This window comes from Mauremys reevesii, linkage group 23, assembly GCF_016161935.1.
Source record: "Mauremys reevesii isolate NIE-2019 linkage group 23, ASM1616193v1, whole genome shotgun sequence".
NCBI lineage: Eukaryota > Metazoa > Chordata > Testudines > Geoemydidae > Mauremys > Mauremys reevesii.
In genome coordinates this window covers 22,758,269-22,828,276 of record NC_052645.1, presented here as the reverse complement: position 1 = coordinate 22,828,276, position 70,008 = coordinate 22,758,269, and the positions used below count along the sequence as shown (strand labels likewise).

Here is a 70,008-nt window from a genome sequence, read left to right as displayed (position 1 = left end):
CACTGATGAGCTGTTCTAGCTCGGGCTGTGTGTCAAGTCATAATTGCCTTGATTTCTTCCACTGAGGCTTTGAATTTCTGGTTTTCTCTTCCACCCTTTCTAGTATTTGTTGCAACTCAGCTGAGTTTACACAATGATGAAGATTATACTTATTTATGCATTTTGATTTCAGCTCAAAGAAAGCTTCACCCCAAAAGTCACGGATGCAATACATTGAGCTCCCTTCATATTGATGTTAAAGAATAATACATCTTACAGTTTAGCCCTTGATTGTTAAAACAAATTTCCCACTCTGGATTACACATTACACCAGAATTCATTGGAAATTAATTTAAAACAATCTTATTGACTTTTCACACCTTACGCTTTTTGCATTTTTCTGAATATTGCCAATGCCAACCCCAAGCATTCAATATTCAAGCAGATTGCCTTAACAATCAGGAGATGCCTAAAATAAGAGCACTTTGCACTCTGGTTACTGAGCCTCTAGAGGTTACATTTCAGGCTTTTCTCCATAGCCAGGAAGAAACTTTTTTTAAGAAGCTGAGTCTCTAGTAATCACCTGACTCCAGGAGCTGGAGTTTTAAGGAAAACACCAATTATCGTGAGACTCTTGAGAGTTCAGTTTCTCTTTTGTAAGTGAAAGTGACTGATTTGCTAAATTCTCACACACTAGCCCATCTCTGCCACCACATTGTTTCAGTTGCAAACACTCCAGGGAAACATTATTTAAAAAATAACAAAGAGCTGCTTCCCCTGGAATTCTGAACAATCCTGGAAACATTCCTGTTGGGGGAAGTTTTAGAACAGCTGGACCAGAGTTACACTGACAGCAGCCCCGGAAGCCTGCCCTCAGCAGAATGGTCAGGCCCTGGAGGCCTTTGGAATCAAATACTAAGGTGCTTCATGTTAGAGGCAGCTGGCTCCTAGAGGACCTGCTAAGCTGTTCTCTTGGCCAATGCACAAGAACGTGGCACCTCCTAATTAAATTAGAGACAGGCAGGTGCCACATTTTCTTGTTTTTGTAAATAAAGCAGCTGATTTGGGTTCCAGTAACTTCCCCCGCTGCGCACCCTGGAGAACCGCCCAGCTTGTGCGAGTGCCTTACAGAGCACCATGGCCAAGTGTGAAACGCTGAGCCAAACGTGGTGAGACTGATCATGTCACTTGGAGAATGTCCCTAGTGCCAGCTGGGAGTTGAGTGGAGAAGGTACGGACAGACATCAACTTGCTTTATTGCTTCATGTTCTGACAAGTCCTGGTACCATGCTGCTCTGCACAGCTGTGTTCACAGGCCAAGTATTGCAGGGTATGTATCACTACCCGGGCTTCATTCAAACATGTACCTACAGCTGGGATTACACAATGCCCAGTGTAGAGAAGGGTGGACACATTAATTGACATGTATAGAGACAAAATGGCAGGAAGTGCTGGACAGCTCCCCCTCTGTGCAGCTGAAAACAGTGGGGATTACAGGACCCTGCCCTGCCTCCCATGGCTTTAAATAACAACCCAGGAGAAGAATGCAGAAAACAGAAAATCCGTCACCAATATTTTTTCAAATTCGAAAGTGAATTCTAGTGCGACCATATTTGTAACTGCACTTGGGCAAAGGGTAAAAAAATTATTTGCCAAATATTTTATTCCAAAAATATAATCATTTGGCTGAACATCACATTCTGCAACTTTTTATGAATTTACCACTTGGCAGGTGTGTTTACAAGAGCACATTGTTTTAATTTAACAATGTGGTACTTTCTGAAAAAGTCACCAACATTTAGAAACACTTGGAGAGAGACACGGAATTCCTGAGTTCTGATCCTGCCCAGATTTTTAAAAAGTCACCTGAAGACCTTTATAAAGTATTCTGGCGACTGGTGTTTTAGAGATTAAAGGGGTGGCTTTATTTACCAAGCAGACTGTACTTCTCAGTCAAGTCCTGGACATCACACCACACACAGCAATGCACATCATAGCCAGGGCTGAGTTTTGGATGGCAGTTGTACCTCATCACTTAGTCCTCTGCCTCCTAGCCCCACGCTGTGGAACACTACTGCCATCTGCTGGGCCCCTCATTTGTAGGACGAATTCTATACAATTATCCTTTGTGCTGCTGGCTCATCGGCATTTAAATATTCTTGTTTTATTCACATTTAGTAAGGAAACGGCTGTGGGCCAATGTTTCAGCTAAATGCCAGACTGCTAGATGATCACTAAAGACACTCATGTAAGGAGGGTCTTCCATCTGCAGAGTTTAATTGTCCTTAGTTTAACCCAATTCCCCCTGTAACTACAGCAGCCCTGCCAAAGCCCATTCATGCTGGGTCTGGAGGGTTGGCAAGTGGGTCGCTAGCTCCAGCTACTTACTGATGTAGTCAGTATGGTTTAGAACAGGCCCTGGCATTGGAGGGGAGGCAGTTTGCTCTAATGGAGACTGTGATGCAGCAGAAGTCAGGTCCCAAACCTGGCTCTGCTCTTGAACGCGGCACACTGGCAAAAATTGCAGTCACCTAAAGTGAGGCACTTTGGCTGGGGTTGTCAAAGGAGCAGGGCGCTCAAAGGCCATGGCACTTTAGTCCCTAGGCGTCTTCAAAAGCCCAGCCCTAAAGCTGTAGGAAAGATTTTCAAAGCAGCCTGGTTCTGAGACGGAGCGCCTAAAGCTCTGATTTCAGTGGCAGCTGCAGCTCTAGAAGTGGCCTGCTTTTCACGGTGCTGCCTCAATATAAAGCCAGAATCCTAGCTTCAGGCACCCCCACCTCTGAAAATATTGCCTCCATTTCGCTCTCTGCAGAAGAGAGAGGAGAGTGGCTTATATGCATCACCGAGTGATGGGAAGATTCATTTATCTGTACCATGCTTTGATGACGTACAGGACTAAATATTAGTAGACATTGTGCAGTCAGCACAGTATGCAGAATTCATATTAGCATTTCTGCCCTGGATTCTGCACACGAAAGCATCACTGAGTAGAAAGATCTGAGGACAGGTTTATCTGTCTGCCTAGTATTATCTCTGCTCCACATTTGGACTGACAACTGCTGCTGAGTTTTTTCCTCCCCCTTACCGGCAGACGAACCAGACAAACACTCCAGCCGCTCAGAACATTTTTATAGCAAGGACTTCACGTCAGTCCACGCTGGGAGTTATTCTCCTACAAAACTGGGTGACTGGGCAACAAGATGGCCCATGAAATTCAATGCTGATAAATGCAAAGTGATGCACATTAGAAAACCCCAATTATACATATGAAATGGAGTCTAACTGAGCTGTTACCACTCAAGAAAGAGATCTTGGAGTCAATGTGGATAGTTCTCTGCAAAGATCCACTCAGTGTGCAGCAGCAGTCAAAAAAGCGAACAGAACATTGGGAATCATTAAGAAAGGGGTAGATAATAAGACAGAAAATATATTGTCTCTATATAACTCCATAGTATGACCACATCTTGAATACAGCATGCAGATGTGGTTACCCCATCTCAAAAAAAGATATAATGGAATTGGAAAACGTTCAGAAAAGGGCAACAAAAATTATTAGGGGTATAGAATGGCTGCAGTACAAGGAGAGATTAATAAGATTGAGGCTTTTCAGCTTGGAAAAAAGAAGAAGGGGGATATGCTCGAGGTCTATAAAATCATGATTATTTACTCCTTCTCCTGCCACAAGAACCAGGAGTCACCCCATGAAATTAGTAGGCAGCAGGTTTAAAACAAAAGGAAGTGTTTCTTCACACAATGCAGTCAGTCAGTCAGTCTGTGGAACTCTTTGCCAAAGGATGTGGTGAAGGCCCAGACCATAACAGGGTTCAAAAAAGAACTAGGTAAGTTCATGGAGGATAGGCCCATCAGCCAGGATGGGCAGGAATGGTGTCCCTAGCCTCTGTTTGCTAGAAACTGGGAATGGGTGACAGGTGATGGATCACTTAAATGATTACCTGTTCTGTTCTTTTCCCTCTGACGCACCTGGCATTGGCCGCTGTCAGAAGACAGCAGACTGGGCTAGATGAGCCTTTGGTCTGACCCAGTCTGGCCATTCTTATGTTGGTGTAAAGTGACGGACTCCATTTTATTTAAACTTCTATTTGCTTTACACACATTTCTCTCTATTTGGTGTCCCTGTACCATTCTTACCATCCCTTTGCTCTTGTGTAGTGAAGAGTTTTGTTAACATACAAATACTGAGATTAATTCTTGCTTAAGTAGATTTAAAAAAATAAACGTAGGTCTTTGCATAACTGCTTTTAGAAGGAAACTAGGACTCTTCCTTAAGGTTCATACATAGAGAAAAGAACAGACCCTGGTCACCTGGGGACTAGGAACACTTGCAGAAGCTAGGAATGGGAGACAGTAATTCATCACTTGCTCCTTCACCAAAATGTTTCCTAAGGTATGTCTAAGTGCTACAGTGCCTCAGCTGAACTGAGACAGCTGCACCACATCTGGTGAAGACGATCTGTACCGATGGGACAGAGCTCCCCCCTTGGCATAAAGTAACCACTTCCGTGAGCAGCATGTCAGCAGGAGCAGCTCTCCTGCAGACACAGAGCTGTGCACACGAATGCTTATATCAGTGTAACTCATCGCTCGGGGGGTTGGAATATTCACACCCCTGAGCGACATAAGTTTTGCCAACATAAGCTATGTCTACACTACAGCCTAAGAAACAAAGTAAGTTCTCCTCCAAGAGCATCCAAAGGGGTCTCTTCATGTGCACTCAGTTGTCAGACAGGCTCAGGCTGAAGAGACATGAGATAGTGAATGTACTCACACGGGCACAGGTCCCAAGGACATGTCAGCTAACTGTCCCCATGTGAATTCACCCTCCATGCACTCAGACTCCACAGCATACACAGGACAGACATCCTGCTGCCCTGCCTCTGGGGCTGAGTGGCTTCCCCTGCTACGTCTCATCTGAGGAATGCCCATGCTCAGGCTCACTAGGTCAGTTTGGGAATCTCCCTCAGAGCAGGCAGGGCCCTTTTGGAAAATTATAAGCTACAAGAAACCAAAACACAGAAGCCAGCAAGTTCGTGTGACCCAGGTGCGGTTATGTAGCACCTATGGCTTTCTTGGGGACTGTACAGTTACTTACAGGGAATAGAGGCTTATTTCTGCCTTCACACTACATCGCTCCTCCTTAACCCCACTGTATAAGCCTGTGGCCAGGGAAGAGTATTATTTAATAATGTGCCCTTATGCAAAGCCCTCACAAGTGTTATAGTACTGTAACATAAATATGAATAGACAGAACAGAGAAATCAAGCAAGAGAGGAAAAATGGAAGGAGATGCAATGGAACAGACAAAATAGACGCTTAGAGACTGATCCTAGACTTTTACCATTTAGAACGACAGGATGAGAGAGCTGGTATGGAGCCTTCACCAGACCTAGGCAGACCACCATCCCATAGCCACAAACTTTACCCCTCTCCCTGGTCAGGGCCCAGTCTCCCCTTTGTTTGTGTACTGTGCACACAAAATGCTTATCAAAATGTAGTTACAAGCTCAGCATTTCTCTCTTTGGGTTTTCACCAAGGTATCTGGACACCTCTTTTGGTGTTTCCAATGTGTAAATACCGAAACTGAAGCAGAAATCTTCTTGGATTTATTAAACAGAAGGTGTTATAGTTACAAATACCCATAAGGCTTACTTTGACAAAACATTAAACTGCAGTGGAAATAAGCCTGATACTGACAAAATACCAGCACTTCTCCACAAGAAGAAACATATTCGTTATGTCAATTAGATCTACATGAGGACATCAAAAACTATTTCACAGAAAAATTAACGTTTCCGTTGGAATTTGAATTTGTAAACAGCTGGGCTATTTACGGTTTCTTTCTTCACCTTCACTTTGGCAGTTTTGTCCTGAAACGAAACAAACATTTATTTTCTTTTCTATCAAAAGATAAGATAAACATACCCTAAGGGGAGAAAATGGAAGCGCTGGAGGAACTGGAGGTGCAGATTAGGTTCAGTGGAAACTGGGCAATTCCTCAATTCTAGTGGGCAGAAGATATTTTTCTTTGCTCTTTCATCTCTAACTGTGGTGCTAGCCACACAACCTTTTCTTTGACTGGCAAGTCCCCACTGACACAGGAAATCTCTTTAGAATTTTGAGGATCTGTTCCTAACCTAGAGACCCCACAACTTCCTTGTTCCTCCCTTCTGCTACTCCACAGCTCCAACTTCAAATTTACACAGCGCTTTAAAACAGACTGAATAGGCTACACAGAGAACTGACTCTCTGCCCTAAATGTATGGACCAAAGGCCCAAATGGGTACAACAGCATATAAACGAGTTATCTGGGTTATCATTACAGCTGGGATGTTTCCTGGTAACCTTCATAAGGAGCTACCTGAAATACTCCACAAGTAAGGAAATGTGCACACACACACACGCAACCTGTTCTCAGCTCTAAGATCCTCAGCAAGCAGAGTCCAAAAAACAAGAGTTAAGTCTTGCTCCCTCACCAAGAGATCTTTGCGTGTCTGGATTTTCTGAGCAATAACAAACATCATCTTTTCACGCTCAATGCGCTGTTTCAGGAGGCTGTACTGGTGCTTCCTTTGTTGGGCTAATTTCTGAAGGAGGAAAAGAGCATTTTTTAGTACAGCAAAAGAACAAGAAAAATATATTCTCTCGCTCAACTTATCCCAGGCTGCCAGGGATCACACTTAGGGTGACTAATTGAGTTTTTGATTAAACAAAAAACCACACTAATTCCATGAACAAAGAGTTCTATTAAAGTACCAATACCAATTTTGTGGTTGCTTCCAAAAGGCTCATTGTTTAACTCCTTGACTCAGAGCTGTGATTTCCTTGCACATACCATAATCATAGCAGGGACCTAAGGGTTAATACAGGCAAGATAGTTATGACAACAGGCCTCTAGATCTTCTCCGATGATGGAACCTTGGTTTCACAGCTCATCCAAAAGTCAATATACCACAGCAGTAAAGGACCTCCTAGCTTCTTCTTCTTGTCCTTTGTGACTGATGCTGCTGCTGACAGTTTTACAGCTTTTAAGTGCGGTTGTGTCTAAGACCACCAGTGCATGAGCAGCAGTCCTTTCCGAAGGAAGGGCAGAGCTTGCTCAATACCGAGAAAGAGATTTCAGTCTATACCTGCTGAGTCTGCTGCAGTTTACGCTCAGCCACTATATGGATCTTGAGGCACAGAAACTAATCTTGATCTGGATAATCTTCTAGCACCATGCTGGGCATTAGCTCTGTACTGATCCAGAGTGAAAAGGGTCACCAAGACCCGTTCCTGAAGTGAAGGCATTGCATGGAGACCTCCCAGCCAAACAGTGACCCACCTGATTCTACTTCACTTGCGAGAGCTGATGGGCTCAAAGCACAAGGTGGTATGGCTGCAGGTGTGACCTCGTTAATATCATTGAACAGAACAGATCCCAACATGTTTACAATGTGACCAAGTCTTTGGAAGAGGAGAAAACCCATCAGTTGAAACTAGTCCAAGCACTTTAACACCAAGCCAGAGTGAGAGGGCTGGCAGGAGGGAGGGGAGCGGGGAACGTTATCTGACATCTGATTTAAGAACATGCAATCTTATCATGAGCAATTTTAAACACCTTTATTTTTACCCTATTGCACATACTGACTCAAGCTTACAAGACTGCCCAATATAGCCAACCTAATTAGGAGGCATTTATACTGCTAAACCCATGCTTAGCTGCTTCTGAGAGAGAGAGAGAGAACTGCTATGAAATTAAAACATCAGGAGCAAAGCTGATGCTGTCTAAGCAATGCAAACTGGAGAACAGAGGTCTGAGTGAAACATATTTTAAATTAAAGAAACAGCTAGGAAGTGAGATTTCAGCCTAAATAGCTTCACGGGAAAGAGGAGAAGGCAGAGTACTGGATCACAAACCCCACTGTGTTCAAAGACAGAAGGAAAGAGAATCGAAGTATAAATTTATTAACCAAGAGCCGTAGAAATAAGAGGAGAGAAATCTCTGCATATATCCCAGGTATTAGGATTGCCAGGTGCAAAGGAAAGAGGCAGAGTCTGTATATTTGTATCTACTAGAGCCACCCCTTTCACTGGAAGCTCCTCCTTATCCCCACTTAGGGCTACAAGGTTTTTTGCTTTGTTTTGAATGCTCAGATACAGCATTATGACACTTATTTTATATATATCTAAAACAAACAAATGAATGAAGTCTCCCCATACCAAGGCTTCTTAAAATCCTGGAACAACAATTTCTGTAAGGAACAGAGACAGCAGTAAAATACCAAATCTGCACATGGAGTCACCAATGGCTCTACCTGTACTTCCCAATATCACTTTTGGAGTTGATACTAATGACTGCCTCAGTGGAAGAGAACTAACAGGGCCATAAGAAGAGAGACTCCTAAGAAGAAGAAAGGTCCACCATCCATGCAGGACTTGTAAGATGTAGCACAAGTGCCCTTAGCATCAATTGAAACTGCCTCTTTTAGGGAGCCAAACCATCGAAAGATAATGAAGCTTATGCAAGAGACACACTCAGTAGCATAGTGTGCACCCAGGCTATGCCACCTTACTCCATCTGCTCTGCCAATCCATCTCAAGCCTGACGTCCAGCACCATTCTGTTCTGGTAAGGAAAGGATACCTGTCGTGCCCACTGTTCAGTTTAGTCACATCCTAATTGACCAGGATGTGACTAAACTGCTTTTCTGCTTCTGGTCTTAGGGAAGATTTGACTACAGGAGTCCAGATATGAAAAGCTGGTATCACAAGGACGGATGCCGATCAGTCCCTGACTCTTTGCCACGGTGCCCCTCAATCCCTGGAACCACCACCCAAAAGCGTTAGCCTATAAAAGCAAACGTGTTCAGCCAGGGAATGCTCCAATGGACTCTTCCTAGTGCCCATTACATTTTAAAAAGTAATGTATAAGGACCCAGTTTGCTAGTGAATGCTAAATCATACAGGGTGGCTACACAGTCTACCTTTAAATGGGCAGGGTGAGTGGCTCCTTTTACTGTTTCCTTCTGCAGGGTTTCAATGGTAGGTCGGTTATACACTCTGTCCACTAGCTCTGGGGATGTGTTCAGGTGAGTTGCAACATCAAATTCTTGAACTAAAAATATTTTTTAAAAAGAATTTAAGATTAGTAATGAGAGTTCAGAAAATTTCGTGTGATAGATTGAGCATTTCATCCAAATACGTGGCTTATACTTGCTATGAGATGGAGAGAACCAGGTCAACTTTTGCCCTCTTCGGGAGTGAGGTCCAGCCCAACGCCTGAGCAAGTGGAGCAATCCATCTCTTTCACTGTTCAGTAATGAGCCCCCAGAGCCTCAGACAAGTCACCATTTCTGAGAGAGGCTCTCCCTCAAAGAGAAAGGTGTGAAGGAACAACCACACAATTTTAAAGATTTGGACACAGCCTAGAGATGCTGAAGGGAAGTTCTTTTCAATAAATAAAGCCCTAATCTCACCTTCTTTTTTGGTATCAAAAAAGAACACGTGCTTGTTTGATTGCGTCCCCTGAGCATCCAGCAGGTGGAGCTCTGATTTCATCCTTTCGATTTTCTGTGGGGAGGAGAAAAAACAGCCTTCAGCAGTGGGCAATGCTTCCTTTGTGTCTCAGCAAGAAATATTCTCTCAATAGCTAAAAACTCTTCATTCCTATTAATTCTTTTGTAAACAGATAACAACCAGACGATTAGTCCATTGTTTACATTTGTCTCTCTTTAAGACCTTGTCAATTCAAGAAGAATTTAAAATAATTCTAAGTATTATCCCTCCCCTAACTCCTTGGTTAGGTTTGTAAATTTTACAATCATTTTCCTGTGTTTCTCTCCGGATTGCTGCATGAGAAAGCCACACAAACAAGAGGAAACTAACCACACAGAGGAAAGAATAGAAGTGACTATCCTCAAAATACTGGCAATGACACAAAGGAAACAAACTCCAAGTGACAAATACTTTTGTTTCTCTAGTCTCATTACCGAGATCTTAGGTGCTATTGTAACAACAGCAGATACAACATTTTCAGACAGAGCTTGATCTAAATTGACTGCGTCCCTTTAAAACTAAACAGTTATTTCAGAACCAATCTTCAATTCATGCTAAACGTCAGAAACAAGGCCAAGCATTTAATGTCTAACATCTACATGTTTTACGATAGTTTATCCAATATACCATGCATTGTCTAAGCAACGGAGCAGTCAAGGACACAGCTTCAATCAAAGACCACCCCCCTCCCCATACAATTTAGCTGTACTGACATTTCCTTCTGTCATTTCTTGTATGACTGAAATCTAACATTATCAAACAAATGCCTATCAGGCAATGGGACAAATGAAGTTAAAATGTATTCATTATGAACAAACTGGACAGTAATTAGAGGATCAGTAAAGACTATTACCTTGGCCTCTGCCACTCTTTTCATTTCTACATATTTGAGATCCTGTGTCCTCATCACCTTCAGCTGTTCCTGGGTCACCTCTTCCTTTGGCTGCTTAATTACATGAACTCCATCCTAAAAGCAAACAAAGTACATTAACTGCAGAGAACAACACACTCCTAAAAGTAAGGCCTTGTCTACACTACAAAGTTCTGTCAGCAAAAGATATGCCGTTTTAATTAAACCCGTTGCTGCATGTCCATACTAGTTCCTTGTGTCAGCAGAGTGCATCCACACTAACAGCTCTTGCACTGACACAGAGAGAAGTGCACTGTGGTAGCTATCCCACTGCGCAACTGGCCGCAGGGAGCTTTGGGAAGGGTTTGCAATGCCTCACAAGGCAGGTATAGCATCACATGAGGCAGGTTTCTCAATCCCATCGTTCAAGGGGCATCCTAGCAGATTGTCAGTAGCTTCTCAACTGAAGCGCGTGATGGGAGGGAGAGAGGAGAGTGGTATGTCTGGATGGGGGAGGAAGCAGGCTGACTGATCTATCCTGAGGCAGGGGGAGGGGAACCCAACCCCCCCAAGCCAGCCTCCATCTTTGCTCAGCACAGCAGCATGCTCTGCCTGCAGTTGTGGATTCCCTCCAAGTTTTCTCTCAGCCTCCACAGCTGCTGAGAGCAGCATCCTGAGCAGCCCCGTGAGCTCGCCGCACTGAGGACCTCCCCCCTCTGCCTGCTGCTGTGCTCCTAGCGCAGAGCAGAACAAGAGCATTCCAATGATTTGCTCTTTGCGTGCTCAGCTGTAAGATACTTTCTGGAGCTTTGAAAAGGGAGGAGCGCATGCCTGCAGATCAAAACAGAGAGCATTGTGGGATACTGGCAGAAGCCAGTTCTGTTGATAAAACAAACAGCAGTATCTACATTGATCCTTTGGTGCTTTAACTTTACAGCAAAAGGCTTTATGCAGCTTGTCAAGGTGGTTTTAACAGCAGTTTTGCCACCAAAAGTAGCTTTGTAGCATGTACACCTCCCCTGTTTTGTAAACAAAAGCTGCTTTTTGCTGACAAAACTTTGTAGTGTAGACAAGGCCTAAGCTACTAGGGCAGAGGAAAAGCCCCTCAATGCTCTACTCCTCTAATAAAGACTCCAGAGGGTAAAATGAGCATCTCCTCTGATATCAGGAGCAGACCATGCTGCAGCCAGGCACGGTGGGTACCAGGGTATTTATTTAAGCATTCATAATTTTTTTTTTTTAAAAGGGAGGGGGACAGAAGAAATCCAGGCACCCATTACCCAAAGCAGAATAAGGCCACCCTGTCTGAATACAACAAACCAGATTCTCACCTGGAGCTGCACACGGGTCATTTTAAAATAAAACTCATCAGGATTTTTCTCCAGGGCTTTCTTGCGAAGTGCTTTGAGCACATTCTGTTTCTTGTGATAGTCACTGAAAAACCAGACAATATATTTAACACCACCTGCATTCATATGTGCACACACATCAAATGAAACAGTAAATACTCAATAATGATGCTAAATTTGCAGCAGCACAAAAGGCATTACAAATAGAACCAGAAATCCACAGACCATTTACCCACTGGATTGATTCCTTTCACCAACCTGCCAACATGATCATCTCCGCATGTTCGGTGCTAAAGTAGCAGCTGAGGCTCCCTCACCCCCACCCCCAGTCTCACTGAGACAGGAACCCACAGACCTGCAAGAAGCTCAGCCACGAACTCCATCAAAGACAGGGGGGGTTAAGTTTGGGGGTAGTCACAAGAGTAACTGTGGGATCTTCTCCATCCATCTCTCCGCTCTCTTAAATCTCAACACTACAGACACTCAGGTATTCACACACGGACACTGGAAGGCTACTGATGTGGGGGCGGGCTGCGCACGTGTCATTGTTTGCAGGATCGGGGCCTTACGGAAACCCCAACCCCCGCGTGTACTCGTGCTGCTGTCTCGCGTGGGGCGCTGCACGGCCGGGCCGAGGGCGCGATCGCGGCGGGCGGACCGAGGGCGGACACGGGGAGGGACCGGGGCGGGCGCGGCCGGACCGGGGCGGACAGACACGGACGCGGGGGCGGGCGGACATGGGGGAGGGGCCGAGGGCCGGACACGGGGGCGGGACCGGGACGGACGGACGCGGCCGGGCGGTCACGGGGCGGCCAGGCGGACCGAGGGCCGGACAAAGGGGCGGGCGGATAAAGGGCCGGGCGGACCGAGGAGGGGCCGGGACCGGGACCGGGGCGCCGGCCGGGCGGTCGGTCCCTCCCTCCCTCCCTCCCTCCCTCACTCACGCGGCTCGGCGCTTGTAATCCTGCTTCTTCTCCAGGAGGCCCAGCTGCCTGCGGAACCGGGGCTGGAAGAGCAAAGCGAGACGCGGCTGAGGCGGGGCTGAGCCAGGGGCTGAGGCGGGCGCGCGGCGGCCTCGGGGCTGCGCCCCGGCGGGGGGGGGTCTGGCGGCCTCACCTGTCCGCGCTCCCGGTGCTCCCGCTGCCCGGCCTTGGCCGCTTTCCGGAAGGAGGCCGCCATGGCGCGGGGGGCGCGGCTGGATCGGGCCGGCGCGGCGCGGCCTCCCTGCGGCGCTCGGGGACAGACACTCGGGCTGCGCACGCGCAGATCCCACGCTGGGCGGGGCCGTCAAGCAGGCCCCGCCCCCAATCCCGGCGCTGGGTCCCGACCAGTTATCGTGTAAGACGCAAACTGAGGCGTGGGGGTCACGGGGTGCAGGGTCACCCGGGGGTCAGGGGTCACGGGGTGCAGGGTCACCCGGGGTCACGGGGTGCAGGGACACCCGGGGGTCAGGGGTCACGGGGTGCAGGGACACCCGGGGGTCAGGGGTCACGGGGTGCAGGGTCACCCGGGGGTCAGAGGCTGCAGGGTCACACGGGGTCACGGGGTGCAGGGACACCCGGGGGTCAGGGGTCACGGGGTGCAGGGACACCCGGGGGTCAGAGGCTGCAGGGTCACCCGGGGTCACGGGGTGCAGGGTCACACGGGGTCACGGGGTGCAGGGACACCTGGGAGTTCGGGGGTCACAGGTGCAGGGATACTAGGGGCTCAGATGCTACAGGGACACCCAGGGGTCAGAGGTCACAGGGTGTAGGGACACCCGAGGGTCACAGGGTGCAGGGATACCAGGGGGTCAGATGTTACTGGGGTCAGAGTCTCAAGGGGAACTTAATTGGTGGGGTAAAAGGGGTCACAGGGCTCAAATGCCCTTTGCCTTCCTGGGGTGGCCTTGGCTCTCTCCCCCCACATCCAGCCCCCTTGGGTGCTCTGCTCCTCGATGTAGCAGAGGAAGGTACACCGCCATCTAAATGCTGGGAGTTGGCATTAGACAAACTCAGACTGGAAATAAGTGTAAATGTGTAACAGTGAGAGTAAGTAACCATGGGAACAACTTCCTGAGGCTCATGGTGGAGTCCCCATCCCTGATCATTTTAAAATCAAAATTGGAAGTTCTCCTAAAAGATCTGCCCTAGGAATATTTTGGGGAAGTTTCATGGCCTGTATTATAAAGGAAGTCAGGCTAGATGATCACAATAGGCCCATCAGGGCCAGGGGTGTTAAAGCCAGGCTGGGTGCAGACCCACAGAGTTCTGTGGGAGAGCCATCCCTGTACCCTAGTGGGACAGCCTACACTGTTAAGTATCGGGCTAGCTGTGTTAGTCTGTATCCACAAAAACAACGAGGAGTCTGGTGGCACTTTAAAGACTAACAGATTTATTTGGGCATAAGCTTTCATGGGTAAAAAACCCACTTCTTCAGATGCATGGAGTGAAAATTACAGATGCAGGCATAAATATACTGATACATGAAGAGAAGGTAACCTTACAAGTGGAGAACCAGTGTTGACAGGGCCAATTCAATCAGGGCGGATGTGGTCCACTCCCAGTAGTTGATGAGGAGGTATCAATACTAAGAGAGGGAAATTGCTTTTGTCGTGAGCCAGCCACATTTTTGTTGAAGTATGGCTACTTTTAAATCTCTTATAGAATGTCCAGGGAGACTGAAGTGTTCTCCTACTGGCTTTTGTATGTTACATTCCTGATGTCTGATTTGTATCCATTTATTCTTTTACATAGAGACTGTCCTGTTTGGCCAACGTATATGGCAGAGGGGCTTTGCTGGCACAAGATGGCATATATCACATTAGTAGACGTGCAGGTGAATGAGCCCCTGATGGTGTGGCTCATGTGGTTGGGTCCTCTGATGGTGTCACTAGAGTAGATATGGGGACAGAGTAGGCTGTTATGGTCACCACTTTTACAAAATTATGATGAATCTTGAACAAAGTATGTCTTGTGAGGTATCACTGGAAAAGTCATAATCTGTTACATACATTTCAACAGGAATGTGAATCATCTTTGTATATGAAGTTATGAGATTTTGGTATAGATTTGTTACTGAAACATGTTGTGAGTCTGGGAAACATCCACAGACCAGCTCCTTAGAAATAAGGACTTGTGAACACAAACCTTACATGTCAAGCCTCACCTACACAAAGGATGTAAGCAAGAATTTTCAATTAATATGAATGCAGGGCACATAGGCAATGGGGCTGCCTAACCACATGACACATTGAGGATTTTTCCAGCACCTGGAGGAGAGTATAAAATAAGGGACAGTGACATCACCAGGCCACCTCTTCTTCCTCCCTCCCCCCCATATTGAAAGTAACAAGATTGTTTGGAAGACATAGAAACATTTGAACTGGGTGGGAGTGGTCCTAACTGGAAAAACTTTCCATTTGACACAGACTGCTGTAGGGTTTTGGGTAAGAGAAACTTTATCACTTCAAATTTGACTTAGCTTGGTAAAGTTTAGGAATTAGACTGCAATTTTATCCTTTATTCCTTTTTGTAATCAGTTCTGATTTTCTATGCCTATACCACTTATAATCACTAAAATCTATCTTTCTGTAGTTAATAAACTTATTTTAATGTTTTAGCTAAGCCAGTGTGTTTTTGACTGAAGTTTGGGGAATCTACTCAGGTTACAAAGGCTGGTGCATATTCGTACCCTTTGATAGAATGACAAACTAATTAATGAGCTTACTCTGATGAAGGGGGGCTTGAGCAAGGTAAGACTCACATTTCTGGGGCGTCAGGCTGGCACTACGGATATGCAGGTGTCGCCCTATTTGTAATTCCAGAGTGGCTAGGCATAGCGTTCTGGGTGTGACTTGCATACAGGAGGCTGGGGTGAGTGGGCAGAGTGGCAGCTCACACTGCAAAGCAGGGCATAGTGCACACCAGACTGGAGAGTTAAGGGGGCACAGCAATTCCACAGTCCAAAATGTACTCTGGGGCATGTCACACTCAGTCAATGGACTTTCTGCAGTATTGCCAATGCCAAAAGTTCATAAATCTTGAGTTGGTCCCCAAAGTCACAAGACTGGCTTAAAAATCTTTTGGTTTTTTTAAGGTGGCATCTTTTTATTTGGCTTGTGGTTTTTAACCTGTAGGTCACACTGGAAATCACATTTGCAAGCTCTTCTCCTCAACCATGAGGGCTGCCAACTTAATTGTTTCTCTTAATCCTAGCTGAGATTCTCAAGTAGTCACTTATCTCCAGGCACTGGGACTTTAAATAGAATATCAAATATTGTCAGACTTGTAATAAAACAGTGAGAATGGGTAATAACACTGTTTCTGTGACCTAATAGGGCTTTTAATCTCAACTTCTGTGATTCATTGTGGAGTTACACACCTTTTGGGAGGTTGGCAAACACCCCAATCCTCAGGTCAGCATAATGACACAACAGCCTGATGCAAGCCCCTTCATAGTGAAATGGAGGTGAGGAATACAGAAGATTTTGCAGCATGTTAGGGTATTTGTCATTTGAAAAAAATCAAACAAATGGATTTTTGTTTTGTTACAGTGACAATGCCTCCCTAAATTAATATTATTATGTTAATCTGTGATAAAATCATTTTATTCTACTGAAAATATTTGACTTTAAAACTGTGTGGCACAGCTGTTGAAAGAATTTAATAGCGTAAAACAACTGATTTGGTGTGCTGTTTTCTCAGCATCCTAGAGAAGAGTTTCGGCTCAAAAAGTCTCCTGGGGTGTTTAATTCAGGTGATATTTCACTAGAACCCAGACTTGTCTATAGAGCTAAAGGCAGTGTCTAGAATTCAAGGGTTTAGACAGACATTGAGGAGGAGAAGGGATCACATCTGGGATCTCCACATTTGCATCTGTCTTCAGACACCTTGGAAGTGCCTTTCTTGTTCACAGTGGCAGCAATCTGTCTTCTAATGAAAGGGTGGGGCCTCCCGCTGAACACACACCCTTCTCTATTTCCCTCCTGACAGTTCCCTGTAATGTGGAAACTATGTGTGTTTCCCCATTGCAACTTCTTTGGCTGGCATTGCCACATTTAAAATCAGCCGTGTGTCTTGATCCAATTACAGCACCCTGGGACCTCGGAAATTTTACCAGAAACCCTTATTTGGCTGTACCACTAACATTTATTTATGAAAATAAAACCTAGAATACTTGACTAAAACTTCTGCAGATATTTATCTATTCCTTGCCAAGCTGTGGCAAAGTCAAAAATACTAGAAATAAGTTCTTGCCGTGTTAAACAATATTCTTTTATTGATTCTGTTACTGAGATATGTATCAGTCAAGAGTCTGATATTGGCTGTGAGTGTTATGACAACATAATTGCATGTTACTGAAAACCTGAATTTTGACTGGTAACAGATTTGTCACATCTCTGCAGGTTCCTGTCTTCATACCTGATCAGTAGGAGACTGGGAGCCAGAGAAGCAACTGGAAAACCACAGGTGAAAATAGACCCTTGAGTTTCTGCTTCTCTATAAACAATACAAGTGTTGCCCATAGCCAGAGATACCATGGGCTTAATCCTGCTTCCATTGAGGTCAATTGTAAAACTCTCACTGACTTCAGCATGTGCAAGATCGGAGCCCTAAAATACATATATTTTCTGCCATGGTTTATTGTGGCTCATACCTTTGCTCTGTCCTGCCTTTCCTCTCTTCCACTGGTTGGAAGCATCATCTATTCTCCTGATGTCATGCATGTTGGTGAATTCCAGGACTGCTGTGGCAGCAGTTTTGAACATCTTGTTTTCTTGTAGGGAAGTTTGTCTCTTTCCTAGTAAGACTGTTGAGCTCTTTCTTGCTGATGAAAAGACAGAGGTTTTGTTTTCACACCAACAGCACAATCTCTTTATAAAATTAGAAGAGATGCCTCTGTCTAAAAAACAAACAAAAAACCTTATTGACAGTATGGAGGCTGGGTGGCTCATAGAGATGGGTTATGGAGACTTCAATTTTTAGATTGTTATGCTTGATTCTGACCTAGATCAGAAGTGAGTGAATATTGTTACCATTTTCTGGCTGTTCAGTGACCTATGAGAAAGTGGACTCAACCGAGTTCCAAGTGGGCATAACTGCTTGTCATAAAATTCATCATCACAATTGGCACTATTTGGTCTTCTGGTTGGCAGTCTGAGTTCAGACACAAGTACAATAGTTTTGGCTAGACTGTGCACCAAATAGTTTTATTTAGATTTGACTTTAAGGCTATAAGCTTCTTGGGCAGGGATTGTCTTTATTTTTCTGTCTTGAACAGGGTGGGGAACATAGTCAGCATTTAACAAATACATTGTATAATGAAACGTGAGAAATCTGTGCTCTTGGTGACCATGTGAATCTCTTACTGGATCCTGTGCCTCAGGTCCCTATCTGTGACATGTGGATAGTACTTCCCTACCTCACAAGGCCATTGTGATGATAAAACCCATTAATGATAGTGGGGTGCCAGATATCTTAGCTGATGAGGGCCAGATAAATACCCAGATGGAGCAAAATCCCCAAATTACCACTTAACCTTGACTTGAGCTGTAGTTCCTTTAAAAATTACAACAGACTTTTACCACACTGAGAAAAGATATATTCAGTGACTTAATGATGGAAAAACAAACCTTTACTATGATCCAAGTGACCTTGCTAGTCTACACAAAGGGTGAGTCACCAAGGAAGGCATGACCCTGGGTGTAGAACCCTCATATCTCAATGTCTGTACTTTGACCCATCAACCTTTTACCCCCAATCGGGGATATTGCAGATTATGTATTCCTTATGTCACCCGATCTTAAACCAAACTTTTCACCCTCAATAATCTGTATGTTATTCCCTGATAACCACAAACTTCTATGCTTAAACTCTGTACCGTTCACTTTTTTTTTAACATCTTAATACAATTTTTAAATCTGCAGAGTGACTTAAAGCTGAGATCTACTCAGTACAGCTCCAAGTGACTCAACTGGCAAAGACAGAGGACTCTGACAAAAGAGAAAATGGGAGGCTGCAATCCAAACTGATCTAAACCATAAACTTTGAGCTGCGCAACGGACACCACTCTTGAAATGGCTATTTGCCTCCAGTATCCTAGTTCCAGACAATTTGGCTGCTTGGTCTATTGCACGTCATGTTCCCAGTGTATCCTATATACCAGAACTAGACATGTACAAGAAAAAAAGACCAATGTGGCAAAGATTTTCCTTTCTTGTTACAATCCATCCACTTTTACAATGTTAACTTTTCTCGTGCTGTGAGGAGAAACTGAAAACCAGCAATGCCCAAACCACACACAAATTTGAGGTTTGTTTCACAGACGCACCAAAAAGCTCCCTTAATTTTAGAGAAGGCAGCCAGCTAGAATTGTGTGAACCTCTTAACCCTCTGGTCTTAATGAAAAATTCCACTCTGAGTGCTGACCTGGGAGTGGGTGGGTGTCATATATGACTTGCTTGCTGCATTCCATTTCTTATAATTCTTTGGCCTTTCTGCAACATTCCTTTCTTGGATTTATACCTTTTTATGGTCTTGAAATTCATCTGTGGGGTTCCCTCTTCTCATGGAACTACAATAAAGTTGTTTTCTACTCTTTGTATCTAGATCTTCACTTAGCACAAAATGGCACTGCCAGACAGATTCCTTGTTTGATTTACTTAACTCCACTATTCACATTTGAAGGTTTCTACACTTCCTAAGCACCTCATGACTATAATATCAGCTTACTATCTGATATGTCCTCTCTCTGAGGATTCTACCATGCCTTTGCAAAAGACAGACTCAAGGATTTAACAGGTCTCTTCATCTCTAACTACTGAGAACTTAAGTCCATTTAAAGATTTTGCTTTTATCTTATAAGTCCCTTTTGGATCTTAGAAATTTTATGGTGCATTTTGTTCTTTTGAAGTGACGTGTGAGATTTTCTGTCAGCAGGAATCTGCTTCAGTCTGGTCTGGATTTTGGGAAGGGACCCCAGCTCTATGGGCTAGCTAGGGCAGGCCCCAATGAACAGAAAATGAGGGGACAACAGGGGCTGGTAAGTCTCTAACATTAAAATGCTTTTGTGGCAACATCCTCAGCTGATGTAAATCACAATAGCTCTATTTAAGTCAATGGAGCTATGTTAGTTCACAGCAGCTGATGATCTGCCCATTTATGTTTTAAAAAGAGAAGAAAAATCCCAAACTCAAGCAAAATTTACCTTGTGCAGCCTGGCCTGTGGATGGTATCCTGGTTTGTGTCATGCTTGAGATGAACAGAATGCACAAATTATTTCTTTCATCTGCTGTTAAATGTCAAAAATGAGTAATAGACAAAACCCTTAAAACATAAACTAATATGTGAGAGACCTAATTAATTTAGAAAAAAGTGAGAAAATTAGGTTTTTTAAATTGTATCTAATTTAATTAGAATTTTACAGTCCAGTTAGCAGCAAAAGAAGACTCTGTTGTAGAAACTGTGGGTCTTTGTGAACTGACTGGCTATGTAGTGTGCTAAGGGCTAGAAATAATAGGCAGATGAATGATCCTTCCAAAGCAAAATCACACAGTCCGTCCAGCTCTGTCAGATATTCTGTCCTATTTGTTCTCAGATGCTCCTGTTCACTGTAAAGTAAAGCAGATGATGAAGCAATAAAAGGCATCCAACACAAACAGCAATTCAGCTAAACAGGGAAACAAAGATAACTGAGAACCTGTCTCTGTCCATAACAAAGGGAAGAACCAAGGAGAAAGCAAGTGGCCAGACGCTCCTTGTATTTGTTAAAATAATGTACGAAAATTCACATTTTCTGCTGTGGTGCTCCCTACAAAATCCAGGATTGCAGAGCGAGAGTACTGTGATTCCTGGCTTGATGAGCACAACAGCTCCCAGGAGGTGGTGCTCCAGGGCAAGAGATGGAGGAGGTTGGTGTAGATGTTTTCAAACTACCTTTAAGAGAAAGGAGTCAATGCAGGAAAAGTTTCACAGGGCTCATTCCCTTTCCAGCAGCCACTGGCTGCCGCCAGGACTTTCCCAAAGTACAACAGCTAGTACATCTCTCTGGTGACCTCAGAAAAAGAACTCTGGGAAGAGCAGCTCTCACTGAAGACTATTACTACCGTGAAGCCTTATTATATGTTGTTGCAGGCTTGTTGTAGCCCTATTGGTCCCAGGAGATTAGAGAGACAAGGTGAGTGAGGTAATATATTTTATTGGACTAACTTCTGCTGGTGAAGGAGACAAACTTGCAAGCAACACAGAGCTCTTCAATATGTATTTTCCTGCCAATAAAGTTTAAATGAACTGAAACTGAATTAAATTAATTCCTTGGTTCATCTATCATTTTTATATCTGCCCTCCTCCCTTACACAATTCTAGGTTGAACTTTCTTCCCATTTAAACCTAAAACATTGGGTATTACACTGAACTGATTCAACAGGCTCTCTATGATAGTTTGGCTCTTTAAACACTGGCTGTATGTCCAAACAGAACTTAAAGGATAAAAGGAGGCCGTGTCCATTCCCTGACCCTTAGGAGAGTCCTGCTCTGCAGCAGATACACTAGGTACATGTCCACTCTTTTTTATAGCTGTAAATTACATTGACTTGGTTTGTAAGGCATGTTGGAGAAAAAGTATAATGACAAAACTGGATTAAAAAAGATTGAGACTACGTGAACTCATCGTTAAGGGAGTTTGAAGGACCCTAATGTAACCTGAATTCCTCCTATGGTTTTAGGAGAGCTGGTTTTGGCCTTTTGCTGAACTGAATTTCTTTGGAAGATAGTTGGAATATTTTCATAACTGTTTACGTCCATGCTTTGCAAATAATGCAAGCTGAGCCTCTGCTCTCACTCACTCGGGGCTATTTATGCAGTGTGGTAAGCCTATCTACTTGGCTTGGAGCAGGGACTACTTTAGGGAAACATCATAAAAGGCTGTGAAGGAACACTATTATTAGCACCATAGATGTGGGGGACACGATGATATAAAAATGTAGCCGTTTGAGTGCTTCACAGGCAATGGCAGTGCACGCTTCACACACACTACTCTCTACCAGTCCATCTATCTCTCGCCTTTTAGATGGTCACTCATTGCAATGGTATCTGAGGGGTTGCATCTAAACTCTGCTTAGAAGGGCCCCCTCAAGAAATTAAAAAGGGCAGAGGCTGAATGGCCCATTCTGTATCACCAGTGTGACTTCTCAGTGCCGGGGCATTCTGTTGTAAGGTGGATACCCACACACTAGGAATTGGCTGAGACGGAAACATCAATTTACTAGGCAGGAGGGGACACAAACTGAGCACAATCAGAGGGTAACAACCTTCACTCACTCCTGATCTTGGGCAGATTCACACCCAGGGCCTAGAGGTGACATAAAATGCTCTTCAGCTCATCCCCAGTCCCCTGCACCACCAAGGCCTGTCTGCTGGCCTCATGCTGCACGGGAGGCAAAGTGTGAGACAGGCAAGAAGATTTGGGTCAGGGTTAGGCTGGGGCCTGGGCACCTCAGCGACTGCTCTGCTGCCACCTCTTCAGTGGCCTTCCCCTAACTGCCAGTGGGCGCCCAAAGCCCTAGTTTGCAGAGACCGATCACAGGATTTCAGGAGGGAGCCTCTAGGGTTAGGCGTATTTGTGCAAATTAATGCCCTTCCCCCAGGGCCCTTGCACGCCCAGCATCCCCCCTCCGGCCCTTCTCCACAATTCCCTGCCTCCCGCCCCCAGTACCCTGCCCTTCCCCCAATGCCTCCCGCCGCCAGGACCCTGCCTCCCCCCGGCCTTCCCTCTTCCCCCCGGGACCCTGCCTCCTCCCAATGCCTCCTGCCCCCAGTCCCCTGCCTCCCGCCGCCCTTCCCCTTCCCCCAATGCCTCCCGCCCCAGTCCCCAATGCCTCCCCCGCCCTTCCCTCTTCCCCAGGACCCTGCCTCCCCAATGCCTCCCCCGCCCCTTCCCCTTCTCCCCCAATGCTTCCCGCCCCAGTCCCCAATGCCTCCCCGCCCCAGCCCCCAATGCCTCCCCGCCCTTCCCTCTTCCCCCAGGACCCTGCCTCCCCAATGCCTCCCCCTGCCCTTCCCCTTCTCCCCAATGCTTCCTGCCCCCAGTTCCCCCTGCCCTTCCTCTTCCCCAGGACCCTGCCTCCCCCAATGCCTCCCCTGCCCTTCCCCTTCTCCCCCAATGCTTCCTGCCCCAGTCCCCTGCCCTTCCCCAATGCCTCCCCAGTCCCCTGCCTCCCCGCCCTTCCCTCTTCCCCCAATGCCTCCCGCCCCCAGTCCCCAATGCCTCCCGCCGCCAGGACCCTGCCTCCCCTGGCCTGCTCCGCCCAGCGGGCGGGGCGGGCGGGTCCAGGGGCCGGGCTCCGGCTACCCCCGACGGGGATGGGGCGGCTGCTTCCGCCGCCCGAGCCCGTCCAGCGCCGCGGCGGGCGAGGAGCAGCAGCGAGCCCGGCTCGGCCCGGAGCGTGCGGAGCAGGTGGGAACGGGGGGTGCCTGGGGCTCCCGGCGGCGCGAGGGGCGCCCTTGGGAAGGGGGGGGTCCCCGTGGGGGCGCTCCGGGGGCTCCCCGTGGGTTGTGGGTGTCTGATCCCCTGCCCCTCCCCAGCCCTTGTCCCTGCGGGGACGGGCGGGCGGACGAGCCGTGTCCCCAGGGGCTCTGGCCGCCCCGTCCCCAGCCGCCTGGCCCCTCTGTCCAGGGCAGGGCAGCGCAGGGCAGCCCCACTCTGCACGGTGCCCCCGCCCTGTCCCCAGCGGGGCCGAGTCTGGGCCGGCTCGGGGCCCCTGGGAGCAGAGCCGCTTTTTACAGAGACTCTGGTCCTGGCACGGGCAGCGGAGGCAGACTGGTACCTCCTCACACGGGTACTGGGGGCAATGGGTAGCACCCGGCATACACCCAGCCATCGCTTTGCCGGCTTAGGTTGTAAACGCCTTGGGCAGAGTCTGTGTCTCCTTCATATATTGTACAGCGCCGAGCATGCCATCAACTCCCTAAAGACAGAGACAAGCCCCTTCCTTGCAAAATACTTGGGCATAGGGCAGGAGCCAGTGGCTGGCGGGCTAGTGCCCCCCTTCCCGCTCTGTAGATTGGGGTATTGGCAACAAAAAACGCGAACTGGATCTAGGTACTGTATGTGCCTCAACAACGAGGCTGGTGTGAGTTCTTTCTGACTTGCAGAAATGCTGTGTCCTGGCTGTGAGCTGCCTCTTTGTTTTGGGACGCTGGGAACAGGGATTGGTATTTTTTGCTTTGTTCAGATTCCATCCTTTTAGTCTTTGCCTAATATAGTTCAAATTTCATGTAGATGGTGGCATAGGGTGACTGGACAGCAAATGTGAAAAATCAGGACAGGGTGTGGGGGGTAATAGGAGCCTATATAAGAAAAAGACCCCAAAATTGGGACTGTCCCTATAAAATCGGGACGTCTGGTCACCCTCTGATGGTAGGACTTCGAAAAATATATTCACCAGTTGAAAGTAAGAAACTTCTCTTGCCCAGTACATGTGTGGGGTGAGGGGGGGCTAAGCCATCAGCTTCTGCAGAATCTAAGACTTTATTTCATTCAAGAAGTTCCTCCCCCTGCTATGGTGAAGAAAACGCTGTAAATATGACTAGAGGCAGTGTTGGCTTCCTGAGTCTACAGACTGCAACAGTGCCACAGCTGCTGCTATCTATCTTTGCCTGAGCTTTGAGTGAAATTAACAAGACTTTAGGCAGGTTCTCTGCTGCTCTTCAGAACTGTGGTCAACAGTGAACTTGACAAGAGTTTGTGGCAATTTAATTGGGAAAGCAGCAGAGGCTCTGGGGAGGCAAATCACAAAAAACAGAGGCAGAGGGAGGGGTAGAATGTCAGAGCACCTCTTCTCCACTACCCAGCACCAGAGGTGAGCAGGGAAAAATGGGGATTTGATTTCAAATTTATCAAATACCTTCCTCCTGCCCTTCCCCCGAATGTCCTGCCTCCTATCCCCAGTATCCGGCCTCCCCGCGCCTTTCCCTACAACAATAGCCAACTCTGATATGAAAGCACCTTGCTGGGGATCTCTGCACCCTTTTCTTTCCCAGCAGTTGGTAAAGGGGACTTTGCTGGTGGATTGACTCTCCCCAGCAAGTAGCTCATGAACATTGATGGTGCTCACCTCTTCCCTCTGTTTTCATATAGCTTCTGGTTAGTAGGTGTCTACTTAAAAACTTCAAGCTCTGTGTTTTCAGCATATTTCACAAGCGAGCTCAGTGGGTAATTTTAAGAGTTTCCGATTTTCATGCACATCAACACTGGAGAAGAGAGTGTATGTTTATTTCCTGTTACACACATTTCTAATGCAACTGACTCTGGTTTTTCTTTTTCAATGGGCTTTCACTTTAAAATCAAGCTTTGATTTTTATTCTTCCACATTTTTGCAAAACTATTGACTACCTGTGACACTCTTTTTCCTTGGAGCTTGAATGAACTCAGGAAAATATAACCAGGGATGAATTTGGCCCCAAATGTCTAATTCTTTAATTACAATCTGTGTTTCTATCTCAGGGTAAGTTCTCAGTTAATAATTCACTTCTTATGAATTGTGACTTTGGCACTGCCCAGCCGTAGCAGGGAAAGTTTGGAAAGGAAAATCTTTTTAAGGTGAGTTCTCAGTGTAATTTTCTTAAAGAGAAAGTGGGAATTAAGGGCCAAGGGGATCACTATGCTTTAATTTTGTAATAAAAGGAAGATGATTACACTGGAAATCTGGATTTATTTTTTGGAATGTCCAATAAGGTTAGTGGCATTTTCTGAAAGGAATATGAGAAAAGAAAGTATCCAGCCACGGTTTCTCCCAAGAGTGCATGTGCCTGCTCTACTGGAATTGTGATTGTTAAAGTCCTGAGCCTTAAACTTCATCCTTAAAGAAGAAGTCCTGAAATCAAACAGACACAGAAGCTAAACCTAAATCAAATGCTTAAACTGAGTTGCTCTGAGAAGGTGTTAGTAGTGGAGGGGTATTTTGCACACATCCAGATGGCACAGTGAAATCAAGAGGCTTTGGCCTTCCTATGACTGGTTATTTTGAGCCCTCAGTTATTTGGTTTTCTAAAATTCACCTCGCTGTTTCTTTTAAAATAAGACAACAGAGAATTTGCTGCTTTAAGCAACAGATCAGTATCTATTCAAAACGTTTTTATTAAAAACCACTTAACCTCACCTACTGCTGTATTCTTAGCTCTTCAGGGAATGCTTTTGACTTAGGTATGTCACCCCTTTTTCAGCTGGGAAGTGTTTCATGCTGGCTTTGAAATTACACATGTTACGATCCCTGTTCCAAGGGGAGTGGCGGAAATCCCATTACCAGAGACATTTTAAAACCAGCCTGGACAAAGCAGCAGACAGCATGTTGTGAGGAACAGGCCTGCCCTGACCCGAGGCTGGCCTAGATGTGACATGATGTTTTCCCATCTCTGACTTGTAGGCTTCTACACTGAGCTGTGGTTGTTTAGGTTTTTATTTGCTCTGTTTATCATTTTAATGCTTTTAAAACTGTAAGCCAAAGCCACCAAATTTAAAAAAAAATAAAAAATTCAACTACCCCGAACTGTTAATTTTTGGAAAAGCATTTGATTGATTATTGCACGAGGAGTCTTTAATGTTAAAAACCTGCCTTCTACATGAAAAGCTAAGTGATATGTTGAACTCACAGCCCTTCCGTGACTTTATCAAGGGACATTATAGCTTCTTGGTGGACCAGTGCAGCAGGCACATGACAGGAAAGAGGGAGTTTGCCATTTTTGCCATCCTGTTCTTCAGTGGTGCAATTTCCTCCACTTTGGGATGGGGACCACGTGGTTGCCTGCTCCGTGCTCACGTTGGCTGGTTGCTTCCTGATAGTGCTAGCTGCTAGCATTGGTTTAACTTCTTCTTGTTTAGGAATCACAGGGACGAAAAAAGTCACCTAGAATTGCAGGAGTGGTGGAAGGAGGCTTTTGTGAGCACTAGTGACTCTTTGAAACTTGTGCTGCCTGAGAATGCAGAGGGATTTGAGTTTTGGTCCACTCCGAGTGTAGGACTGCAGAGAATACAATTAATAGCTCTTCTGTGTGCAGAAGTGGCTGCTGGAGCTTTGGGAGCACAAGGCAAAAAGCACAAACGGGTGGGATGGACTCAGCTCCCCTGGGTGGGTAATGCTGGGACAATGCTATAAAGATTGACTGGAGCTGATGGGGCCTTAAGCTCCTTGCAGTGAGCATCCTGCTCTCAGTTGCTGGACCATCACATTCTCTCCAGCTTGAATGTTTCTAAGGCACCTGTCACCAAGGTATTCTGGTGGCACTGGATGTTGTATCTATGTGTCCTTCAGAATGTCACCCCATGAGCTTAGTGCTAACTGGTCGGCTAAAGGTCAGGCCAGTTCCCTGACCGTTGGCAGGATGCTAGGTCACCAGCCTTCCCTCCACCAGACTGGTGATTGGCCCCCTGCAGGGTTTGCAGCCGGCTGCAGTATGCCTGCTGCCAGAGCTCTGCTTCCTGTTTACACTGCAGCGCAGTTGGGGTAGCCCAGCTGGCAGAGGATGCAGCAGGCAGCTGGAATGGCTCAGTTCTCTGGAGTCATCACAGGCAGCAGTCTTCTTCCCAGTCTGCATTGCTGTAGTGTCTCTCCTCTTGCCTTTATGTTGACTCAGAACGTTAGGCTTGTGCAGCTCTAGTGGTGTTCACTGATGGTAGATTTCATTTCAGAAGGGGTTTCGACATTTACAAGGTCAATAAGAAAAACATCCACCCTTACTTAGATAACCACTCATAAGGGCTATAAATCTGCCAGCTTCAATGCACAAGCCAACTCCAAATTGCTGGGGTCAAGAAGAAACTTCCCTACAGAGAAGTTACTGCTGAAGTGGCCACTGCAGGGTTCATTGCACCTTCCTCAGAAGCATTTAATACTGGTCAAAATAAGACAGGTCTCCCTGCCACCTGGCTCGCCCGATAAGGCACTTCCTACAGCATGTTCCTAATTCCAGTTACATCCACCCCATTGTATGGCCTTCCACTTCCTGCATGCCTCAGGGCTCAGACTAACTCTTCCTCTTCTAGGGAAGATGCATTTGTGGCAGCCACAGCAGTGGTGTGGAAAATGTTTGTGGGGCCAGCTGAGTTGTTTCTGTTCGTGCTCATGGGATTCCTGCTGTACTTGGCTTGCACAAAGCCATGCTTGCAGGGCCCTTGTCGCCCCGGCAGCTTTGGGCAGGAGGATTGCAAGCCTGTGAATTGTTTGGCCTCTGCCCGGCCTTCCATGTCAAGGATTCCTCAGACAAAGGGGTTATTTACAGACAACTGAGGACTGACTAATGGCTTTGAATAGATGCCAGCCCCTTCTGCTGGAGACGCCTGATTCGGCAGCTGTCCCAGTGACTCTTGTCGATTGCTCCAGTAAGGAAGCCATCAATCCTGCACTGGGATTGGGCTACTTTGGCATGTCTGCCATTCTGGACTTGCCAGAGCCCTCCCCCCCCGGCGCCCATAGAGTACCAGCTTGGGTTGGAAAGAGGGACATGCTGGTGACAGTCACTGTTCCTTTGCTGACTGGAATGTCTCCCTCTTGTTTCCTGTGTTTAGCTCATTCTGCCTCTGTGAGACACTGCAGTGAAACCGAACGTGTTTTATCCCAGCAACAGCCATCAAAAAAAACTTTAAACCAGAAACTTCAGCTCGGTTTTCTTGAATTTTGGAAAACATCTAAAAGGGGGCGTCTGGGGTGGCGCAGCGAGAAAGGAGAGGTCTGCTGAGTCTAGAGTCTATTTACTATGGTGAAAGGAACAGAGAAATCTACAGCAGCAGTCCCAAACGGCCGCTGGGAAGGGGAAATGCCACTTGCTGCAGTGGCAATTAGAGAAACTAGTACCCAGGTTTGTGGCAGTTGGGGATTCCGTTTAAAGCCCAGTATTCAGTGTCCGAGTCCCTTCCTTAAAAACCAGAATCTTTAAGTAGGAGTGTTGAGACTTTGGAAGCTGGCTAGGTCACATGAGCCCTATCAATGTTAGTAGGGGCTGCATGGCTAAAAGCCTTCGCTGATGTTGAAAATCTTTCCCCACTGAATAGTCTTAGTGAAGTAGCCATAATGCTGCATTGGAGCTGCTGCCACAACCTGAGTGCTTAGTTACTGCAGTGATAGGACCCCAGATGGCCTTCAGGTGGCTATTTGCCTCTGTGACGCGTAGCTGCTAGACTTTACCATCCCAAGCAAGCCGTGTCCTGGCTACAGTTCCATGGAGAAATGCTCCACACTGGGAAGATGTACTTGCTGTGGGCAGGTCCTGGTTCTTTGTTCCTTCTTCCCCTTCTGACTTCTGTTGACTTTGTAAGGTGTAAAATACAGTGTCAGCAGTTTACATGGAGGGAGAGAACAAAGTTTCCTGTTGTGAAAAATGTGGAGGGTCAGGTTGTGAAAGGAAAGGGGGAACTGAAGGATGTCACGTCTCCCACCTTCCTGTAACTCATCCTAAAGGAATCGCCTCTGCTCGTGACTCACCATGTTGCTGGTGTCTGCTAATTTGGAAGGTGATTTAATTGATTATATTTTCCTTTATTCAGGCATCCCAGGGAGGGCTGGCAAAGGGCAACTGTTGGTAGCAGTTCCTGAGTTACATTTCATGCCATTTAAAATCAAGCCAAGTTACTTTTAAAATGATGCATTAAAACTGGATCCAAATAGCATTAGTTTAAATGGATTAATGTAGCCTCTTAGCCATAGACTCCAAATAGCAGTGAAACAGAGGAGCTGGAGTCCCTGCTTTTGTTCTTGGTGCAATCTCACTAAGCCTTTTAGTTGGTCCTGTGCTCATGTTACCATTACGTCCCTGGAGATTTAAAGCTCACTCATACTATTTCTAAGCTAGCTGTGTATATAGCACCCTGTATCTTTCCCCCTTGTGGGAAATGGCTGTATCGTCCTCTCATAAAGTGTTCTGAGCTTCTCGGGTATAAAGCCAAAGATTTCTTCTTAACTCAGTGCCTTGAATAAACACCCAGAAACCCCAGACCCTTTTGTTTTCATCAGAAAGTTGACTTGAGTCATGGCGGGAGAAAACTTTATGTAAGTGTTCGTGCCCAGGCTGCCCAATGCCAGTTCTGTTCAGGAATCCAGATCAACTTCTAGGCCCAAAGCTGGGGGCCAGAGCCAAGAACAAAATCTGAACCGTTTCAAACTCCCTAACGTAGCTTTGAATGTCTAAGCAGCCAGCCAGAGCCGACCCGGAGCTGTTAGCAGCACCAACAGTCCATAAATCCAGCCAGCAGAGACGCGTGTGCAGGTGACGGGACAGCTGGAGTTGTTCTCTCCACACACGAGGGGGGAAGGGAACTCTGAATAACGCAAGGAAATGTCTAGTGTTGAAGCTGCTGCAGCCTGGCTTCCCTAGTGTTTCCTTTGCCACATGTTACACTTGACCCTGCCAGGACCAGCCACCAATAGGAGTCAAGTGATTGTCTCCAGTGACAGATTAAACTTCATTGCCATTGTTAAGGGTCCAAGATTTTCCTTTTTTTCTCGGGTTAAAGAACTGCTTGGATGTGCAGCCAAAGCAAACATGAGCTAATAAAGATGTGTCGCTAACCAATGATAAACAGCTCGTAAGGGCTGGCCACTCCCATTACAGAACGGAGATGGGGACTTTTGCTACTAGGAGATAAGTAGAAGAAAGGTGGGAAGTGTGGGGATAGCCTTCCATCTGTTGCTATTAGTGGGAGTTGTAGATGTGCGTTAAGGGGAGAAGTGACCTCTAAGGTAACCTCAGAGTCTGTTGCTTTCATTGCATGATGCCATGCTGAGAGCTATGTTCAAGTCTCGAGCTTGTACTCCCATTCCTGGGGTTGGGAAGGCTGCCGAAGCAGCATGCTTGCTCTGGAGTATATCGCGACCCTCTCAGATGGGACCCTTGCTTGCTAAAAGGAAATGCTTTTTCACACAATACAGAGTTTTCCCACAGAATGCATTGACGCAAGATGTCATTGAAATGAAGAGGTTAGCAGGATTCAGAAAGAAATTAGGCACTTCCATGTGTAACATAAATACCTAGGATTGTAATAAATTAATATCCCTTCCAAAACTCTTGTGTTTTCTCTAAACTCTTCTTCTTCAGGGAATGAGCCGACCTCTAACTATTGGGGATTAGGAGGAAAACTTCCCTTGGGGGTAGGTTATTCCATAGCTCTCTGCTGCAGGCTTTCTTGTACCCTCCTCTGAAGCTGCTGCCAGTGGCCACTCGCAGTGACAGGATACTGGACTACATGGACCACTGGTGTGAGCCAGTGTGGAGATTCTTGGGTTCCTTGTGCTACTTGCAGCTAGTGTAAAAGGAATCTGCACTGTAGATCAATGTTCCCCAAACTTGGGATGCTGCTTGTGTAGGGAAAGCCCCTGGTGGGCCGGGCCGGTTTGTTTACCTGCCGCATCAGCAGGTTCGGCCGATCGTGGCTCCTGCTGGCCACGGTTCGCTGCTCCAGGCCAATGGGAGCTGCAGGAAGTGGCGCCGGCCAAGGAACCTACTGGCCGCCGCTTCCCGCCGCCCCCATTGTACTGGAGCAGCGAACCGTGGCCAGTGGGACCCGCGCTCGGCCAGACCTGTGGATGTGGCAGGTAAACAAACCGGCCCGGCCCACCAGGGGCTTTCCCTACATAAGTGGCGTCCCAAGTTTGGGGAACACTGATGTAGGGTCTTGGAGGTATTGAAGTGAGCATCTAGGAGACTGTACAGTGTTGGGTATGTGTCCATCTGAAGACAGCTGAGGTGTACAGGCCCTTTGCATTCCTGCTTCTGTGGGTTGTGCTGGCAGGGCCCAGGTGACCCTTTGTGATAGAAATCTTGAACATTTTGCCGTTCTCCCATAGACAAGGCAGTAGGACAAGCAGCAGATGAAAAGCAGCTGAGAAAAGTGATGTAACTTTAGAGGATTCAAAGGCTCTAGGTAGTAATTACTATTAATTATGCAGACACCTCCGGGACTGGGAACACTGTTCACACTTTTATCTCCAGCCAGCCAGGACTCATGCTGACAGCGCACCTGGAAATGAGGTAATTGAATACTCTGCCCACACTTCAGATTTTGCTGGGTTTGGGCACAGACGTAGCTTATGTGTTCTGTGTTCCTGGGCAACGTTTGTTCCTCTGCAGCCGGAAAGTCTTACCACTGAAATGAGACAAGACAGAACTCTTCTCTTCCCAGCCCGAGTAAGAGACTCGGGAGCTGCTGTGGTGTGGCTTTCCTCCGAAATTTCCTTTGCAGATGAGGAGGTTTTGCTGCCGTTTGAAGTACGGTTAGGAGATGTTTCCAGAGCTCTTCAAATCTGCTATTTATTTGGGTTGCTAGGGATGATGATAACATGGATTGGAGGGGAACGTGTGGGATTGTGGCAGTTCGAGCTGGAAAAGGCTCATTAGGTAACATCCAGCCCACCCCTTACAATTCACTTTAGCGCTTTGCACTTGACTGCTCTTGGGCTGCTGCTGTTTTGAAGTGATTTCCATGGCGTGGAAGCTAACGAGGAGTGTGTGGAGACGGGGGGGTCGATTCAGCACAGCCGTTGGGATCACATGTGGTGGGTGGTGAAGGCTGTTCAATCCAATGCATGATCCTGGATGTTGGCACTCCCCCAAGCTGGAGAGTCCCCTGAGACACCCCCATGCGCTCTCTCTCCCCCGGCAGCATGGCTGGAGCAGCCTGAAACTGACGCTCGTTCTCGTCTGCGTTTTGTGCCCCCCTGCACGTAAGGCCAAATGGGCTGGTTGTGGTGACAGCTCACCAATGAAAGCTTTCAGCCTCACACCACCCTCTTCCCACACCCACCACCCACCATGACTTCTCTCTGAAATGTGGAGGTTGGGAGAAGTCCCCTTGGTATCCACACCCCGGGGAAAATGCTAATCAAAGCCGTGCTCCTGACAACTTCCCTTTTGGCTGAAACAGGTCCCCAAGAGCCTTGCCTTTGTGGAGATCACCCACTGGTGGGAGTGCAAGCCTAGGCTTGCACTCCCAGGCTATGCAATGTGCTCCGATCAGGGTGTAGCTGCAGCAGTGGGAGTGCGTGTCACCGGGCGCAGGTGTTGCAGGGCGGTGAAAGTAGCACCACCAGTCCTTCCATGGTAGGACTGTGTCTGGATGTCAGCAGTGGTGGGAAATGTTCTAAAACTGTCCTAGTGTAGGCAGGGGCCAACCGTGCTGAATTCCCCTTCCCAGAAGAAGCAGCATGTGCTTACACACTGGACTCTGGAGAGTTGTAGGGCTGAAACAAATTATTCAGATGCAGTAGAAAACTCTTGGGTTCGCCTTAACTGATGAAGCAGTTTGCCAGCATTTAGCCTCGAGGTCCCCTGTCCCAGAATGTTTCCCAGCATGACGACTTGAGCTGATTTCCCAGAAAGGCTCCTCTTGGATCTGTGCTGTTGGGGATGTTGTGGCATATCATTGGCCTTTTCATTTTTCCTGGAGCCAGCCCTTGTTAGCTTCGTTCTCACACCATTGTTTAGTTTCTTGAAGATGCTTTTGCTAGCTCTTCCAGACTGTCACGTGGGAATTGCTTACTAGCGGGGATTTTTTGCTTTGACCCAAAGCTGCACACTGCTCCCTTCTGTACCACTGCCAACAGCATTTCCAGTCTCTTCTGAGCATATGTTTTGCAATAATACACAAACTCCTTGGCTCCCGAGAACTGCCTTATGGAAAGATTAATATCTCTTAACAAAGGAATTAAGATACTAAGAGTGAAAGCAAAGGCAATATCTTAGAGCCTGGAGGACTGTCCTGACCTTTCCCAAAGGCCTCTGTTCAGACACTGGTGTCTGGCTAGCAGATGGAAGATGTTTGAGTGGACTTTAGTCAGCTTGTGAAGGCCTCTGTCTGGTGACTGGGCTTGCTATGAATGTGCTTTGCACATTACTGCCCCTTGGTTTATATCTTCCTGATCTGCAGCAGCCTCCTCAGGGAGCCCCTCCTCGCTGAGATTGCCTGTGCTGGAAGTCTCCCTACTCTGCCCTTATGGCTGGGTTCTAGCAGTACTTCTAGCATTAGCTGTGTGGGTTTTTGAGCATTGACAGCGATGTTCCTTGTAGGAAGGGTACTGGTTTCACAGATGGCTTCATCGCTTCTTTTTGTCTGTGACTGGAAAAGGAAGAGACTCCACTTGCATCAGGGTTCAGCAGTGACCCCTGGAATGGTACCTTGCCTGTTACCAGCTGTGGAGGACATCAACATTAGTGCTTTCAGGACTATAGGAGAAAAATGCTCCAGGAAAGCACAGCCCTTCATAAAGGCAATTTAAGAATTATAATCCCTGCTTTACAATGAGGAAACTGAGGTACAGAGATTGGAAGAGACTTGCCCAACATTATGCAGCAAATTGGTGACAAAGCTGGGAGTATAATCCAGATCTTCTGACCCTCAATCTGTTATGTCAGTAGATCTCAGCCTTTTCCAGATTGGAACTCGCCTCCAACCTAGCAACATGGCATGATCAGAGTCGTCGTGTGTGCCACACTGAGAACCTCTGGACTCACCCAGGCACGTGATTAAATGAACTTTGAACATAATGTTTTAGGCCAGAGAATTTCAGACTCCTCTGAGTGTGCCCTACAGCCCAAGACTAGGGAGAGCCTCACACTTCCCAGAGAAAGGAACAGCGACTGCTTTCCCTTTGTTGAAACTCCTGAGAGCCTCTTCCAGGCGTCTGGGTCTAGATTAGACAAAATGTGCAGTGATAGGTTCAGAATGAGTATTTGTTTGGTGTGTTGGGCCTGGGGACCCCGTGTAATAATCTGAACAGTTGCTGCTGAGGATGTAGCCGGGGGAGCGTCGTGTCTGTGAGATGATCCCCATGCAAATGGGGACCGGAGCACTGCTGAACCGAACAATCTAGCTCTTTGGAATTACGTTGGTTAGCACGTGGCACAGAGCACCGCAAGCTGAGCAGTGCAGATCCCCTAAGATGCAGTTCCCTCCAAGTTCCCCGTTACTGTTGAACCTCTGGAAAAGACCAAAGCTCCCTTTGAGTTTGGCACCCTCAGGATACAGGGAGCTCCGAAGAGCAGAGAGCTTCGTAGGTTGCTCCCTGGCTCCTGCCTGTAAATCTTGCTTCCCCTCCCCACGTGAGTGTTTTCTGCATTACAGCCCTAAGGAATGTGATTTTAGGATCTAGATACAAATAGTCTCATTGCTTCTGTCTGTGTGGACTGGGAACTAGGCCAGATTGCAAAGTCAAGCACTCAGAAGTTAGAAACACCTGAATTAAGGTGGCTCATGCAGTCTTACTTTGCCCCCCTGGTGTGTGTGCAGGATGATACAGTCTCCAGGTACACAACTGCTGTCTCATTGCTACACGTCCTCCAACTTCTGCAACAAAGGAGGCCAGGGTTGTACAGACAACAGCTTAATTCACTGCACAGCCCTAAGCTGTTCCCTGGGGACAGTCTGCCTCACTGTATGGAATGAGGTCAGGGTCCCATGCGAACAGTAGCCTGTGATCGTGTCATTGAAGATGCCTCATCATGTAAATCAACAAAAGGGCCAAACCCAGTGCATGGGCAACCGTATTTCAGGCATTTCTGAACTTCTCAGTCCAATAAAACCAAACGGTTAAAAAACTTAAAAGTTGAAAAAACAAAAATTCCATGTGGAACCCTGCAGCTAATGGACTAACTGGTAACAGTAGAATGTTGTTATCCTCTGTGTGTGGGGCCCCATTCAAGTGCATTAAGCAACATGGCTAACATCTGTCCCATGTCTGGTCTCTCATCCCCATCTGTCCCCTGGAAAGTCCTGCTCAGCTCCAGCAACCCAGGATGGAGCACGCTCAGTCACCCTGGGGATGGCGCATATGCCATATGATTGACATGTAGGAGCTGTGAGGGGCTGGAGTGTGCTCATTGTAGACAGAATCTAGCTGGACAGCAGAAGCCATATCCCTGACACCAGCAGCATGAACAGAACAGGCCAATTATTGAATGATCCATCTTCTGACCATCTTGGCTAATAGCCATTGAGGGATCTGTCCTCCATAAACAGCTTTTCCATACCCATAATCACTTTTGTTGCCCTTCTCTGCACCTTTTCCAGTTCTAATATCTTGTTTGAGTTGGGGTGACCAGAACTGTATTCAAGGTGTGGGCATACCATGTATATAGTGGCATTATGACATTTTCTGTCTCATCTATCCTGTTCCTAACATTCAGTTGGCTTTTTTGACTGCCACTGCACATCAAACAGATGTTTTAAGAGAACTATCCACAATGACTCCAAGAGCTTTCTTGAGTGATAACAGCTAATTTAGACCCCATCATTTTGCATGTATAGTTGGGATTATGTTTTCCAGTGTGCATTACTTTGTATTTATCAACATTGAATTTCATTTGCCATTTTGTTGCCCAATCACCCAGTTTTGTGAGATCCCTTTGTAAGTCTTCGCAGTCAGCTTTGGACTTAAGTTGCATCTGAAGAAGTGAGGTTTTTTACCCATGAAAGCTTATGCCCAACTAAATCTGTTAGTCTTTAAGGTGCCACTGGACTCCTTGTTGTTCTTGTGGATCCAGACTAACACGGTTACGCCCTGATACTTACCGGTAAGTTGTGTATTTTCCCCAACCTCATTCTCTGAAATGGCTGAGCTGTTTTAGTTGAAACTTTACCCAAAAATTCAATGTGAGATAGACACATGGCATAGAAAATTTCAGCCCAAACTGTTTAAGTTTGGCAAAGTTACAAGCAACTGAAAACTGGGTCTTACCCAACACTCTCCATTGTAACCTTAGCTATAGATGGTGCAACTGGTGGAATTGTGGCTAGTCACTACAGTGAGTGGATTGCTGTGTCTGACTCCTTCCTGTTCTGGACAGCAGAGTTTTGATCCAGTTTATGGAAGTGCATCAAAGAGGGAATTATGTGGCATGCACAACAGTTTATTTGGGGCTGCAGATCTGCGCTGCAGCCTTTTCGGTGGCGTAGGTGGTTTAGCAGCTCCTTGGCATAGTAAGTACGCAGGGGAGGCATGCAGGGAGCTGATCAGTCAATAACCTAAACAGCGAGCCCAGAATTGTCAAAATGGGGGGCCTTCACTTAGGCACCAAAATCTCTCTCTTGACACCTAACTGAGAGGGCTTGATCTTCAGAGGAGTTGAGCGCTGACCCCTCCTGAAGTCAGTGCGAACTGTGGGTGCCTAACGTAAGGGCTCCAAGTTGGAAAGCCTTGGCCTGTAGCCTTTCCTGGGCTCAAAGACATGTTTCAGGTGTGCAGTGTTACAAGGGATGTGTTCTAGCTTGAGCAGCAAGTACCATAAACTGTGCCATGCTTCGGGGAGTGGTATGGCTCTGTTCCAGCCTCTCTCTCTCTGGGCCTTTTAATCTCTGCCACTTAGGAGAGATGCATTTGCATTTTAAGCTATAGGATTCTGTGTCTCTGCCTCACTTACGCTGGATTCTGAATGTACAGAATCTACTAGTGTATTTCTCTGCCCCCCACTCTGTCTCACACGTTCTGTCCCTTTGTATCCTGGAGTCCCAGTCTCTCCTCCGCTGGAGAACACGCCTCCTACACACTGCTAGGAGCTCTTTGTAAAAGTGGCTTAAAACAAGCTCCACAGAGAACCTGCGTGATCCTCCCAAAAAGGCTTCTCTCCAAATCTCTCCTGCAACAGCTTTGTCCCTTCATTTCTCAGCCGTAAAGGCTGGCTGCTTTTTGTACTGTCTCTGGCTTAGCTGGCCAGTGCTCATTCGGCCACACTCTTAAGAAATCCTAGTAGAGAATTAAACCTGGCAGCTGCAGGCCTGTTACCTCACCCCACAAAAATGCTTTGTTATTGAGAAAATGGAAACTGTCTGAGGTTTCTGGGCTGAATAGAAATCACTGGGATCAGTTTTAACCACAGCTTGGTCATGGCTGCAGAACATTCCCCTAGCTGAGCATTCTCTCTTCTAAACCATAATCTTCAAGACACTGGAGAGCTGCAGGGGTTTCACTGGTTAACTGAGCAAACACTGGAGACTGTTATGCACTCTGCTGAAACCTCACTGAGATCTCAGGCTTTCTCAGCAAAGACAGCCGTGCCACCAGGTAACCCTTTGTAACCTGTTGCCTAGAACAAGAGTGTCCTGTAGAAATTATGCCAGGTTCATCTCCGATCTGTAACCCAGACTGCCCCACTTGCTGGCATTCGTTGGTCACTTTGCCTTTGTTAAAAAGGTGGGTAAAGGATATGTAAGCAGCCTTTTAAAAGCCTCAGGGAGAAGAGCTGTGGAAGTATGTGGAGCCTTCTGTGTTGTAATTCGCTAGCACCCAGATCGAAGCCGTAGTTCTGAAGGAGAAGCTTTGCTGCTTTAGTAACCTTTTAGGGTCAGTCTCAGGAGTGTTCTCTGGACAGGGAGTTCTGAGGGGAAAAGAGGGAGAAGGAAAATTCAGTTTGAATTGTTTTCCTTATCTACAAGCTGCTTTCCCCCCATGTTGCTGTAAAGGACACGAAATGACATTTTGGTCAATACTGGTTTGCAGAAGCAGCATTTATCTAAATACGGAACTCTCCTTGCTAACAGATCATAGTTCTATTTACATACAGTTATATTGATAGCTTACAGCTCCTGTTGAGGAAGTTGCATAAGCATTATTCACTTGATATCCTAGTAGGACTAGACAAAGCAGCATTAGTTCTTTGGTTGCAAATTGAACATGTGATCCGTTTTGTTTTGTTTTTTAAACCTAGTGAATCCTAGCAGGCCAAACGAATTCCTTCCAGCTGCTACAGATGTGACTAAATAGCTGAGTGCACAGAAAAACTAATATCCCTAAAATATTGTACCCATGATTAGCTATTTCATCATTTGACAGTGAAATGTAAATATGGCTTTGGTATTTTGAGAGTTTATTTACCCAAGCTTCTAGTGTTCCCTAGGAAATCCCATAACTAAAATGGCTCACAGCTTGTCATCTGGTGAGAACAGTGACTAGTCAGCATCTCCTCAGAGACCCTTTGAAACTCAGAGTGGGTTTTAGAAATAGTAATTTATTTAACTTGCGAACTAGGCCCAGCTGTTCAGGACAGAGCCCAGGATCATGAACTGTTTCCATTCTAGACCCCTACTTTCTGTGGGTTTAAAATGTGGCCATAAAAATCCCTTCCAGGCTCAGCACTAGCTCCTGAGGTCTCTGGGAGATATTTGAAATACAAAATTCAAATGGTAAAAACAATTGGCAGTTTATTCACATAAAAGTATTTTACCCATGTGGGGTGGGTATGGGTGTGTGTGTGGGTGTGTGTGTGTGTGAGAGAGAGAGTCCGATAACTTTAAAGCAGCCTCAGTTCTGCAGGACCCAAGCCCACAATATGGATTTCCCTCTCCCGGGTACGTTGCAAGCGAAGCCGTTTCTGCTGTGGTGCAGCCACTGGCCATAGAGCATGCCCTTTACATACATTCTGCACCAGCAGTAAAGAGGGAGGAGTGTAGGGTGACCAGACAGCAAAGCCTGAAAAATCAAGACAGATGGTGGGGGTAATAGGAGCCTGTATAAGAAAAAGCCCCAAACATCAGGACTGTCCTTATAAAATAGGGACATCTGGTCACCCTAGAGGAGCATTAACTTCCGAGTTAGCATGAAAATCTCTCTGTTCTAATGAAACAAAAGAAATTACATTGAAGTGCAGAAAGTCTCCCGAGTTAGGCAAACTTCAACTCACTAAAGCCAAGAAATTCCTCTCTAAGGTTTGCAGTTCTCCTATAACCCATTGTGCTGTTCTATACACAGGATGTTCTGCAGTCCCTTGGTAGCGTAAGAGGTAGGGGAGTGGCACTAAAAGCTTGTCTACACGTGAAAGTTAACATCAATTAGGGTAGGGTGTGAATTTATAGTGCAGTAGTTGTTCCTGGATAACTACATGTGTGGACATTGTTGTTCAAGAACAAGGGAACCTTGTTTCTGTTTGACTTAGCATGCTTTCAAAGCCCTAACTTTAAAAGAAGCAGCTGGAGAAGACACAGTCACATATGAAAGACCCGTGGCCCATAGTAACTTAGTTCTGTATATGTACGTTCCTCTCTCTTTTATATTTTATTTCTCTTCATGACAAGGGTTGCCTGGGTTTAGATCTGTAGCATATGTACATAGGGGTCTTTAGCAAAGGAGAAAATAGTCTATAGGCATTTTTTGTGATCTATGTTTAAATAATTCCAGCAGGCTAGACTATATAGTGTATTTCTGGAACAGGAAGGACAATGGCCTGGTGGTTTCAGCATTGGACTGGGACTCAGATCTGGTTCAATTCCTAGCTTTGCCACTGACTCGCTATGTTACTAAATCCCTCTGTGCTTCAGTTCCACAGTCTGTGAAATGGAGACAAAATGCTCCCTGACCTCACAGGAGTGCAGTGAGGATAAGTGTGTCGGTGCTTGTGAAACACTCGGATAGCACAGCAGTGGAAGCAATAATGTTATAAAGGGTGGAGAGATTTAAGAGCTGATTACGTGTGGAAGCTGAGCCCCCTTGCACTTACATTCTTGAAGTGGCCTGTGCCTGTATCAGCAGGGAGGTCCATACTTTTTTAGTAGGGGAAACACTCCTCAACTCAGCCTTCTCTGAAGGTTTGCTGCAGGCTTTGCCCACTCACCCATGGCCTGATGCTTGGTCCTGGAGGAGTAGAGAGCAGCACTGTTAACATTCCCGCATGCCACAATAGCAAATTATTCAGACTTACAGAACTACAGTGCACCAAGGGCTTCAAAGATCTTCACATTTGTACTATACGTCAGTTTAACCTGGGTATAGTTGAGTGGCTGCCATTAACTCAATGTATGCCTTGGTCCCCAATTCAGAGAGTTCTGGAGTATGCAGAATAATTGTGCACTCACTCAAGAGGTGTAATTAGTCTTGAGTGTACAATACACTGCAAGGAATTCCGACCAAGAGAAGCTACGTTGTGTGTGTATTTTCCAGCCCTACACAAACCCACCATGTAAGCCAGTGAGAGGTGAGCACTGAGCTTGAATGGACACATCGTGCACATCGCTCTGAGCAGCTGAGAGGCCCTGGGCCGCATGTGGGAAATCCCAAATGTGGTTCAGTCTGTTGAAGAGATTAGACTTCACGTGTGCAGACTTGACTGTGTTGCCACAAGCAGTGATGGAACTAAAGTGAACAGGACCATTGTGGCTTCAGATCTTCAGCATGTGAAAGTCTGAATTTTGGAAGCGTCTGCAGTGCTCTGGTTCTGGACAAGAGTCTCTGGCTCTGCATACCCCTCTGAAGAACCAGGTCCCAGGTAGTGCCTTCTGTTGAAGTAATATAGGGCCTGATCCAGCCCCACTGATGTTAGTGGGAGTTTTGCCATTGACTTCAATAGACTGAGGCTCATTAGGTTAGTATGATGATTTTTGTTAGCAATTCATTTTAGATTAGGGAACCCTTCCTGTTTGCTCTCTCCCTCTTGTCTGAGTGCTTGTGAGAGATGAAAGGGGTTCAGAAACCCACAAAACCGGACCCAGGGACTTTGTCTAATGTGGACAAAGGATGTTAGGGAGATTCCCAAACCTGAGCTGGCTTTTGTAGGTGACAAATCTGAGGAACTGTCACAGATAGAGTATATAGAGGAGGTTTGTTTTTAAATTAAAAAATAAACTCAACACAAGTCACACACCAGAGATGGCATTCATTCACAGTTCAGAAGAAGAAAAATGTATGAATGTGACTATTAACTACTAAAAAAAAAGGTTTGTAACCTGTTCTTTAAAACCCAATGAATGACTGGAAGTAAGCAATAGCTAATAAATAAAAAGGGCTCTAAAGGTAATCCATTACAGACACAGAGTCTAAGTCTAACGTCGGTCCGGGCAAAAAACAATAGAAATAATAAAAAATAAAAAATAACATAAAAATAAAATAAACAAAACTCTTGAACATGGTTTCTATAATGGAAAATAATGTAAAGTAATAATATCTTATTACTTTAGTTCTTTTCAACAAAACAAACAACAAAGGGTGAATCCGGGACATAGATAGACAGATTTCAGACAGAAAGAAAGCCTTTCTGGTCCAAGGTCCCTCACCAAAGGCTCTGTAAATGAAAAAGTCAAAAGGAAAGGGAAAGGTGGAAGGTCCTTTCAGAACTGAGGAAAGGGACAGGGGACAGGGAATGGTAAGGGAATTAATTCAGAATGGAGGAAATGGAGAGTGTGTTAGTGGTGTTCCAGGTCTATAAAGTCCTTCAATTCATTTTATTCAATTTCAAAGAAAGGGGTCTGGAGAAAGGGGGGTGAAGTGTGAAGTGAATAAAATAGACAAGACTATAAGATAGTTCAAGACTAAAAAGAAGAAAGAGAGAAAGAAAAAACTTCAAAAAAAGATCAAAAAAAAAATGAAAAATGATAAAATAAATGAAAAATATAAAATAAAAATGCACAAAAAAAAATACCAAAACTATACATACAACTATATGATGGGGAACAATTTAGCTACAGAAGGAAGGAAAAAGATCTTGGAGTCTTAGTTGGATGAATCTCTGAAGATCACGCAGTGTGCAGAGAGTGCAAAAAAGCAAACAGGAAAATAGAAAAAAAGAAAGGGATATATAAGAGAATGAGAATATATTATTGATAGAATATATATATATCCCATATCTCACATCCACTGTACAGATACCCTGTCAAGATGTAAAGATGTACCTCAAAAAGATATTCAAGAAAAAAAAAAAAGAGAAACTAAAAAAAAGAGGAAAAAAAGAAGGTAAGAGATGAGGAAAGGAGAGAGAGAGAAAGAGAGAGAGGAGGAAAAGAAAAAGAGAGAAAGAAGACATGATAGAGGTATATGAAGAGTATATATGTGTATGAAAAGTGGATAAAAAAAAGTGATGAAGAGTATAAATACTTAAAATAAAAATAATAAATAAAAGTAAATGTCACCAAGGTAAAAAAATGAAAAAAAAAACAAAAACAAATAAAATTCAGTTCTTTCTTCACAACCCTTGTTGTGGGAGGTTGTGAAGGAGAGGTTGTGAGGGAGAGGAAAATAAAAGGATGTTAAGGACCATAAAAAGGGAAAAAAAGGGATGGGTGGTAATATGGGTGGCCTAGGGGCTAATGGCTAGAGAGGCCTCTGATGGGATGGAGGAGGGAGAGGATGGATGGTTGGAGAGAGAGATCATTTGATCATTGCATTCATTGCTCACTCACTCAGGTGGGCACCTGGCATTGGCTGTGCATAGGCAGATGCTGACTAGAGGGACCTTTTGGTCTGACCCTTCTTATGTTCTTATGGACACTTTTAGAGGAACTTTAACAAGAGTCCAATCTCCAGCCTCATGTAGTGAAACCTGAATCTGGGGAGGAAACGCTAATCCTGTGCTGATGTCACCCTCTGGTTTGTGATGTGGCTGCTTTTGTTTCTGGGCAAGCACTTAAATGTTTTGCTAGTGAAGTGGTGATTTACCGGTGAGCGGTTTTTCTCACAGCACCTGCTGTAACCGATTCCAGTATGAGTCACTGAGAGAGTCAGTCTGTCCATTGCTCCTGAGGTCATTGTGGCTGTTGGGATAGTGCTGAGTTTTAATCAGATCCATTGCATTCAACAAGCCAACGTAACTTTCTGCTGCAGTTAGAGTATTGGTCTGGCTGAGTTATTGTTGTTGTGGATGGCTTGCCACAAATACTGCATTCAGATAGTGTGTTCTCTGTTTGATGGGGAGAACAGAGGGCTGGTTATTAGCATGCTGGGATCCCCATTACTCCCAGTGTTGAACTGGAGGTCCTGATCCTACAAACATATGAGCAAGCAAATAAACTTGGGAACTTTTTAACTGTAACCAAACTGCCTTGCCCTTTGGCCGTTGTCCACTGGCTGTTGCACCATGTGCCTTGCCGTGAACAGAGGCAGCATTGTCGTTTTCAGTGAGTGAGCACAGCACGTCGTCTTTACAAATAAGAAAAAGATCATTTCTTCACCTCACAGAGTGTGAACCCTTCCTGGCCTTTACCTTGAGGACATGGCGAGCTGCGTCTCTCCTAGATAAAATGCTGCCCTATACATATCCCATTGTCCTGAAAAGTAAATCTGTTTCATACACGTTTCCCTTGCTGCTTTTTACTACTACCCCTTTACGTCTCAGTAAACACCAGGTCTGTACCATTGTTGTTACCTCGGTGTGAGAACATAGTGCGGGAGACAGGCGGCAGTAGTGCGGGAGACAGGCGGCAGTAGTGCGGGAGACAGGCGGCAGTCTGCTTTTCTGTTTTCATAGCTCTGCAGGGCACTTTAAAGAGAGATGAGAACTTGGCCCCTGCACCAAAGATCTCAGAAAGAGATGAAGAATCAGTGCTAGATGCTGCTTGTTGCCCAAACACAACTGCTTTCTGTGGATGTGGTGGCAGGTAGCTCTAGTTCTGTCAGGTCATGCAGCATTTGGACTGCAGAGGAACAGATACTGGAGGTTTGAATTCCAACTCCTTAATGTTAAGTGCAGGCACCTGGATATTTGTTGGTCTCTAAGATGCCACAAGGACTCCTGTTCTTTTTGCGAATACAGACCAACGTGGCTGCTACTCTGAAATGTGTCCATAGTGGCTGTGTAGTTTTGCCTCTCAAGTTGGCAAAACGCTCCCCCCCCCACCCCCTGCTATAGATGCCAAAGTCTCCATCTCACGAGGTGCGGCAGCAGCGGCAAAGCAGTTGTGCAAGAAGTGACGTGCTTCCCACTTCCCGTGCTCAGAAACAAATAGCTCTGAGCAGCGTTTATCCAAAATAAATCTTGATAGCAAAAGCCCTTTTGCCTTTGAGTAATGGATGATTTTTTGTTTACAATGCTCAGTATTTGAGACTAAATTTAAAAAAATAGTACAAACAAGAACTGTTGCTAACAAAGGCGACTGATTTTCAAGCGGCTCAGGTCTGTACTGTGAGCGTAATTGACGCCAGATGACACTGGATCCAGCTCTGTGTCTGGATTGTGTCAGCCTTGCAGATGTAAACTCATTCCAGCTCTTCCCTGGCAGTGTAGTGGTGAAGTAAAGAAACTATCTCCCTGGTTCCTGTGCTCCCCTGTCTGTCTCCATTCAGTAGTTTCCTGACCTGCTGCAAAGCTGAGCAATCTTGCCCTTGGAGTGTGTTACCTTTTTGCAGGAGAGCGGCAGCCAGGAACTCTGCAGCTGGCACGTGCAGTGACTCCCAGGCAACAGATGGTCTAAATTTTGGTTCAGACCACAAGAAGCCATTTATTGGGTTGGTAACCTGAGCCTACTTCCCTTCCCAGGACTTGATACTTCACCAGAATTAGAAGCTGTAGGCATACTGGGGTTACAGAGCTGTAATTTCCTTTGCTTGTGAGGGACGCTAGCAGCTGTAATACATGCTTTCAGTAGAGGACCTCCTTTACTCTTTAAAGGAGCCTCAATAAAGAGACCTGCAGTTACCAGCCAAATGGCAGCAGAGACCTGCTGGTGGGTAAAAGTTTGGGTGGAAGGCTGGGCTGCTTGAACACAAGACCTCCCCCGGTGTGCGCACCTTTCTGTAGCTCATCAGCCGCCTTGTGCCCTGCTCTTCCCTGGCCCTGGGTGATTCACACCCCAGGGGAGCACAGCTCTGCCAGTGGCAATGGCACAGAGAGCAGTGCACACTGTTAGTGCAGGGGTGGTACAACGGGGTATTTAAACGAACTGCTCCTCCTCAGAAAATAAGGAGTCAACTCAGGAGTGACTATTTTGACCAAATTTGGGGGGGAAATCCATTTGGCCTTTAATAATAATGCTTAAAAAATAGAATGCAGCTGTTTCAGAGGCCCTTGGATGCTCCTATCTCTCAAAACTTGTATTTTGTTATAAAGCTGAAGTTGACCAGGCCCTTAGTCAACAAAAGAGCTCCCAGCCTCTCTGGAAAAGAGTTTTAAAAAGGGAGTTTGGGTTCAGACGCAGCAGGTTTGCAGCGCTGCAGAAGTTGAATTGCTCTTCAGCACGTGCACACAGGGTGCCTGCAGTGCAGTCACAGCCACACGATGCAGCTGAGCCACAAACTCAAATGGGTGTTTTTTCATGTGCATGCCCAAAGCAGCTCCTCTCATGCCCACGTGTGTGACATACATAATGCCTTCCAGCCGCAGGTCCCAGGAGGCTTTCCAAAGGCTACGCTACACAGCACCTCGATAAGGATTGCTTCACCCACCACTGAAATGTTACCACCTCTGGGTGGAAGATGGCAGTGCCCAATGGCGTAGGGCCAGGAGGAGAGCACTGCGTGTGATCAGAACTGTAGAGGGATGTTTAGGGAACCAAAATGGAATTCCTTTATTCTGCACTATTTTCTGTACCAAGAGAAAGACCCGAGCAGTTGGGAAAACAAAGCAATTGGAGCAGAGTCTGATGCTCCATGTTTGGGTGCCTTGGGGTCTGTATGAGCTGCAGGATCCTGATGCACTAGGGTGAACCGAGATGGTGTGTTTAGTCGCTTTCTGTCACTCCAGTGCTGGTGTCCCGGGGAGCAGATTTCCAGACATGGGTATCTGAATCCTGCCTTTCCGCGTTCAGGTGCTAAGCATTTATGTGTTTATGGGCCAAATTTTGCTTGGTTATGTGTGTGTAAATCCAGATTGACTCTGGATTTACACTGGTATAAATGAAAGCTTTAATTGCCTAGATAATATAATCTATGTAATGTGCAAATTCTTTGGGGATGGGGGCTTGTGCCTTCCTATATGTTTGAAAAACATTGTGCTGGCACTGCTGAACAATTTACAAGTCAGTTTAGCATGGTCACAGGATTCAGTCATTTTGTGTAGAGTCCCCTGTGGAACCAGGGCGCTGCATTTTTCACGCCTAGTTTCCTTAATAAAATCTTCCCCAGAGGGCTGTAGTTGGCATTCGCTGGGTCTCCTGGATATTGTCGAGTTCCCTCTCTTGTGCTGTGGGGGCATGAATGCAGCCTTTAGGAATCACCCTGGCCAGCTCTGTCAGCTGGCGCATTCAGAACCAAAAGAAGCTAGAGTGTTTCCTTGGTGACCGTGGCAGGCTCTGTCCGGTGTTTGGGGGGAAGGTGTAGCAGGTTTATAGAAGCAATTGTTAGCCAGAGTTCCTCTCTGCACTGTGTCTGTGGTATGTTTCCTTCCACACAAAAGGTTGGTGTGATTTGTATTCTGGCATGTGTCGCTTGCATGAAATGGACCCTCTTTCCTGTGCGAGGCTGTAATCGCCCAGCAAATCATACGCTGCATGGATCTGTGATGCTCCAGGGCAAACAGCAAGGAAATTTGTAGTAAATTTGCTCAGTGCAGCCTGTCTCTGGGTAAGAGACCTCTCTTGCAGACCAGTGTTGCGTGTAAAGGAAATGCAGCAATGCAGCTCGTGTCTGGTTCTCCCATCTCCTCCCAGCCCTTCTCTGCCCTAGATAATAATCTAAGGAGGAGTTTGAGTCAGAATCTCCTCTGGTGAATTCTGGGGCCATGGATTTCTTAACAGTCTGGTTAGGTGGATGTTGTTCTGTTAGGAGGAGAGTTCTAATGTGTCTATCTCACTCCTGTGCTCTTGAATCTCCTCCTTCAGTGAAATGGCCCATTTGACTTGTGACCGATCCAAGCTTCTCAAACGCTTCCAATCCTCAGCTTCCTGTTGAATGCACAAAATGTGCTTTTTACCCCAACTGACTCAACTTTGAATTTGGCCATTAATCTTGTTTAAAAACAATCTCTTGAGCAAAGCTCTGGCTGTGAGTGGTTTTCACGTCAGTGCACCAATACAGGAAGGTAGTTTGTAGTTCTGAATGTATGTTAATAACTGGGCACTTATTAACTACGCCTTGAGTCCAGGGATGGCTTTGTTCAGATCCTCGCAAGTAGGTGTATAAGTCCATGTGGATTTATTAATATTAGAGCTGTCGATTAATCGCAGTACTCACGCAGTTAACTCACAAGATTAACTCAAAAAATTAATCCTGATTTAATCGCAGTTTTAATTGCACCATTAAACAATAGAATACGAATTGAAATTTATTAAATATTTTGGATGTTTTCTACATTTTCATATATATTGTATTCTGTGTTGTAATTGAAATCAAAGTGTATATTATTTTTATTACAAATATTTGCACTGTAAAAATGATAAAAGAAATAGTATTTTTCAGTTTCTAAAAAATGTGGCCTGTTTTTTGGGAAACACACTTTGTATCTGGTGTGTGAAAAGAAAATGAAACTTCCACTTGTAGTAATGTGTCGGACTCTAAAGAGAGGCAGGCTGGCTGGCCTTGGGGTAGTGCACTGGGTGGGACTTGGGAGATCTGGCTTCTATTCTTGGCTTTGCCACAGACTCCTTGTGTTACCTTGAGCAAGTGTCATCAGCTCCCCATCCATCAGCGGGGGATGATACCCTTCCCCCGTCTGTCTCATCTGTTCAGACTGTGCCTGGTTTGAAGTCTCGTAAGACAGTCTGTGTAGAGCACAATGAAGCCCTGGTCTCTGGCAGGCCCTCTGCACTGTTGTAATACAAATAACAATCTCGCCCTTTGCCCCCACCCTATCTATGAAGTTGCACCGAGATCCTGTCGAGTTCACCACACCTGTCTTTAGCTGGTGTCTTTCCTGGGCCTTTCTGCTGTTGTACGTGGAAAGACGTGCTGTGTAAACGTTGTATGCACCATCACGTCTCTCTAGTACAGTAGGGTGCATCTTTCACCTGCCGAGACTTACTCTGAATCTGAGGAAATCCTCCATTCCCCTGCCGAGTGTGCCTTAAAATCTGGTGATAATCGGGTGCTCCCCGTGACTTAGTGAACAATTCAAACAATCTCTGCTATTTCCTGTGCTCGCAGCCGTGGGCATTTCCATGCCTGCCTGGCTGAGCAGGTCCGGAGCTGTGAGAGTGCTGCTTTTTCAGCGCAGGGTTCTCAAAATGCACAGCGTTTCCTTGTCAAAATCGGCTGTGCCCAGCGTTGGGCCAAGGCCGCTCTGAACTCACGCAAGGTTCACTGGGGACAGTTGCTGCATTGTAGGGCTCTGGCTGGGCTCCAGCCACACATGGCACTTGTCTAAGGTGGACGTTTTCTGGCAGTTACATCCCCACAGGTGGGAGAGGAGAGGGGCACACAGGCTGCCAGCATCCTGACTCTGCTCCTTCAGTACCCTCCTGCCAGCAGGCTGCCATCTGGCCCCTGCTTTGAGGGACTGCAAATGACCCAGGCCCTCCCCATGGATTTGAGGAACTAACTGCAGCTGTTTGCATTGATGGGGCTGGGAGAGCGAGTCCCAGGGCCTGTGGGGATGACGTACCCCTGGAAGTGCATCCCTGGGAATGATGAACCCCATGACTTGCCCTTCATGCTCGGAATTGCAACGCGCTCCTCAGAGTGCTGGGCACAGGCTGCAGAGGAGGTTGGACGGTGAGATCTAAAGGCAGGAAGTGACTCAGCGGCTCCGGGAGCAGGAGGGTGAAGTCTTGATGGAATGCAGCTCCCTAAGGGCACTGGGTGAGAGCCGGGGCTGGCTCAGTCATCCTGGTGAAATTCCCTTACCTGTGCCTTTCTGGCTGACTGCCCCGCAGCTCTCCTGAAAGCAGGGCTTGGTGAGCCCTGGCTGGCGAGGGTGTTCCCAGCGCCAGCACCAAGCCCACAGCTCTTCCCGGGGCAAGAACCCACTCATTTCCCAGCCTGCCACACGCACTGCTCCAGGCCTGCTCAGCTGGCCCCACCTCAGGGCCCTGGTCAGAAGCTGAAGGCTGCTGGGCAGGGGAGCAGTGTCCAGAACAAGTGCTGGTGAAGTCAGAAGCCAGGCGAAGGCTCGAAAGATAGAGGCAGAGGCGCACATGAGCCCCGTAGGGAACCAAACACAGTGCACTTGGGAACTGGGACCACACGTGGTCTCCTTGGCCTGAGAGCCTGCTTGGCCTTTGCCAGGGCTCTGGGTGGATGCAGTGTTAGCACAAGAGAGCTGCAGCAACCGTGATACTGATTGAAAATCTTCCCAGCCTCACTAGGAGGGGTCAGAGCAGCTCCTTACACCAAGCAGCAGCTGCTCTTCGTCCTGGAGGCAGAAATCTGCTGGCAGACCCCAGCAGCTGTAGTGCTTCTGCAAAGCTAACTAGGGGAAACTATTATTCTCTTCCCCCTGCCGGTCTGGCATCCCCGGGCCCTGTCTCACCTACTCATCCTAATTTGGGAAATTGCTCGTCCTCCCTGCCTGGCTGCATTTCTGCTCCTGCTCATTTGTTTAGAAGTAAATTACGCAAACCCCGTTCAGGCAACTCTGGGCAGAATAGAATAGATGGAACCTGAAACATGAGCAAAGGCAGGTCTATTCCTGTATCCTGGAAAGATGAACATGTTCCTAGGAATAGCTGTATGGGCTGCTACAGGATGGCTTCTGTATGGCAGCTGGTTGTGGACCTGATAACATACTACGGTGGGGAGTTTGACAAGGTTATTGGCTTTCTTGTGTAAGTGAAATCTCTGGCTGCAGGAGTTCATTGTTTTCTCAGCAGTTTGATTAAAGTCCTGGCAGGTTACACATTGCGGAAAACCAAACCGTGGCTGCACCTTCTCCTCTGAGCTCGCTCGTCTGCCTCTGTCTAGACCCTGGCATGAATATAACAATCTGTTGCTAAGCCACCTGCAGGGTCACAACAGACAGTGACACTGGAGTGGTGTTACATGGGTGTTACTCTAATTAGAAAGTGGTCTCTACTGTGCATCATCTGCGGCTTGCTGACCTTTCTGGCACGCTATCCTGTTCCAAGTTCTGTTCCAAGCTGGCCATGCTTGGGGCCCATGTTTTTCAGAAGGTTATTTGCGAGGCGAGGCTGGGGGCCACTCAGGAGTTTGGTCTGGCACTCCATGGTACTGGGGTGCAAGGGAGGGAGGAAAGCCAGTTGTCCCCACGAGGAGGACAATGTTTGCCAGGTGGAATGGCACAGCTCATGATAAAAATAAACCCGTATTGTCACAAGTGACTAGAACCCTGTGTGATTTTTGCTGTCTCCGTGTGCTGAATGGTTAGTTTTTGTCTATTGCATATCAGGTGTGACCTGGAGAGAACTGGGTTCTCCTAGTTCAGTGGCAGGTATATTGCATGGGTCTCACTTGGGGCCACGGTGTTTGCAGACTCTGCTACTCCTGGAGCCTGGGGCACTGTGCAGGGAGCAGCCACCAGCCTGCAGGCTCCTTTTTTGTTCACTATTAATGTAGTGTCTTTAGTTAAATCAGTCAGCTGTGGAGCAGAGCACCTGTACGAGGGGTTCTGACAAGCGGAGGCAGGAGCTGCAGTTTTCTGGCTGTCGCTGGGCATAGTGGGGTGACAACACCCAGGAAGGGTGTAAATCCAGACCAAGATGCCAGCATCCAAGGTAGTGAGGCACGTCCCAGTCTGCAGCCGACGGGAGTGGTCAGCCCGCAGGGTGCTTCTCGGTAGCATAGCAACAGATGCATCTGTAACAACTGTCTTGGCACTAGCCAGTGTTGGCCAGGTGGAGCAGGCTGAGGTGGAGGTGCTGTGCATGCATGACAGGCAGCAGGGACGGGGTGGTGAGGGTAACTTATCCCTGGCCACTTCCTGTCTCCATATTGCCGCGGAGTCTGAGCGGCACCGGTAACCCTCTTAACGAGGGGAGAGGGAGTCTCTCCTTGTGGAATATAATAGGGCTGAAAGCAACGAAAATGACTCTACACGGCCACTCTGCCACGTGCAAGCAGGTGGGCTCCCTGCAGTAGGGTTAACCCAGCCCCTGGCTCCGTGGAGCCTAGCTCCTGTTCTCTGCTACATTCGGTGGCTTTGCCCTGACTAGGAGCTCCCCTTCACCAGCTGAGTGCATGTTTAAAGTCTGTCCTGGCTACGCTTGGCTTTCAGAACCTGTTAGTTAGCACACGCCTACAGCACGCTTCTAAATCCTACTCTAGACCAACGCCGTTAAAAAAGTTTTTACAAATCCATCTTTTCTCCTAGCCCGGACAAGCGCTGAGTTCCTCCCCCCATTGCAGTGAGTGTTTCTTGCCTGTGCTCATGTATTTGTAGAGTCCAAGGCCAGAAGGGACAATCGTGATCATCTCGTCTGACCTCCTGCATAGTACAGGCCTGAGAACTTCCCTAAAAGCATTCCCAGAGCAGAGCTTTTAGAAAAGTATCCAGTCTTGATTTTACAATTGCCAGTGATGGAGAATCCACCACGACCCTTGGCAAATTGTTCCAGTGGCTAATTACTCTCACTTTAAAATGTACCGTTATTTCCAGTCTGAAGTTATGTAGCTTCAGCTCCCAGTATTGGATGGTGTTAGACCTTTCTCTGCTAGACTGAAGAGCCCATTATCAAAAACTTGTTCCCATTGTAGATACCTATAGACTGGGATCAAGTCACCCCTTGCCCTTCTCATAAGCTAAATAGATTGAGCTCCTTGTGTCTGTCACTGGAAGGCAGGTTTTCTAATCCTGAATCCTCCAGTTTATCAACGTCCTTCGTGAACTGTGAACACCAGAACTGACACAGGATTCCAACAGTGGTCGCACCAGTGCCAAGTACAGAGGTAAAATAACCGCTCTGCTCCTACCTGAGATTCCCGTCTGGATGGATCCCAGGTTCACATTAGCCCTTTAGGCCACAGTGTCGCACTGGGAGTTTGTCCACCCTGAGTCTTTTCCAGAGTCGCTGCATTGTGTAAGGGTGGCCGATGTTCTCTGGTCAGAGACTTGCACGTTTACATTTAGCCGAATTAAAACACATTGTTTGCACCCCACTCCCCAAGCGATCCAGCTCACTCTGTGTCTGTGACCTGCCCTCTTCATCACTTACCACTGCCCCAACTCTTTTTTCATCTGCAAACTTGATCAATGTGATTTAAATGTTTTTTATGCTGAGCTGCTTCCTGCTCCTTTTTCTTTGTTTCGCCCTTCTGGTCTCCCTGCTCTTGGGCTCTCCTGGCTATTGGAGCTCCAGTGTTTGCTTTGGCATCCTCATATGTTTAGCACCTCTGTCCTGCTCTGTGTGTGAGAGCCAGAACAAAGGAGCAAACAGCTTATCTAACACAAACACCCCTCAGCAAACTTCCCAGGCTCATTATCTGCTGCTCTCCCTTCCCCTCCCTGGAACGAGCGAGCAGCATGTGTCCCTACCCAGCCATGCTGTGGTCTCTGCTCGCAGACAGCCCTGGGGCTTGCTGTCCTGCCATTGTGCACTCTGTGGTCTGTCCAACCTGGAGAATAAGAGTTTAGCTCCAGTAGTGCAATGCTGACACCCTTTTAGCAGTGCACTCTGCCTTGCAAGACTGCTGTGCAGCAGACGTAGGTGGACGGACGGACTCTGGGAAGCAGTAACCCCAAGGAGGGGGAAAGTGGTGGAGGAAATGCAACAGCAATTGGCTAGCCAGCACTAAGGCCCCATGGCATGGATGGGGACGAGGGTCTTGCCGCTGGATGCAGTTCAGAGGGATGCTTATAAACATCCCCCCTCATAGGGAGTCAGCAAGATCTGCACCTGGAGCCTTCAACATTGCAGCACAGGTGCCAGTAGTAGGCTGTTATCCTCTAGTAAACTAGCTGCTAGAGGTGGATGTGAACACTCTGCCAGTGGGTTATGTGTATACTACAGATGGGGACAGTCCTTTGACAAGTGGTTCAAGTACCATTTTCAAAGGGCTTGTGCAGTTTGCATCTCTTCCTCTTCCCATGTGCCTGCAAAGAAAGTGGTGTTGGGTCCCACCTAAGGGCTTTGTCTACATTAAGGATTTTTGCACTGATGTAGCTTTGCTGGTGCATGCCAGCCCCCAGTGGAGATGCACTGTGGTCTGAACTGGGTCAAGTGGCACTGTCTGAGCCCTCCCTTACACCAGTGCAGTGCATTTACACAGGGGCTTGCACTGGTGTAACTATTCCTGTGCAAAATCAGTAATGCAGGCAGGCCCTTAGTGGCATTCTCTGCTGGCAACCATCTCCAGTGTGGTTCAGGGAGAAAGGGGATTGGGCAGGAAACAGCCTACGTCGAGAGGCCGCCAAACGAGAGACGCTATTTGAGACTGGAATGTCCCTGTCCTGGAACTCTTTTTTTGAGAGACATGATCAAAACCAAGAACAGAACGTTGGCGCAGCTGCAGCAGAGAGATGGAGTTTGATTTGGCAAATCACGCTCCAACACAGAAACACCTTGTCCTGGAGCTGAGATCCTACCAGTCTGGTTTTCTCCTGTCATCTCTGAGTGCTGTTGGGTCTCGGGGAGGATTGCTATTTGAGATCAAAGAGCAGGAGTACACGCACTCAGAGGAACAACAGCTCTGTTTCTCTAGGTCCTTACGTGAGCCCATTGTTATGGCATCTGAGCATCTTGCGATCATTCGTGGGCTTTTTTCTCGCAGGATCTCTGGGATCTTGTTCCCCTGTTTCAGGTGGGTTGGGCCCAGAGAGGTGGTGGACCTGCCCAGGGTCACACAGGAAGTCTCTGGCATGGCTGGGAATTGAACACAGGCCTTTTGAGTTCTGCTCCAGTGGCGTGGCCTACCTTCTGGGCCTGCCTTCCTCCCTTTCAGTTACACTCCAAGCTGCTATTTCCAGGGCCACTGAGGTGCAGGAAGCCTCCTAACTCAGTACAGACAGCTCCCTGCCCTGAGGACTTGACAGTATTGTACGGGGGGGTCCCGGTTGTGTCCTTGTGGTACCCCTTTGAGTCCCTCTCTCTGAGGTGTGCGGGTAGCAATAGACTTTCTCTCAGGTGAAGGGATGAACTCACTTTGGGAAGCAAAGTCCAGCATGAACAGAGCAGGTCACTGGAGGGAGGCAGACTCCACGCTGTGAGCCTTGGGGGGCTGGACGTGTTGCACAGCACGCAGGCGTGACTCATGTTGTATGTTGGGAAACAAGTGACCGTGCCCAGGGCCCATCTCCAAAGGACTGGGGCACGGGCTGCTTCGTTCAGCTTCTGCAGTGCCTGGCTGCAGCACTTCTAAAACTAACCTTCCTGGCTCAGATTCCGCTCTGGGGGAGCAAACCTCTTGGGGTGGGGGATGTTCTCCCCAGGCAGCCAGGGTGGCCCCCGTCAGAGCAGCTCAGGAAATGTTTCATTTGCCCAGACACGCAGCGATGTTGCTCACTGTGAACCTGGGGTCTGGCCTGGCTGCCTGGGTATTTTTAGCAGGTATCGGAGACTAATGGGGAGTTGCACAGCTGGTAGCAGGAGTGACTAGCTCCAAGCCGCCATAAACTCTCTGCCCCAGGATGCAGCTGCAGGGGGGAGGGGTGTGTGGGGTGTGGACAGGGCCGACTGGCAGAGCAGTTCCCTTAGTAGCTCTGCCGCGAGGGTTCTGTGTGGGCTCTCCCCACACTTCTGCAGCCGTGTGCACGGGACCCCATTGCTGCTGTGGTAGGAAGGGGGTCGGAAGAGCAGACAGGAGCTGCGGGGGAAGCAGCTGGTTAATGAGCGGGTCTGAGAAGGGACTTTGTTCCCATCTGTCTGTCACATAGCTGGGCAGGAACGTGGCCTTATTCACCAGCAGCAGCAGCGCTATCTCTGCATGCAGCAAGACTCAGCAACAGCTGGGAAGCCTAATCACAGGCCCATGAATAGCCCTGATGACTCATGCTGTGCAAGCGAGAGCAGCCTTTGCTTTCCCAGTGCTGGCCCTGGGTGGTTTCAGCCCAACATCGTGAAGGCAACTGCCGCAGCCTGAGATGCAGAGGAACTTGCGATTGTTCCCCTGTCCTGTTCTGGGATTTATCCCTCAACGCACTGTAATAACTCTTCTGATCCACTGGGTTCGTCAAGAGGATTGCAAAGCCTGGCTCTCTGCAGCTAAACGTGTCTGGTATAAACACCATAGGCTTGTCTACACTTGAAAGTTGATTCGGATTAAGGCTGGCTGTAAATGTATAGCTATTCTGGAGTAACTCCAGGTGTAGACAAACCCTTATACCTTGGAGAGAAATAGGGCCAGTAACAGCTCTCGTAAACCAGCTTCTCCCAAAGCAAAGCCAGAGAATGTCTTGTGCTTTCACGTGTGCAAACATGCATGTGCAGCAAGGGGCTTGTACTTCGGAAGTAGGCTCCCAGGGAGGATCCTGGGGATGTGACTTTGATTAGAAATGTCTTTGTACTGGCCAGATGACTGGGCACCTGACTTATGCTCGATGCTCTCCTGTTCGTCTGCTTTAGAGCCATTTGGAAGCTTCAAAACTTGGGATGTTAGAAACTAGCTCAGGCAAAGCACGAGAAGAGGTGGTGCAGGAACCAATCCCGTCCTAGGCTCCGGGCGGGAGGCTAATCACTGAGTTTGGGGCTGCGGGAGCGATGACTGTTTATCCCTCTGTCGGGCTCATGCACACACCCAGCTGGTCACGCAGTTCAGTCCAAAAATGTGTTTCACCAAAAACGGGAACGATTTTGTGTGCAATCTTCTTGTGTGTTGCGTGCTGTCCCGAGGATTGCAGCCAGGGGCTGATGACCCTGCGTTGTCCAGCGACCAGCTCAGTCACACGTTCCCCAGTCAGGCTTTCTCCGGGCAGGGCCTGGTGACAGGTGTATGCACGTTCTGATTGCTGGCTCCGTTTGATGTGCAAGCGGAAAGTGCTCTCCACCCCACACCTGACCAGTTCTGGAAACACAGGTTGTGTTGTCCGTGAGCAGGAGCAGCGGCTCATGCCCCATGCGCAGCCAGGTTCAGCTCGGTGCAATGCTGCCTGAGCACAATGAGCAGCCTGGGCATGCGCCCATGTCTGTGCCCCTCACCTCTGGACGTGGCAAGGGAGTCGGGGGGGCTCAGCCCTTTGCATCGCTGAGGCTCTGAGCAGATGCTAACCTAGGCGGTTCCCCCGGTAGGTGCGGGAGGCTCTCAGGTCGGCACCATGACGGAAGGTTTCGACTGCGACAACTGCAAGGAGTCCCTGTATGGGCGGAAGTACATCCAGATGGACATGGGTCCCTACTGCATCCCCTGCTACGATGCCCACTTCGCGAACACCTGCGAGGAATGCAAGGAGCTGATTGGCCACGACTGCAGGGTGAGTGAGGGGCTGGGGGCTGCGCCCCGGTGGGGCCTACCCCCCACCTCCCCGTGGGGGAGTGAGGGGCTGGGGGCTGCGCCCCGGTGGGGCCTACCCCCCACCTCCCCGTGGGGGAGTGAGGGGCTGGGGGTGCACCCAAGTGGGGCCTGCCCCCCACCTCCCCCGTGGGGGAGTGAGGGGCTGGGGGCTGCGCCCAAGTGGGGCCTGCCCCCCACCTCCCCCGTGGGGGAGTGAGGGGCTGGGGGCTGCGCCCAAGTGGGGCCTGCCCCCCACCTCCCCCGTGGGGGAGTGAGGGGCTGGGGGTGCACCCAAGTGGGGCCTACCCCCCACCTCCCCGTGGGGGAGTGAGGGGCTGGGGGCTGCGCCCAAGTGGGGCCTGCCCCCCACCTCCCCGTGGGCGAGTGAGGGGCTGGGGGCTGCGCCCAAGTGGGGCCTGCCCCCCACCTCCCCTGTGGGCGAGTGAGGGGCTGGGGGTGCGCCCAAGTGGGGCCTGCCCCCCACCTCCCCGTGGGGGAGTGAGGGGCTGGGGGCTGCGCCCAAGTGGGGCCTGCCCCCCACCTCCCCGTGGGGGAGTGAGGGGCTGGGGGCTGCGCCCAAGTGGGGCCTGCCCCCCACCTCCCCGTGGGCGAGTGAGGGACTGGGGGCTGCGCCCAAGTGGGGCCTGCCCCCCACCTCCCCGTGGGCGAGTGAGGGACTGGGGGCTGCGCCCAAGTGGGGCCTGCCCCCCACCTCCCCGTGGGCGAGTGAGGGGCTGGGGGCTGCGCCCAAGTGGGGCCTGCCCCCCACCTCCCCGTGGGCGAGTGAGGGACTGGGGGCTGCGCCCAAGTGGCGCCTGCCCCCCACCCCCCTGTGGGCGAGTGAGGGGCTGGGGGCTGCGCCCAAGTGGCGCCTGCCCCCCACCTCCCCTGTGGGGGAGTGAGGGGCTGGGGGTGCACCCAAGTGGGGCCTGCCCCCCACCTCCCCGTGGGCGAGTGAGGGGCTGGGGGTGCACCCCGGTGGCGCCTGCCCCCCACCCCCCCCCGTGGGGGAGTGAGGGGCTGGGGGCTGCGCCCAAGTGGGGCCTGCCCCCCACCCCCCCCGTGGGGGAGTGAGGGGCTGGGGGCTGTGCCCAAGTGGCGCCTGCCCCCCACCTCCCCTGTGGGGGAGTGAGGGGCTGGGGGTGCACCCTGGTGGCGCCTGCCCCCCACCCCCCTGTGGGGGAGTGAGGGGCTGGGGGCTGTGCCCAAGTGGTACCTGCCCCCCACCCCCCTGTGGGCGAGTGAGAGGCTGGGGGCTGCGCCCAAGTGGGGCCTGCCCCCCACCTCCCCTGTGGGGGAGTGAGGGGCTGGGGCCTGCGCCCAAGTGGGGCCTGCCCCCCACCCCCCTGTGGGCGAGTGAGGGGCTGGGGGTGCACCCAAGTGGTACCTGCCCCCCACCTCCCCTGTGGGGGAGTGAGGGGCTGGGGGTGTGCCCAAGTGGAACCTGCCCCCCACCCCCCCGTGGGGGAGTGAGGGGCTGGCGCCTGCCCCCCAGTGGCGCCTGCCCCCCACCTCCCCTGTGGGTGAGTGAGAGGCTGGGGGCTGCGCCCCGGTGGCGCCTGCCCCCCACCTCCCCGTGGGGGAGTGAGGGGCTGGGGGCTGCGCCCAAGTGGGGCCTGCCCCCCACCTCCCCGTGGGTAAGTGAGGGGCTGGGGGCTGCGCCCCACGTCCCCGTGGGTGACGCCCCCCACGCTCTCTCCCAGGAGCTGTACTACGAGGATCGCCATTACCACGAGCACTGCTTCCGGTGCTTCCGCTGCGACCGCTCTCTGGCCGACGAGCCTTTCACCTGCCAGGACGAGGAGCTGCTGTGCAACGACTGCTACTGCAGCGAGTTCTCCTCCAAGTGCGTCGCATGTGAGAAGACAGTCATGCCAGGTACAGGCTCTGGGGCGGGGGTTGTTGGCAGGAGACGGAGCCTCCCCTGGGCCTTGGCCGGCTCTGCTAGGCTGGCAGCTGCCCTCCTGTCATCCCAGCCGGGGGCAGTGCCCTGTGGGTGCCGGGCAAGAGCCCAGGTCATGCCGTACCTGTACAGAGAGGCCTGGTGCTGGCTCCCCTCTGCTGAGCAGACGTGAGGCCCTTATCGGGGACCCAGAACTGTGATCTCCCCTGCAGCCCTTGTCTGTGGGCTCCGTGTTGGGGGAGGAGAATGTGGGGAGGCAGCTCCCCTGCCCTGTCTCTGGGGGCCCTTGTGGCCTCAGACAGGGAGTGACTGGCTAAAGGCTGCTGGAGACCCAGCCTTTTGGGCCTGGGGCTGTGCCAGGCCCCGCGGGCATTGCCTGCCTGTGTTACCCCCAGGCCCTCTGGCGTCTCGAGCTCTCCCGTGCTGAGAGGCTCGACTGGTGACGCTCCCTGTGAAGGGAGAACTGCCCCATGTGGAGTGACTGTATTAGGACGTGGGGCAGGAACAGGCCTCCGGGCACTAGCTTTCTGTCCACAGGTAGGAAACGCTAGCGCCAGGCCCCCCTTCCCAGGCTCGAGCTGAGTTCAGGACACAGGCTCCATCTCTGAAGATCATTGTTGATTTGAGGACATGCCACTTGCTGAGCCTGTCTGAAGGGGCAGCTGCTGTCTCCCAGCGGTGCCCTGAGCCCAGACCTGCTTCACTTCTAGGATCCCGGAAACTGGAATACAGTGGACAAACCTGGCATGAGCATTGCTTCATCTGCAGCAGCTGTCAGCAGCCCATCGGGTCGCGGTCCTTTATCCCAGACAAGAAGGATTATTATTGCGTCCCCTGTTATGAGAGCAAGTTTGCTCCCCGCTGCACTCGTTGCAAAAAGGTAACGCTGGCTTGCCAGCCTAGTGCTTCCTTCGGTGACCCCGCAGGGGCTCCACTTCTCTGAGATGAGATTCTCCTGGGGCAGCCGCTGGTCTCCGTGGAAAGCCATCTCAGACATGGGAGGTGGGGTGCTGTTCCATGATCCCTTCTGGTGAAACTCAGCTTACTAAGGGCAGAATCGTGTCCGTGTTCCCGTGGAGCTGGGCCGGCAGGACTGCACCCAGCGCGCTGCCAGAACCCACCCAGTAATAATAAAGGGGTGGGTGTGGCTGGGCTCCCTCCCCTGCCCTTGTCACAGGGGATGCTACTCTCCATGCCTCTCCAGAAGGCTTTGCTGAGTGCTGTCAAGATCTCCAAGCTGAGGCATGTCTGTGTGCCTGGTCTGGAGACCGGCTGCTGCCTGATGTGTCGGCATCACCCCCTGCTCTGGAGACAGCCGAGGGCTCCCCTTAGTGCCAGGCCCGCCGTGGCTTTGTGCGGCTCGATGGTTGTGGAGGGTCCAGTTGAGTTCCCTTGGCTGGCTTGGGAAGGGGTCGTGGAATGTGTGCTAGCCTTGCGTCCAGCCCTGTCAGTGTCCCTATGGAAAGGGTTCCAGAGGCTGAGATCTGTATAACCGCCAGGTGCTCCGTGCTCCTGGGGCTGCCTACAGCAGCTCTTCAGGGACGTATGGGTGTAACTGGTGTTCTCCCTTCCCCAGTCGCTGACCAAGGGAGGAGTGACTTACCGTGACGAGCCCTGGCACAAGGAGTGCTTTGTCTGCACTGGTTGCAAGGTTCCCCTGGCAGGCCAGCAGTTCACCTCCCAGGAGGACAACCCCTACTGTGTCAAGTGCTTTGGGAACCTCTATGCCAAGAAGTGCAGCGCCTGCGCAAAGCCCATCACAGGTAACGACGGAGACTGGCTTGCTCTGCCTTCTTGCTCCCAGCCACTTGCTGGGGAATCTCTTCCTGGTGGTGAATTCCTCTGTGCAGCAGGCCAGCGTAAGGCCTCTGCAGCCCTCCAAGGCTCATTGATGGGCTGTTCAGAACTTCAGGCCTCCCAGGATGGGAGAACATTATTGCCAAGAGTGCCCTGGGGTGTGTGGCAGGCTGCTCCCGGACTTGTTCCCCAGCAGCCTGTTTCAGCTGCTCGTAGAGAGGCCATGCGATGGAAGGAGTTAAATTGCAGTGAGGAGTTTGTGTTGCTCGTTTCCTTGCTCTCACTTCGTTCTTGCAAAGCTCAAGCATTGGGTGTGTCCTACCCCTGTCAGAGCAGGGAACGTACTGTGCACACCCGGGGAGGACTGGCTGCATTTTGGTACCCTGCCGCCTTCCTGCAGAACTCCCAGGACATGCTCCATGTGGTGGGATCTGATGGCTCTGACTGGCCTCTCGTTTGGGGGCTGCTGGTCCCTCAGTTGGGGCCCTGGAAGGGTTCTCCACCCACAGTAACGTGGGAAGGTTTTGCAGCCCAGCAACGGGCTGGGAGGCTCCGGAAACTGGACCTTTCACAGTGAGGGGAGTGGGTCTCTCCCTCCACACACCTGCACCAGGAGGCTGCCTGGTCTCCTTCACTGACCCTCCCTCTGTGGCTTGGGTTTATTGCTCCCGGCAAGGCCAATGCAGCCGCTGAGTCACTTGGTGAGTCAGAACCCTGGTTCCATGGTTAGAGACGATGCTGGCTTGCTGCCCCGCCCCAGGTCCCCAGTGTTTATCTTTGTTGCTGTCTCTGCAATAGCGCGTAGGAAACCTGCATGTCCTCCTGCCGTCTGGACAGGGGGCAGAACGTGGCTTCCCTCGGCCGGCTGGCTCCACTCGGGTCCTTCCCGAAGAGCTTCAGTTACTCAGTGTCGTGCACAGACCCCCAACTGGCTGCTCACGGCCAGTGCTGCCTGCTGCATAGGGGGCTCTGGGCTCTGGCCTGGGGCTTGGGAGACCTGCTCTGCCTCTGGCTCTCTGCGTGACATGGGCCTCAGCTCCCCAGCTCTAAGCTAGGGCTGGTCCTTCCTGCGTATAAGATTGTGGGGGGGGGTTTAGAAGCTATGGTGTGTGTGGGGGGGGGGGCACAGACGCACCATAGATGGAAATAGCCCCAGGCTCATCCCCGACTGGAGGGCCGACCCTAGGCCCTTCAGAAATCTGCCTTGAGTGCTCCGGGTAACCCTGTGCTCTGTCCCCCTTCTCTAGGCTTCGGAGGGGGTAAATACATCTCCTTTGAGGATCGTCACTGGCACCACAACTGCTTCAACTGTGCCCGCTGCACCAGCTCGCTGGTGGGGAAAGGCTTCATCCCACGCCACGACGAGATCCTCTGCCGCGACTGCAGCAGCAACCTATAAGCCTGGCCCGAGGACGTGGATCAGGGGCTTTATCTGCTCTTCAGGGGCTTCGTGCCAGAGACCCTGGGCAGGTGGGAGATGTGCCTTTTGTGCCCTGGAGAGGGCTGAGCCCCTCACCACCGTGTATGCTCAGGGTGCCTGTGCCCTTCCCCTGAAAGCTAGAACAAGCCACCCTGGGCTTTCTGCAGAGTGAAGCTAAATAAACGCCAAACAAAAGGAGCTTCCAAGTCCCTCATTATTTGCTCTTCCCTTTGCTTCCTAAGCGCTTGGGCGCTGGCTGAGCCGGGAGCCCCTGTCTGAGCAAAGGGGCTGGGCAGTGGGTCTTAGGCTCCATGTGCTGACCGCACAGCTTTGTCCCTCCTCCTTGTTACTGGTTTTCTTCCCTTCCCCTGCGTGATCCTCTGCTCTGAGTGATGGGCAGCAGCTCCTGTCCTGGGAGCCGGGCTCTCCTGAGGCTCCTGCCTCCCCAGGCTGGGTTTGCAGCACTGCCTGTTCCCCTGTTAACCTGGCGTCTCACTGGGCAAGTTTGCAATGCTCTCTGTGCTGCTTATTGCAGCCTTGGGTGTTGCTGGCTGGCTGTGAGCAGAGCGTGCTGGAGTGAGCGCATGGCCCACATTGGGGAATGGCTTTTTCTGATGTCTCTCTCCCCCCTCGTTCCTCACGTCTTCAGGGAGATGGTGTCGCTAATATGGCAGGGGAACCTGAATCACCAGCTGGCGCTGAGGGCTCTGGTGCCCCCACCTTCCTGCAGCATCTCCCCTCCCCCTGCTCTGCCCCCAGTGGAAGGGTCCCCATCAGCTTCCAAGAGCTGCACGAATGAGTTTATTTAACGCCGACTCCAAGAGCACTGAGAAGCGGCTCAGGTGCTTTCGGCGCTAGTCTCGTGCTCTGTGTGCAAGTGCTGCCCGGCTGGCAGCCAGAAGCTCTTCCGTCTGCCTGAGAGCCGCTTAGCAGAGCAGTTGAAAAGGGCATTTCAGAGGCAGCTAGAGCCATTAGAGCTGGCGATGTTGTCTGCTCTTTCCCCCTTACCGGGTGCTGCAGACACAGGGCCGCTTGTTGTCTCTTACCGAGCTCAGCCACATGCCATATATTTTGACCCCAAATATGGTTGTTTATCCTCTGGAGGTTTGTGCACAGTTGTGTCTCGGCTGCAGGCTCTGCTCGGAATTCAGCCCAGGGTGCTGCATGGGAGCTGGATGGGAGTGGGGGACGAATGGGGGCTGTGTTTGTATTAACAGGCAAAGCTGCAGATAAATTGAACCAGCCCCCAAGACAGCAGCCAAAGGCTCTGCCCCTCCTGTGCCCTCTCCCGCCAGGCGCCGAGCTCTCTTCATGCTAATTGGCTGCAGGGGGAGCCGTGGTTGCTCAGCACCTTGCAGGTCAGGTGCTGGTTGGGGCTTGCTGACCCTCGCCCCCAGTCTGGGCTTCTCATTCCCAGAGAGGTAAGGCCCACAGTTCATTTTGGTCAATTTCATGGTCACAGGATTTTAAAAATGGTAAATTTCATGATTTTAGCTATTTAAATCTGAAATTTCATGGTGTTGTAATTGTAGAGGTCTTGACCCAAAAAGAAGTTGCGGGGGGGTGGGTCGCAAGGTTATTGTAGTAGGGGTTGCGGTACTGCCACCTTTACTTCTGTGTTGCTGCTGGAGGCGCTGCCTTCAGAGCTGGGCACCTGGCCAGCAGCCACCACTCTCCGCTTGCCGAGCTCTGAAGCAGCACAGAAATAAGGGTGACAGTACCACGACCCCCATAAAATAACCTTGCGACCTCTTTGCAACTCCCTTTTGGGTCAGGACGCCCAGTTTGTGAAACGCTGGTCTCCCCTGTGATACCTGTATAGAATAGGGTAAAAGCATACAAAAGACCAGATTTCATGGTCCGTGCCGTGACACCTTTTTCACAGCTAATAAGGGCCCTACAGGTAGGAACTGAAAATGAGGTGTCCCAGCTGGCGGAGCTTTGCTTCTCTGAAGACCCTGCTATGCAAAACTGCTGAGCTGCCTCCAGTTCCCCTAGAGCCCTGTCTCACTTGGGATGCTCACACCAGCCCTGTCCTGTCCTCCCCCTTCCCTCTACCCTCCCCAAGGTAATGGGATGCTTTTCTGAATACGCCTTCCTTGTGTTTTCCTTTTTGTACTTTATCTGTTACTCAAACCCGCTGGAGGAACGGCTAGCCCCATCCCCAAGCAGGGTTCATTTACCAACAGAATGTTATGCATGTTGAAGCGTATTAGCTGTGTATTCAAATCCTTCCTGAAACCCTCGTTTGAAAGCTTTGATGCGGGTAAGTCAGAGTTTGGGTGTGTGCTATTCTGAAGAGCTTGGAGCGGTTTTTAGAAAGGAAGCTTCCTATGTAAGTGTCCTACCCTCCAGTCTCTTGTATGTTTCTGTAAGGCTTTATATAATAAACCATTGTAATGACACCTCTCTCTGGCTGTATTTTCTCCAAGCAGGGGTGGGAGTAGGGTGGGGTTGAATTAACATCATCGCTGTGGGTCAGGCTGTCTTCAAAAGGTAAAATAGCTCTTTACTCTCCCTAGGGTTGCTCCCAAAGCCCTGAACTGGGGGCAGCCCCCTGCACTCCCCATGGTTCCCCCTCCCCCAGCGGCCTGCCAAGACTTTAACTCTAGGATGATACCACAGTCCCCCCTTAGACCAGTTCCAATTTCCCCCACTTCCGGCTTTTCGGGGACGCAGTGGAGACCCTCTCCTGAGATCCATCATCTGCGACGTCAGGCTTTGCACGTTGTTCAGCTACCCAGACAAAGCGCTTGGGCCCTTCCTGGGCTTCCCGGTACATGGGACAAAGTGAAGGCTTCAAGCCTGGGGACAGGAGTTAAGTGGTCACCACTCTGACCCCAGGAAAGTCTTATGTGGGCTGATGACTTCAGTAGGTCCTGGACTGGTTCAGCTCCTCTGGACCCAGCAGTGCAGTGGATCTTGGGCTGGCAGGATCTGGAATTTTAGTCACTGGCATGTGACTCTCATGACATCGAATTAAGTGTTTCCACATTAGAGAAAAGCCCCTTGTGCTTCCCTGCGTTCGCTCCATTTGACCTCAGCTCCAGCTCTTGAGGTCTTGTGGAAAGAGCCTCTGTGGGGATGTTGCCGCAGTCCCCAGCTGGGGTAACTTTGGTCTCCTTCCCGTCCGCCTTGTACGCTCATTACTCACTTTAATCTGCTGTGGAATCATTTATTCCCCTAACATCTGAAACTCTTTTCCACAGATTCCTTTACATTTACTAACAGCCATCGTGACTTCCTCTGGGCCTTTGCCTGGCCCCCAGCCTCCCCAGCATTCCCGCTCCACTTCCCCGGAGCTGAGCTACCAGCTCTCCAGATCCCTGTGCGAGGGGAAGCCAGGGATGAAAGACGCAGCCTCCGAGTCTCTGTGACCTCAGTGCTGGCTCTGCGCACTCGCAGGCCTCCCTTGCTCGGAGGCTCCTACAAACGTTCGCTCTGGCGGGCGGCAAAACTATTCTTTCCATTCTGATTCTGTCGCTGCCGTTGTGCCGGGACCTGAGCTCTGGTTTTGCTGCTAGGTCTCAAACAATGAACAGACACCTCTGGCTGCAGAGGTTTCCTGAGGGAGCCTGTCCTCCGGCAGGAGCTCTGCAAGCCCATGTTTTCTGAAGAGCCGTTTCCAGGGATTAACCGCAAAAGATTTCTTTACAAACGGGCCCCCAGGCTCCTCTTTCAGTCGAGTTTAAGAGCCTCCCGTTCTTAGCCAAAAAAGGAAATGACCCAGCTGCACGTAGGGCTTGAACATCTGGATTTTATCCCTGTCATGAATGGGTCATGGATACGCACAGCCCAGTGCCTGATTTACTGGGAGGGAAGGGGGATGATGTAATGCACATTCGTCCCCCACGACTCCCAGAGAGGGTCTAAAACAGTCATGAAAATATCATTAAAGTGCAGGCTAACAATGGGGGGCACAGCTGGGGCGGGGAAGGAAGGGGGCAGAGCCTGGAGCTCCCTAGTGGGCAAGGGGGTGGGTGAGGAGATGAAACATGCACTGGCTGAAGAGCCAAGCTGCGGAGTCAGGGCAGGGGGAAAGCTGGGGCTGTGGCAGGAGCAGGGCAGGCTGGGCTCTGAGGCCACAGGCCAGGGTACAGACCCAGTAACATTGATCCTGCAGGAGCCTGAAAGAGTCTCACAGTCTGGGGTGGAAAAGTGGCCCAGGGAAGCCCTCAGCACTTCACATGCCGCTCTCTGTAGCTGTTCTCTGGGGAAACTAAGCCCAGGCCCTGGCAGGGCAGCGGAGGGACGCTGACCTGGGGCCTGCATCGGGTTCAGCCCAAAGCGTGTGTCTGCCATGAAGGAGAAATAAAGGAGCTGGAAAAGCCCCGATGCCGGGGCCGCGGGCGGGAGCGTTCCTGCGGAGAGGCCGAGTGCAGAGACAGGGCAGCGCCAGCTGCCTGTGAATGACTCCAGGACAGGGCTCGAGGCAGCCGCCTGCGCTGGAGCGGAACAGGAGAGCTGAACACTCAGCCCTGTGTCTGTGTAGCACCGAGACCCGGCAGCAGTGCTAAAGCTCCTCTGCACCCAGACTGCGAGACACCCCCCACCTCAGCGCACAGCCCGGCGGTGAGGGCAGCTCGCGCTGGGGGAACCGCCCCTCCCTGTTGGAGCACAAGCAGCTTCCACGGGGCGGGGGGCTGGTGTCACTCACGCTGGGGCTCGCGGGGGGTGGGATGCAGAAACCTTGCTACCACTGCCACGGTGCTTCACCCCACCAGGGGCCTGGCAGCCGCTGGGTAACTACCAGCGTGGAGGATACGTTCAGCAAGAAGCCCCCACGGCAAAGTGCTCCTCTGCAGCATGTGCTGTGGGTCCCTGGCAGCGCAGCTGGGCATAGCTCACTGCATCGGGCCCCTGCCGCCCACGGTTCCCCCGCTCCTGCCTGTGGCACGATGGTGCCGTCTCCTGGGGCTCAGCCCGGGTGTTGCTGCAGTGCGCGGCGGGTGGGTGGCGCTGGAGGCCTGCGCTACACAGGGGTTCGACTGGGCCCCTTCCGGCCGCAGAGCCTGGCTGTTGTCCAGCTCCTGGGGCAGCAGAGGGGCTGTCGATGACGGCTCAGCCCATTCCCTGCTGCCGCCTCAGGGCAGGGCAGACGCTGCTCACACCTCCCGTCCCGGACGTCCCGTGGATTGGTTTGAGCTGCGTTCGTGCCCTCACGTGTTCGCGTCTCGCCAAGCGCCCCAGCCAGGCCAGCCCCAGCAGTCAGGGCTCGATGCTCCCCAGGGATAAAACGGAGGCAACAGGCCACACTCCAGAACTGGCTTCCTCTGCTGGCCTGTCTCAAGAGCGCTGGGTTCCCAGTGGATCGAGACTCAGCGCTGGTCCTGGTGAGGCGCGGCCAGGAGCTGGGGCAGAGGCCTGGGCCTAGTCTGTCAGGCTCATTAGGCCAATGACCTCGATGGTCTGTGGGTTGTGCTGCCACCTTTGCTGCTGTGCCCTGCAGCCATTCCTCTGGGTGGGGGCCCTGCCGTGCCACGCTGCCCCGCGCAGGGGGCAGGTCTTTTGGCCATGGGGGGTGGGTGGGTGGGGGGTTGGGTTTTGCCTCTTGAGGACTGGGGGGCCTTGGGTGTGCCAAACTGCCCTGTGTTTGTGGTAACCCCCGAGAAGCAGGACCCCAATTCTCAGCCGTGGCAATGCAGTTCGAGTGAACCCCTGGCAAGATGCTCAGTTCCATTCCCCACCAGCACAGCCCACGCTCTGCACAGTGTTCGGGGGCCGTGTGGTCAGGCTGACCCGCTGCCTGCTCCATTTACTCCCCAGCACTCTGCCAGGGATGAGAGAGGAGAACAGAGTCTGAAATGATTCATTCTTGGACTTGTGAACTCTCCTTCCAAATTAGACACGACTAGACAGGCCCTTCGGCACCGGAGACAGTCAAAGCTCATCCTCACCCCCTGCTGGGGGTGACTCTCTGGAGCAGGGCGCGTGCCCCCCCGAAGGCCCCTCTGCTGCTAGGACTGCAGCCCACAGCTGGCCCTGTGCAGCACCAGGGACCTAGTGCTGGGAGGAGGTGATGCTTCCACATTGGTCTGAAGCTGCCTTATGTCAGTGACTTGTGGCACCGCTCAGTGACCTGTGCAGCTCTGTGACCAGGGGCGGCTCTAGGAATTGCGCCGCCCAAGCAGGGCGGCACGCTGCGGGGGGTGCTCTGGCGGTCGCCAGTCCCGCGGCTCCGGTGGGCCTCCTGCAGATGTGCCTGCGGGACATCCACCGGAGCCGCAGGAGCAGCGGACCTCCCGCAGGCATGCCTGCGGATGCTCCACCAAAGCCGCGGGACCAACGGACCCTCCGCAGGCAGGCCTGCGGGAGGTCCACCGGAGCCATCTGCCGCCCTCCCGTGGCATGCTGCCCCAAGTGCGCACTTGGCACATTGGGGTCTGGAGCCGGCCCCGTCTGTGACCTCTTGCGCCCTTCTTACACAAGCAGTTAAATTGCTGTTAACGACGACAGTGAAACAACTCAGGTGCCCAGAGCCGATTAACTTCTGCTTGAGATGAATGGGGCAGTTCACACTGCAGAGCGCTTGTTTCAGGCTCAGTGCAAACTCAGGCAGGCATCGCTCATGCTTGGTTCACGTTTCTCTGATTGTCTCAGAATTTCTTAGGGCAAGCTGAGATTCTGGAGCACACGCTGGCACTTGAGAGAGGGGCTGATAGGCCACATCGTCGTCTGCCCAAGCCCATCTCCTCAACGTGCTGACAAGCAACGGTCACACCAGCTTGCAGCTCCCCTTGCGGCTCTGTCAGGAAGGAACTGATCAGCTACCCTCACAGCACAGCACCCAGGGCCACGAGGCCAGTTAGTGCGCTGTCCAGACAGCCAAGCTCTCCGGGACTCTCAGGCTGTTTCTGGCCAGGGTTTGTGGGGACGTGGGGCAGTGCTGTTCTGGGGCATTTCAGAGGACAAGTACCCCCTCGAGCTCGATTCTCTTGGACATGTGTGCAGGCCTGGGCCTTGACACCTGAGACTGGTTTGCTCTGATTGTAATGCATAGCCACAAATGTTATTGGCCATAAAAGTCAGCCCTTGTGAAACCCCAGCTGCTGTATCAGAGCAATCTCTGCGTGCAGGGAATTCCACACGCTGCTCATGTACTGGCCTAATGCCTGTTTCCATGCTCCTGCCGGTGAGTGAGAGTCACTCCCACCTTATGGGTCAGGGCGACAAGCAGGGGCTTGGTTATGGTCCATTGACACGTTCCATCATGTTCAATGCTGAAACCGAGCCCCCTCTAATGCCAAAAGCCTGAAATAAAAGGGGCAGACAGGTGGGTGGGAGGTCCCCGAATTCCAGCGCTTCCCCTTTTCTGGGGTGCAGCGTCATGCTGGAGAGAAGTAGAGGAACAGTAAGTGCAGGCTCTTATCTCGGTGTTTATTTTTAGGTAGGCGCTTGTGTGGAAGAACTGCTGTACTCAGAGGGGGGTACAAGCATGCTTGGAGGGAGGGTAATTGGACAATCTTCTTCCTTTCCATATCATTCCCTCCCAGCTGAACTGGTTAGTCTCAAGGCAGGAGCACGTTCTGATTGCTGTAATTATCCTTGAGTTTTGGTGGTTGTTGCTTTTATAAACTTTCATTTAGCTCAGTCATGTAATATACATGGTAGCACAAATGAATCATTTATTAGCAAGTTAAAGTTCAATTATGGCTTTGCTTTCTCTGAGGGAAATCCTGGCCTGCTCCCTGCTTGGCTTTTGGGCAAACAGTAGTGCTGGATTAGAGGAGGCTAATTCAAATTGAAGTGAAAGTGGAACGTGCCAGCTGCCAGCCGCAGCACCTAAGGAAAGGCATTACGGGGCCAAAGCACAGCCAGCCTTTGGCAACCGGTGGGGCAGTTGTTGGGGTGGGGTTGCTGGGTTGATTTTCCATGATCTTGTATTTAACAGTCATTAGTTAATCAAAGAACCAGGGATCAAAAGCTACAGCCGTGACCCGAGGTCAGAGCTGTCCCCCCATTCACTCCGCATGTGTCTACACTGCAATAAAGCCCCAGGGCTGGCCTGTGCCAGCTGACTCCAGCAGGGGCTGTTTCACTGCAGTGTAGATGTTGAGGCTCAAGTTCTGGGACACTCCTACCCTGCAGGCTCCTGGAGCCCGGGCTCCAGCCTGAGTCTGAACCTCGCCAGAGCAGTGAACCAGCCCCTGCTCCTGAGCCCCACGAGCTGGAGCCAACCGGTCCAGAGCCCCGTTTCTAAGCCCCGGGCAGAGGCACCTTTGTGCTCAGGGAGTGCAGCAGCCACATGTGCTCAGCGGGA

The 70,008-nt window shown here is 49.7% G+C and overlaps 2 protein-coding genes and 1 long non-coding RNA gene across 4 annotated transcripts; 2 read left to right on the top strand and 1 right to left on the bottom strand.

Moving 5' to 3' along the window:
- Positions 1-5,577: 5,577 nt before the first annotated feature.
- On the bottom strand, positions 5,578-12,995 carry UTP11 (UTP11 small subunit processome component). The gene is made up of 8 exons (XM_039511821.1): positions 12,846-12,995; positions 12,674-12,735; positions 11,712-11,814; positions 10,384-10,497; positions 9,452-9,545; positions 8,960-9,090; positions 6,471-6,581; positions 5,578-5,864 (listed from the first exon to the last, which is right to left on the bottom strand). Exons 1-8 carry the CDS (start codon positions 12,906-12,908, stop codon positions 5,781-5,783), a joined length of 762 nt encoding a protein of 253 aa, XP_039367755.1. The 5' UTR covers positions 12,909-12,995; the 3' UTR covers positions 5,578-5,780.
- On the top strand, positions 12,964-20,701 carry LOC120389316. Of its 2 annotated transcripts, XR_005590863.1 has the most exons (5): positions 13,440-13,759; positions 14,923-15,156; positions 16,048-16,178; positions 17,116-17,179; positions 18,637-20,701. It is a non-coding gene; the product is annotated as an uncharacterized LOC120389316 (long non-coding RNA). The 2 variants fall into 2 exon arrangements; XR_005590864.1 differs by lacking the exons at positions 13,440-13,759; positions 14,923-15,156 and adding an exon at positions 12,964-13,067.
- Positions 20,702-23,046: 2,345 nt separating this feature from the next.
- Positions 23,047-61,946, top strand: FHL3 (four and a half LIM domains 3). Its single transcript, XM_039511807.1, has 6 exons — positions 23,047-23,162; positions 56,427-56,608; positions 58,332-58,506; positions 59,242-59,411; positions 60,108-60,294; positions 61,576-61,946. The coding sequence occupies exons 1-6, from the start codon at positions 23,069-23,071 to the stop codon at positions 61,725-61,727; spliced, it is 960 nt and encodes a 319-aa protein (XP_039367741.1). The 5' UTR covers positions 23,047-23,068; the 3' UTR covers positions 61,728-61,946.
- The last annotated feature ends 8,062 nt before the right edge of the window (positions 61,947-70,008 follow it).

Excerpts from the sequence above, each read along its gene's own strand:
- UTP11 (XM_039511821.1), bottom strand. The coding sequence starts at position 12,908 with ATGGCGGCCTCCTTCCGGAAAGCGGCCAAGGCCGGGCAGCGGGAGCAC. Across the intron at positions 12,736-12,845 it reads AGCACCGGGAGCGCGGACAG|CCCCGGTTCCGCAGGCAGCT; the intron begins GTGAGGCCGCCA and ends TTGCTCTTCCAG. Across the intron at positions 9,546-10,383 it reads AAAGAGTGGCAGAGGCCAAG|AAAATCGAAAGGATGAAATC; the intron begins GTAATAGTCTTT and ends TCCTCCCCACAG.
- FHL3 (XM_039511807.1), top strand. The coding sequence starts at position 23,069 with ATGGGGCGGCTGCTTCCGCCGCCCGAGCCCGTCCAGCGCCGCGGCGGG. Across the intron at positions 23,163-56,426 it reads GCCCGGAGCGTGCGGAGCAG|GTGCGGGAGGCTCTCAGGTC; the intron begins GTGGGAACGGGG and ends TTCCCCCGGTAG. Across the intron at positions 58,507-59,241 it reads TGAGAAGACAGTCATGCCAG|GATCCCGGAAACTGGAATAC; the intron begins GTACAGGCTCTG and ends CTTCACTTCTAG.